General features: G+C 32.0%; 4 protein-coding genes and 1 pseudogene across 4 annotated transcripts; 4 read left to right on the top strand and 1 right to left on the bottom strand.

Moving 5' to 3' along the window:
- The first annotated feature begins 12,561 nt into the window (after positions 1-12,561).
- Positions 12,562-13,555, top strand: LOC123204237 (transcription factor MYB3-like). The gene is made up of 3 exons (XM_044620835.1): positions 12,562-12,869; positions 12,967-13,096; positions 13,170-13,555. Exons 1-3 carry the CDS (start codon positions 12,734-12,736, stop codon positions 13,495-13,497), a joined length of 594 nt encoding a protein of 197 aa, XP_044476770.1. The 5' UTR covers positions 12,562-12,733; the 3' UTR covers positions 13,498-13,555.
- A 6,600-nt stretch (positions 13,556-20,155) lies between these two features.
- LOC123203965 lies at positions 20,156-24,398 on the top strand. Its single transcript, XM_044620462.1, has 10 exons — positions 20,156-20,463; positions 20,998-21,057; positions 21,163-21,202; positions 22,204-22,382; positions 22,524-22,562; positions 22,761-22,847; positions 23,039-23,099; positions 23,486-23,610; positions 24,004-24,095; positions 24,230-24,398. The coding sequence occupies exons 1-10, from the start codon at positions 20,416-20,418 to the stop codon at positions 24,342-24,344; spliced, it is 846 nt and encodes a 281-aa protein (XP_044476397.1). The 5' UTR covers positions 20,156-20,415; the 3' UTR covers positions 24,345-24,398.
- Positions 24,399-31,139: 6,741 nt separating this feature from the next.
- LOC123204143 (E3 ubiquitin ligase PQT3-like) lies at positions 31,140-38,971 on the top strand. The gene is made up of 15 exons (XM_044620719.1): positions 31,140-32,056; positions 32,624-32,720; positions 32,913-32,994; positions 33,100-33,266; positions 33,420-33,496; positions 33,772-33,828; positions 34,420-34,576; positions 34,678-34,826; positions 34,994-35,158; positions 35,311-35,583; positions 35,826-35,882; positions 36,062-36,305; positions 36,486-36,605; positions 37,134-37,209; positions 38,253-38,971. The coding sequence occupies exons 1-15, from the start codon at positions 31,891-31,893 to the stop codon at positions 38,820-38,822; spliced, it is 2,457 nt and encodes an 818-aa protein (XP_044476654.1). The 5' UTR covers positions 31,140-31,890; the 3' UTR covers positions 38,823-38,971.
- An 18,531-nt stretch (positions 38,972-57,502) lies between these two features.
- LOC123204828 lies at positions 57,503-62,555 on the bottom strand (annotated as a pseudogene).
- Positions 62,556-63,568: 1,013 nt separating this feature from the next.
- Positions 63,569-64,684, top strand: LOC123204825 (uncharacterized protein At2g29880-like). The gene is made up of 3 exons (XM_044621628.1): positions 63,569-63,985; positions 64,074-64,401; positions 64,518-64,684. The coding sequence occupies exons 1-3, from the start codon at positions 63,569-63,571 to the stop codon at positions 64,682-64,684; spliced, it is 912 nt and encodes a 303-aa protein (XP_044477563.1).
- The last annotated feature ends 7,405 nt before the right edge of the window (positions 64,685-72,089 follow it).

The following is a 72,089-nucleotide window of genomic DNA, read 5'->3' as shown; positions in this document are numbered from 1 at the left end:
TTAAGCCCAACACAACCCATTGAAACTTCTAGACTTGATATAACACCTGTCCATGTATCTCTATGGCCGAAGATGAACAGTCAACTATTCAAGGGAGATGAATGGTTGTTAATTGATGGAGTAGAGCATGATTGTTACAAAGATAATAATGCCCATTAATGAAGTCTGGTCATTAATATGCAATAAATAGTTGTTTATGGAGTTGTTCCACAGGAAATGGATCAATAAGTAATCTTAAGTTGTATTCATTAAGTTATATGTAAAAGGTTTTGTGATATATTTAAAACATCAAATTTGTAGTGGAATAAACATATAACACATGAAATTTATGATTATAAAAATATCCCCACACATCTAGGGGATGCTATAAATAGAATAAAACAAGTTTTTGGATTCAAACTTACATTTGGAGGCTCAACTTTATAGAAATCTGCGTTGAATCCTTTTTTGACACTTTTGCAACTTCCTACAATGTTGTATGATCTCTATTCATCCATATGAAGGTAGTCACGAACACAAGTGGCTGTAAGATTGTTTTAGAAACTCTTACAATTGCTAGACTGCATATATTGAATGAATAACTTTAATAAAATTAAAGAAAATGCTCAGTTTATACTAATATCCAACCATAGGTCAAACTCCCATTATTTACATTCTAGCCCCTCAATTTTGGATTATTATTGTTTGACCCTTAAAGCTTCATTCTTTGCACTTAGGTTGAACAATGAGCAAGGTATCCATTATGATATGATTGGAACCATAATAAACCGTTCTTCTATCTTATTCCTTAGACGACCAAGTATGAGTTAAGGAATTTCATATTATCAAAGTTTAGAGTTCAAGGGTGCACTCCAAATGACAAAGTTAAAATGGAATGTATGGATGTTTATGGAATAAAAAGAAATAAGATAAAAGAAGTGTAAGATGTAGTATTTCATGTTTATTTAGTGATTATCACTAACTATTTTCTTCTAATGGTTTTACAAGTAATGGGTATATATAACTAATACAGGACAATAGGTCAATTGAGGTGGTGTCTGAGGGCATATCAATTATGTTGTTTATTTATCTTATTTTAGATATTATGCACCATATTTATTATTTATTATTATTATGACTACACATTTGGATTTGAATAATTTATTTATAGGCATCTTTTGACACTTTTGATAGTTAAGTGTTTTAATATAAGGGCATTTTGGTAATTTAATAAATGTTTTAATAATGCAAGTTTTAAGTATATCATGCATGTAGAGTTAAGTGAATGTAACACTTCCCTTTGAAGAGTAGTATTTTAAAGAGGAATGTTAAATTGAGCAATTACTCAATTTCATTGTACGCATAGATTCAATTAGTCATATCTAAAATATCTACTCTCATACTTGAGAGTGATGAATCTTCTATCAACAACCTAAGATATCTACTCTCATACTTAAAAATGATAAATCTTCTATCAACATACTGTAGTTTTTGTACATCTCTTTAAGTGGTTAATCACTGTCGTATTGATAATCATTTTTTTCAAACACTACATTGAGTTAGTATTAAACCATATAGATCATTGTAAAACATGCTCTAGTGACCTCAAGTCGAAAAATTATATGCACCACTGTTTATTTGATGATATGTTTTATAGACACTAGAGTCACTATCTATATGAAATCCTCTTGACAAGTCAATCTGGTGAATATGTCTAATTAACATGCACACATATATAGTACCAAGTTGTCAACAAACAACCTTGTAATGTGAGACTTGTCACTATCTTTTAGTAGGATTGTTTACCATTATGATAATTCTAATTGTATTATATGTGCCCTAGGTTACAATAATATTATAATGATGAACATTTCTAAAATGGTCACCATATGTGAATATAAAATTCTCATAATCAGACATACTGACCCCCCAATCATGGTTCTACTTTCCTAAAGACATTCATCTGTTTACATGAAGTAAGAATAATTTATGAAGAAAAAACATTTTATTAATATGAACATGATACATTTACAAATACATTGATTGAATGATTGGCTTTTGAGCACCGACTCTAACAATTATTTGTATGCATATATGTTTAAATATCTGTTAAGTAGAGATGATAATTTTAGCTTGATTTTAAGGTTTCTAACCCTAACGGGGAAGGGATTGTTCGATAGAAAGAGAAACGACACAAAAAATATCTCTGCAATCAATGACGGAAATACATGTGTCATGCTTGCCCCACCTCATCCCGGACCTTTATATTAATATATTTACTTAAAATACTAATATATTCTTATAATTTTAAATTATTTATGTTTTTATTGTGCATAGTAAAGTAGTTAACATATATTATTTGAAACATTTGAAACAGGTTAGTTTTAATTTTAGTTAATTTTATTGTTTAATATGTTTATGTTGTATTTAGAGGGTATGATAAAGAGATTTTTCCTCGTGAGTATGAGAACGGAGAAATGATTTTTTCTTATATGTAGGGAATAAAGAGAGATTTTTTTCCTGTGGGGAGAGAACAGAGAATCCTTGTTATCCCCGTAATGAAGATAAGAATTGAAATCCCTCATAGGGATGAGATATAGACAAGGAATAGGGTATTTGGTTTTGTCCCTCCCTATTGTCATTTCTAATGTTAGGATAAATATTTTTATAATGGTAGAATCATGATAAAAAGATCAAAATGTATCTTGATCGTAAACACATATTAGCATAACTATGTTGGAATGTATATTTTAGGGTGTTCAACTCACAATTCATGTTCGATAGATAAGATATTAGTATAACAATGTTGGAATGTAACAATCCAAATATCACCTAATTTATATTAATGTTATTCTAAATACGACTCAAACTAGATTATGTGAAAAGACAACAATACAAATTGATATTTTATATATATATATATATATATATATATATATATATATATATATTATATTGAAATATCGGGCTATATAAAAAATTGCTAGGACTACATATACATTTATCATGGCGAATCAAAATTGTCTTACAACAAAAAGTCAAAATACATATACAAATTTCTATTGACTCACGTGATTGGCACATTAATTCTCCCTTTTCTAACAACTCGAGTAGAACCTAGACGCCAAAGACCCAGCCCAGCTCGTCAAAAACAAGTGGCTAGAAAATTTAGCTGTTATTATTATGAAATTGATCTTTTATAAAATAAATGATTCAAAAAAATTTGCAATTCACAAACGTTGAAATTACAAAACCTACCGAAGAAAATCCATTAGACAGAATTTCAAAAGAATAAAATAAAACAAAAGAGAAATGATAATATGTAAGTTGATTCATGTGAAGCTGACAGTAGGACCATTAAATTAGGTGAAGACAAACAAAATAATAACAATACTTTAAGGATTTTAATAAATTTAAATAGATTAAAATATTATTATTTGTTAAATAATTTTAAATTAAAAATACAAATAAAATAAATAATTTATATGTGCCTAACGGACACATGTAGGATTAGATTTAAAACAAATATATTTATAAAAATAGAAATGCCCTTAAACATGGGCTGCGTTTGCTGGTCGGTCGCTAGCTAACTTTCAAATTGGCTGGCGTTTTCCCTTCACTTTTGTCTTTCTCTTTGTCTTTATCATTTCTAAACTGTACTTGGTGTTGGCCTTTTACTTGCTATTTTGATATTAATAAGGAATAAATAATTATATTGCCCATGACCTGTCACATCATATTAAATATAGTTGGTAAGATTTTTTGGTGTGAAATTTACTCGGTTGAATCAGATAATTTATTAATAAGTTATTATATATATTTTTAAATAATATAAAATGTTTATCATATTTTTTATATATAAAAATATAATTTTAAATATTTATTATATAAATATGATTTTATTAGTTTTAAATAATTTTTTCATTTAATAGGTTTATTAAATTTAATTGAATTTCAAATAAATATATATAAAAACTAAATTAAACTATAAATTAGTTTATAGTTTAATAAATCAAATTTATCGAATCATTTCAGTTTTAAAAATATTGGTTTATAGTTTTTATCTAAGACAAACTTATTATTTAATTAGATTTAAAATATTATAATAATACTTTTATTAAATTATTAATAACATAAATATTATTTTTTACAATTTAATAAAGATAGATGAATGTTTTTTTTCTATCTTTTTTCTCTATATATTTCAAAAATATAGTAATAACTCTACTAAATTGTAATATGATATTTATATCATTAATTTATTATATTTTATTCAATTTATTAGGGTATACCTATAATTTTTTAAGCAAATAAAGACATATTAGAATTATAAAAAATTTATAAACACCCTTAAACCTTTTAAAATTTTTAAAAGCCTCTTAAACTTTTTTAACACCGTTAACATTTTCAAAAATTACTATTCACCTACCAACATTTGACTATACATCTTGACAATCTATCTATATATTTTCTAGTAAATTTTTTTAATTATTTTTAATTGAAATTAATATACATTGGGAGTATAAAAATATTTAATACAATTTTGGGGGCAAAATATTATTTAGCTAAAGGACTTTTTTTTCTTTTCTATAATATCATAAAAATGTTTAACAAATTTTTTAAACAAATTTAAGAAATGGGTAAGAAAATGACTTTCAACCTTGAGGGGGAAATACTCATTTGACCTTTTAATATTGTATTTAAAAATAATGTACTAACTATACAGTACTTAATAATGAAATTAAGGTAACAATTTGTAAATAATATATATTCAAAAGAAAGTAATTCTATAATATTAGTATTTTCTCTATATATTCATATGAAACAAGAGAACATATTTGGTTTAGTAGATGGACATAAATATTGAGTATAAGAAAGAAAATGAGAAACAACAATTATAAACAAATCTTAATATGATAGGTACGGTTAGATTCGAATCGAGTCCGTTTGAGTTTAAGCTTAAGCTTAACTCGAATGAGCTCGAAATGAGTCAGTCTTAAGCCAGTTTGAGCCAATATTTTCAAGCTCAAGTTGAGCTCGAGTTAAGCTCGAGCTTGCTTGTCAAAGTTTGTAAATTAAAAATTTTGATACAAAACGATATCGTTTTGACCAATATGTATTAAAACAATGTCGTTTTAATAACAAATTAATTAAAAACTCAAATTTGAAATGAGCTGAGCCAAACTTAAACTGAGTTCGAGCTCAAGCATAATGAGCTCGACGACCTCGAGCTCGAGCTCGAGCTCGGGCTCGAGCTCTATTATTATTAAGTTGAGCTGAGCTCAAATTTGGTTCGGTTTGAATCTAGCCCTAATGATAGGAAGAAAAAATAAATAATGATGGCTTCCATACCTATTTATCTATGACATTGTGTATTAATGGCAAACATAGGTCTTAGTAAAAGTAATGTCCAAGAGACTTGTCACTTAAGCATATAAGTTGTAGTGATAGGTTCACTTATAATTTGAGCTTTCATTGTGATAATCTCCATTTGATCACCACTTTAAAGATGAGGACTTCAATGAATTGTTTGTTATAGTTAATTAGATGGGTTGGAGCAGAACAGGCTTAACATGATGCATCGTCTAAATGGTTTAGTCCTTTTATAAGGAGGCATGTCTGAAAGCCTTCAAAACATGAGCCCACAATTCTAGAATGTAAGTTAAAGTTTGATGGCGTAGATCTGTTAGAGCCTTATTCCTAAAGATAACCAAAGGTTTTAGTGAGAGCTGAATAAAGGAGACACTTCATTAGATAGAGGCAATCTTATTCTTCCATCTCAATTTCCTTCCAATTGGGCTTTTAAGGATGACGAAGAGTTGACCCCAAGTACCAAGCATTCATCTCGTTATGGAGATGATGTAGGAGTGCATCTTTCAAGATTAATAGGTAAGATATCATGTCATAGAGGATTCTATAAAGCTTCAACATTTAGTAGAGGACAATATAAGGGTAATGTTTATTTTCCTTATTCTTGTATATTTGTGTATAGGCCCATTGGTAAACTACTACTTCTTTTCCAGGGAGCATGACTAGCATTGTTATGTGAGTGTAACTATTTTTAAGAATCCAAATGTATTAAAAGATTAGGTGTATGCCTTGAAGGGAGAGTTAACAAAGATGAATGAGTTTGAAATTCATATCAAACATCTTATAGTAAAAGAGAAATCTCATATGAAAAGAAAAAGCATTTTTTGGTTGTAAGCATCTACAACAACATACTGATGAAATGCATGCTTTTGGGGCTTAAAATCATAAATTCCATGGGTTCCTTTAGTCTAAAAGAGATTACTTGAGAACTCAAGGAATGAATTGATCATTTAAAAGGTAATTTGACTGAAATTCTTTGTCAAAACAAGAAATTGAAGCGAAAATTTGTAACTGCTTAGGCTAAGGTTGATAATTGAGTCAAAGACAATGTTTTAGAAGTCTTTTATGTTATTTGGCTTCATTTCTTATAGTATGATTTTTCCTTCTTGGGTTAAAGTAATGAAAAACAAACATACGAATAAAGGCGGACTCAAATTGATAAGGAAGATAATCATGCTAATTGAGTTAAAGTAGGAACCACAAGACTTGAACTAGTTGGATGAGTTCTATATAGGATTCCCGAAGAAATCACTACTTGAAAGGTTGTTGGGGTAGCCTACAATCCTTTTTTTGTCAAGAAGTTGAATTTTCGTGAGGGTTGTCATTGTAGATTCCTACTTTTTTGTATTTTCAATGCATTATTTGTTAGATTTGGTGCTTTACAGTCAATCTTCTCGGTGATCCATATCTATGTTAAGTTATATTTACACAACTTTCAAGTGGCACACTTTATCAATAAGTTCATATGTTTACATGTAAACCAAGATATATACCCTTTCGTTGGTAGAACTGTGATCATGAGAACCCTATAAGCAAGTTTGGTGGTCAATCTAAAAACATTCATAGCCTCAGTATTATCTTTACCAAAGACACATATAATAGATAAGACAATCATAATGTTGAATAATCATATCAAAAGGTTGTGATATATCTCTTCTGTTAAGATCGTTAGTATTATTTTAGTATAACATATGAATGTATATTGATTACATATTCACTAGACTAACCCACCAAAGAATTCCACATAAAGGTAAGTCTAGTGTTTCTTAAACAAATCCTCTAGTTATGCATGTGAATCTTTGATTTGAGATCACTAGAGTATCATGTTCACTAATTGGCCTAGTTTGATGTTAACATAATGTAGCCTTTTGTAAGTGATATCAATATAGTAGTCATTGGCTATGTCAAGAAGCGTATCAAGACTATGATGGATCAACACTATAATTATCACTTTTTAGTACAATAGTAGATATCTCACTGTATAGTTTGGTAATGACAACATACTAAATCTATAGTCATAGTCAGAATAGGTTAAAACCCCATTCAATATATATTCAATTGTTTTTTTGACTAACCAAATATTAATATTAAGGATAATCTAAGGTAGATACTATTTATGTGTTTTAGCCTTGATAAGATGTCGACTGATAAAATTATTTGATTGCATAATAATCGTCCCATTGAAAAGCATAATCAATTTAACATTGGTGTTTTATTAATTGGATGCTCATAATGTTTTGTTAGAGGTCATCCATGGTTTGTGAGTGAATGAATGATTAATTGTAGATTGATCATGATTTTTGTCACTATCAAATTAATAGAAAACCTATGAGTTACATATAATAAGAGTTGTATAGTATGACTTAAAAGATTAGATAAAGTGAACAACCTTGAGTTAACCTTAATATGGTGAAATTAGATCTTTATTAATCTGACTTGTTATTTAGAAATTAATACAAGACCCATTGTTGGGCTTAGTTAAGAGAAACTAAAAGTTTGGGGTTGAATGGTAATAATTCAAAAACTAAGGGTATGGAGTTTGTTTATGCAAATTAAGGCTTTGAGAGTTTTATACAAATGTGACTGTTCTCATAATTTCATAACCCCGACTGCCCATCTAAAGAGAGAAGAAAATTTTTCTCAATTTTCTTTAATCCAGTAACAATTCATACACTCAGTAATTCACAAGCTAACATATGTGTGACGTTCTAACACCTTCATAACGATTGTGGTGTCATAGCACTATCATGTGGATGAGTGGGAGCTTTGTTGACTGATGAAGAAAGCAAAAATCAAATCCAGGGTGGAATTTTGCTTGGTAAAGCCTCTAAACGTAGATATTTGATTTTAAATTTGATTTAATTGCGTATATAACAATCGCTTGATCCTAAGCGATGTGTTTGTGATCTTATTTTTGTGTTTTTTATTGTCTTTGATGTTGTTTATATGTTTTACATGAGATCAAAATCCTACATTATTATTAATTTTTTGTAATCATTTATGTAACAATAAAGACACATTAAAAGACATTATTGTCTCGATCCTTCACGAAAGGATACATACTAGAATGATGTTTCCTTGCATTTTCTTTAGATTGAACTTGAAATAAATTGATAAAAAAAGTTATAAAAATAGTCAAATTTAAATAAAATGATTCAAATAATAATAAGACTAAGGGAGGACTTCCCCCTGGTTTTTTTTCTTACAATTAATAGATAAATAAACATTCTAACTTATTTCAGTCTTATAGGAAGGACATAAGTGTTTTGCTTACAAAATGGCCAAGGAATCCTTTATCAATGAAGTTTTTTATGACTTTCAGGAGATTATAATATTGATTAGTGTCATGACCAATGTCATGGTGATAATGATAGATTTGACTATGATTTTGTCGAACATAATCTCTTTTTGGTTGCATAGACCTAACCTATAAGGATGGTCAGAGTGTATTTTCTCTACAAGGTGTGATCTTTTTCTAATTTCTTGATGTAGAGTCTTTTGTGATCATATTATTGATGTCCATCAAATTTTCTTTTTAAACTAACTATGTTGGTTATTGACAAATTATGAATAATGGAATAGAAAGTGGTAGGTATTGCGATTAGATGGACTAAAGGGATAGTTTTACTTTTGATGCTAAACTTACTAGTCTTTGCTAACAAGGTGTCAAAAGACACTACAAAACTTGCCAACGTGATCTATATTAGGGTACATTTGTCCACCTTCTTTTGAGAGGCCTAACACGTATTTAGATAATGGTGTATGTTTGCTTTACAAGTTTGATAAGTTATTCAACTTAAAGAGTTAAAGTAGGTTATAATTAGTGTTTTGAGACATTAGCAAATGTTATCTTATAGACGGAAGGTTGGCTTTTAACATTTGGAGGCATTATCCACCAAATTTATTTTTAGACTATGAAATGGGTGGCTTTGATTATCTTGCTTATTGTAAGTAGACAACAAGGTAGTTTAAGAAATAAAGTGATATATTTGACTAGAAAGACATGAAGTCTATTGTCAATGAAAATAAACATTGAGATGTAGTCTATCACATTTTTCAAAGACGTGTGACAAATGTTAGTGGTCTTAGGGTTGGCCAAGCTTGGCTATTTATCTTGTCATTAATTGAGGTCAAAACAATACTTGGTCTATAATCCCTAGTAAGTGTTTGCTTAAAATATCATCTTGATAGAGCTTAACAAGGTGTTTGGAGCTCTAGAATGTTGTTCATTAAAACCTAGTGGAGGATCTTAGCTAAGAGCTAATAGAGTTAGAATGTTGATGATTGGTTTCTTGTTCTCATTGAGGTTGAAGGTGAGGTGTAAGAGTCTTCTTACATGGTGTGAATGTACCTACAACTAGTTGACTTTAAGAACTAGACTCTTTTGCCATAGTGTATAGCAAATTAACAAGATCACATGCTAATTAAACAACATAAGAGAAACTAGTTTGAGGTCTAGAAGTAATACCTCGTTTAGGTTACAGTGTGCCAGTCTTGAAGATGAACTAACATTAGGAGAAAGGTTTTGGACCATTCTATGAACTACTTAAAGAACTACTATTTAATGCCTTTTGATGTCATTTTCTATGAGTCATTATTGAAATTATGAAAGAGTGAGATGTGTCTGTGCCTTCTTTATGGCACCAAACTTTTGTTGTGATTTTCTGTCACCAATTAATATACATAATTTTTAGCCTTTTGTAAGATAGGCTATGTTAGCATTGATTAGAATATATAAAAACATGGGTAAGTCTACTACGTTGTGTGAAAAGAATAATTAAGACATGTAAATGAAATAGATGAGACAAATTATTTTTAATGTGTTTTAGTTCGATGATTACAATACCTATGTTCATAATGTTCTCATTACTACTATTACAAGAATAATGGAAGTTATATGTTGTGTACTATGTTTCATCTATCATCTCTCATCTTTTCTTTCTTTTATCTTTCCTTCCTTATATGTAAGTTTTTGGATGGAAATTTACATTTGAACCTCCTTTAAAGTCTTGACCTATGATTTGAATTTAGATGGAATAAGTTATAGCATAGTAATAACTTTTTTATTTTTGTAGAAGTTAACATCTTATTGGATGATAATTATGATGATGTTGTATTGTGGAATTCAACTTGACTCCTTTTTTTATAACCACAAAAGAACATTTTTTTTTGTAAACTACAAATCTGGTAACATCTTGTGTTTCTTGCTTGTCATAACATTTGAGTTTGGATGTATTGTGGGTTTCAAGCTTAAGAGTTAACCAATCACTATCAATTGTGATTGACTATACTTCGAGAGTTGATTTTAGAGTGTTCATTTTGATTGCATAATTGCATTATGTGTATTTATTTAAGAATCATGGATTTGTATGAAATGAGAAAGTGGATTTTAGTTTCTGGGTGAACAAAAATATTAAGTGTGAGCAAAAAAAAAAAATAAAAGAAAAAATAAGGCCGAAGGATTTATTCCCATCTAAAGATTGTTTATTTCTCAAGTTCTAACTTTTTAACTTTAAAAAACCCTTTTACCCACGCATGAACTATTAAAGTTAACCAAATCCATTAGTTTTAAAATTTTATCTCATTTTTCTCCTAAACTTTAAAAACTAACAATTTCTCTCCTATATCATATTTTAAAAAATAACATTTCTCTTCTGGGGTTTATTTTTCAAACACTAGTGACCTCTCCCTGATGGTCTCTCTCTCCAGTCAACCATCCAAGCCGAGAAGACAAAACTCTTCATTTTCCTAGACAAATACGAGAGATTTTGTTTCCATCTTCTCAACTTGGATGGTCGACCAAAATGAGAGATGATAATAGATAGACTACTAAAGGGAGAGGAAGTGTTAGGAAGGAGAGACCATCGATGACGGTGTCAAAGATGACACTAGTGATTGAAAAATAAATTTTAAAAGGGGAAAATGTTATTTTTTAAAACTTGGTTTATGAGAAAAATTGTTAATTTTTTGAATTTATAGAGAAAAATGAGATAAAATTTTAGTTTATGTTTAATATTATTAGTAAAATAATGATTTTACTTTTAAAACTAATAGATTTAATAATCTATGGTGGGAAAATGGGTTTTTCAAAATTAAAGGGTGAAAACTTGAGAAAAAAATGATTTTTGGGCAGAAATAAGTCCTTTGGTCAAAAAAGAATCATAAAAGTAATGCATACATTGGTTACCATACAAAACTAATGGCAAATAGGATATGAGCACACATTGTTTTGTCATTGTTTGGTTTAAACAGGGAAAGCATTTACATTTAATGGAGCATATAAAAAAGAGTTGGGGCAGTCTGAATTTGAAAGTGGAATAAACGATGTCGTGTTTACCTATTATCGTCATTATTCTCAACAAGAGGAAAAGAACAAGTAATGTCCACCATATTATTACTACCATAGCATTGCTATTAAAATTTATTCTTCTTTTCATATTCAGACCAATTTAATCAAGTTATGGACGAAACAAACCAAATGGCTTTCTTTTACATATTAAAGACAAGCTTAGCTCTAATCTTACTCTTGTTAGTGGACAGTAGCCTCGCATTTTTTATCAACTTGCACTCATAAAAGATAAAATTGATTTTTACTTGTTGAAACCCAAAACTAGTTTTCAACAAATCCATTCCCGGCAACACAAAAGACAGTGGTTGTATCGTCCCATACAAGCTGTAACAACAGAAATCTACAAGTAATTTGGTATTAGTCAATTAGGATTTATAATATTATATAAACCCATTTAAAAGGTGGAAGATTTTTTATTTCCTCCTCCCTCCCAATCTAATGTTCAAAAAGCATAATAGTTTAAGAAATCAATAAATAATTAATCAATTAGAATATTGTCAAAGGAAACACAAAATTTCAAAGAGAGGTATTATTCTTAATATGGTTAAGTGTCAAATCATTTAAAGAAACTAGAGAAATTAAAAATGGCAATTAATATATTAATGACAATTTATTAATATGTAATTAGATAATTTTAAACTAATAATAAAATATATATAAAATAATTTTTTAATTTAGGAGTGACTAGTTTGTAAGTATGTGTCTCAAATTCATCACATGAATCACTGAACGACACGCAATTAATTCATTTGTCAAAGGGATCTAAAGAATATATTCTACTTTACATTCTAACACAGAGACTTGAACTATAAACTGGTAGTTGGGGTTGAGGGGAGTTGGGTATTTTTTTGGCCTCTCCCCAAAGAAGGGTAGATAGATGGATTCCAATCCAAATCCTTTAAACCACAAACACCTAACCCTCAATCTTTTAAACCCTTTCTTGTTGCCTCTCTTTCTTTCTCTCTCAATTAAAAAACCAATTAGAATCAACTCTCACACTATCTTTTCTGCTCTTTCGTCCATACTATTAAAAATATGGCACCCAAAAATGACGGATCCGCAAAGAAAGTGATGAACAAAGGCGCTTGGACAGCCGAGGAAGACAGAAAACTAGCTGAGTATATTGAAATTCACGGAGCCAAGAGGTGGAAAACCGTTGCTACCAAATCAGGTTTCAGTCACATTTTAATTTATAAACCTTTGATTAATTTGCAACTATGAAGAAACAAAATGCGTCATTTCTAGTGTTGATGAAAGTGATTTTTCAGGTCTGAATCGATGCGGAAAGAGCTGCAGATTAAGATGGCTGAATTACTTGCGACCCAACATCAAAAGAGGCAACATTTCGGACGAAGAAGAAGACTTGATTCTTCGACTCCATAAATTACTTGGCAACAGGTGCATTAACGTTAAAACTGTCTTTATAAGTTTATAAAACTGTGAAAATATTAACTGGGAAATGTTTGTGCAGATGGGCGTTGATTGCTGGGAGACTTCCAGGACGAACGGACAACGAAATTAAGAATTACTGGAATTCTCATTTGAGCAAGAAAATAAATAAGGTGAAGCCGCCACAACCAGAAATTGTGCAAGAAGCTGCCCTTCAAGACACCTCCAACATAAATGAGTTTAAAGAGGAAGGTGAAGATAGTAAAGGAATTGGAAACTTTGAAGTCAACTTTGATGTGAACGAGTTATTCGATTTCTCCACTGAAGGATCCTACGGTTTGGAGTGGGTTAATGAGTTTCTTGAACTGGGTGAGGAATCTTGGCTCACTGAAAACAAGATGAGCATATAGTATGAACATTTGTTTTCTTCTTTAAATAAATAAAAGTATATGGAGTCAGTTTTATGTATATCAAATTTTAATATAATGTTTTGGCTCATTAATTCTTGTGTTATGAAAATGAAAATGAAACAAATGGAAAGAGGAGAGCCTCAAATTTGCCAGTTGGAAGAAGCTGACAATTCGTTCACAATTGGTCTTATTTGCCGTGTCAAATAAAGGTGTATAATAAAAACAAACAAAACGAGCTGGAACTGATAAATTAAAGCGTACAATTCTATGTTCATCACGTGCCAAGGGCCAAGGGATTTCACTCACATTCACTGCAAACTCATGAGGTAACACTCAGCTTTGAAAATATCAACCCCGTTTTACTTCTTTTGTATAAAGAAATTGTAATATTTTCCAGTTGATATAAGTTAAATATTTGAGATGAACCTCTTGATGGATTTGACAAGTTCGATTACTAACTTACATGTAATTCATATGAATTTCTCGTGTGAAAATGAAATGAAAGTATGAGGACCTAACTTTTTGAAAATTAAAAATAAAATCTGATAAAGTAATATTTTGTTGTTTATCGATGGATGTGTAAATTATTACCTAATGAGTAAACAAGTTGTTTATTCATGCTTAATTTTGATGACGGCTTTAAGTATTGTCTAACTGTTTAAATTGAATTAGGAAATTTATGTTGTTAAAGATGTTTACGAGGTGGCCTTTTAATATGCCAAATATGACTTTTTTGTGGTGAAATGGTAGGAATGCGAGACTCTCAATCCTTAATAAAGAGTGTGGAGGCTGTTAATCATTTTCAAAGCAGAACGTCACAGGCCAATTGTTCTTATCACGCTTTTATATGACACTTAACTAAACTGAGCTAAATCAGCCTTCTCTATATTATGGACTGAATCAAGAGAAAAAAAAAACAAAACAAAACATTACAAATGATCACACAAAACAAGAGAGATTTTATGTGGTTTAGCTTAACTTTTGTTTATGTCCATGACCGCACTAGGATTTTTATTAAATTAGATTTTTAAGAGTATCGCACACATTTGCACTCTATTTAAAAGAAAACACATTAATACCTATGTATACTATGTATAACCAGGGTTGTTAACTTTTAAAAATATATTACCAAATTTCTAGTTTTCTATATTTCAACTTTCCTAAATAACGAGTAAATTCAAATTTTCAAAAATAAAAACATCAAACTCCATTCTTAACAATCTCCTTTAAAGGCTAATTTTCAGAAAGTCCACTAATGAAACCTTGTACCTTTGTTGCCCATCAAAACAATGGTCATCTAGTATGGCACCTCTTCGTCGCTAACCTTGAGGCCAATTGGGGTGATGCACACCCTCAGTTTATCAACAGTGACAACTTTGGTCATCATGTCTACCAAAAATCTTTTCCAATGACAATACTCCATCGTTTATCAACCCAAGAATGTTGTGATACCTTAGTTGAATATGCTTTGATTTTACATGGAATGCTAGATTTTAAGTAAGATAAATGACGCTTTGACTGTCACTGAAAAGTGCATTGTTGTCTTGTGTCTGACCCAACTTTTTCAAAAAATTTTCAACCAAATTATTTATTTATTAGCTTATGAAATAGCCATATGTTCTACTTCTGTAGTTGAGAGAGCAACACTTTTCTAAAGTCTAAACATCCAGTTAACAATAGTACCACCCAAAATGAAGACATAACTTGTTGTACTCTTTCGATTTTCTAAGTCTCCATCCAAATATGCATTTGAGAAGCCTTGTAAAGTAACATCATTCTTCTTAAAACAAAGTGCCTCACTTGATGTGCCTTTCAACTCCCTAATGCTCCCTTCCTGGATTTGACATATACCTGCTGACAACTCCCAATACATGAGTTGTCTTACTTTGTACACACTATAGCATACATCAAGCTTTCGACTGTTGAAACATATGGTACATTGGTAATTTATTTTCTCTCCTTATCTATGTTTGGTGACTGCTCTTTGGAGAGATGAAAGTGGCTTCCCATAGGAGTAAATCTGTTCTTGGCATCTTGAATACTAAACTTACTCAACAACTTTTCAATGTACTTTTTTTTAGATAGCCTCAAAGGTCCCTTTGATCTATCTCTAAGCATTCTCATCCCAAGTATTTGCTTAGCTGGCCTCAAGTCTTTAATCTCAAATTTTTCAGCCAACTGTTGCTTTAACTTGTTGATCTCCTTCATACTAGAGATCTTGCAACTAGAATATTATTAATATATAACAACAATATGATATAACAATCATCAAATTTCTTGAAGAAACAATAGTGATCCATCTTGTATCTATTAAAGCCATTGTCACGCATGAACCCATCAAACTTTTTGTACCATTGCCTATGAGCCTCTTTTAACCCATATAAGCTTTTCTTCAATTTACACACCATATTTTCCTTCCTTGGAACTTGGAAGCCCGGTGATCATTTAAGTTTTTTTGGAGGTGTAACTATTACTTTTGAAACTAACAAAGGGTATACTCAAATTTTAATATTTTTCAAAAGCACCCCAAGCTTTTTTCAAATTTAAAAACCTGTTACAATTATTATATTCACCCTATCTATTTGAAAAATTCTATTATAACCCTAGCAGCTTGCAATATGACATTTGCACCCCTAATTTGTTGCTTTCTATTTGGTTTTGTAGGGGTGTAATTATCATTTTTTAGACTACCAAAGGAAATATTGAAATTTTAAAAATCATGAAAAACCTTTGTATTTTTTTAAATTTCCAAAAAGCCTTCAAAAAATTGATTAACACCTTTAATATCTTCAATAATAACACTTCCCTCCCAAATATACTATTATGCATCATTGACATTTTTATCTATACTTCTACTAATACAGTTATTACTATCATCTATCATTATTTTCAACATAAAACTAGGAAGAAAAGAAGAAAGGGTTGAAGGTGAAACGAAAGGAAAATAAGTGAGTTCCTATGTAATTTAGATATCAAAAGAGTTTCTTTTCCAATTTTGTTAATTTGGGGTCATATCATAATTATGAAAAATAAAATAGTACGGATAAAATGATAACTTCACTTACTAAGGTTTTTCATTAATAAAGTTTGATTTTGGTTAAAAAAGGTGTTACTTATACAAACTAGGGTGGAAAGTGTTCTTAGATAAATACACATTTTTATAGAAAATGATAGTGCAATAAGGGTGCACATGAAAATTTTAAAATGCTAAGGATGCTTGTGATATTTTTCAAAATAATGATCTATCAAATATATTTTTTTATGATTTTATTAATATTTTATGATTTTATTTTTTAAAAGTCATAGCATACGATATGAAAAATTAAGTTTTTAATACACGATTTGACTACTACAGTTCAAAAAACTATAATTTAATTAATTTTGTTAAATAATATATGAATATATAAAATATTAAATAAAATTAATTGAATTATAGTTTTCTAAAATAATATATATATATATATATATATATATATATATATATATATTAAAATCTATATAAATACCAGTATACGAAGATGAAACTTCATCTACGTGAATGACAATGAATCGCAAAATTCATTGTTATATTTTGGTACAATGAACGATAGATACTTGTATCACTGCAAAACTGTATTTTCCAAAATATGAACCATATACATTGGATCTTCTAGTAAATACATGAGTAACAAAATGTATAACAAGAAAGTATTATTTTCCACAGGAGTTATGGAAACAGGTTGATTAGCCTATCATGAATACTGATGTAGATGGAGGACAAAGTGTGATTACATAATATGTCCAAGATAATGATCATGTTATTCTTGGAGGACATATAATTCAAATCCTAGGAAGGCCAGAAGTCTCTAAACTCATAAATTGATTTAGACCTAAGAAACTGCGACCTGAAACTGATCACATTATATTTTCCTTGAAGCCTAAGGAAAGTTGGTGGATACAAAGTTTTGAACTAGAAGATGAGGATAAAATGACTTGTAATGGTTTTTCAAAAGTTTTCACCTAGTCATCATAAAAATTAGATTGCATGGGGTATATCACATGAGGAGAGCACCTTTAGAGCATACTATGAGAGCATGGATAAAATAATACTTAATACCACTTTAGTTATACATAAGCTAATCACTTATAAGCTATTAAAATGCATTAGCAATTAAAATCAAGGATTTAATTTTCATTTCTCATTCATTTATATCATGTATATATATCATGAAAGATTGACAATTATATTATTAAATACAAGAACATAATATAAGTGGAAGAGATTTAAGTATACTTTGTAATTACTTCTCGAAACAAGTAAAGAGAATCCTTAAGAGAAGAACAAGTTGGAGAATTTCCTTAAATTTTAAACTCTTATAGAATAAGTTACATTCTCTCCCTTTATATAGAGGAGAGTAAAAGTTCAGACTTTTACATGTTTTAAGTTCGTCTGACCTAATAGTTATGGTAAATAGTAAAATAATTGTATTGGCTTATCCTAAACGAATCAGTCAACGCTAAACAAAAAAAAAAAATTATAATTGACACCGGGGTCAAAGTCTTCCACATATCTAACAAAACTAAAATTATTAATCCAAGTGAAAGAGTGTCGACAACATCTTGATCGTTGATCTAGAAGTGTCGGCAACATCTCAATCCTCCACCTATCATCTGCATATAAGGTGCATGTTATGCATTAACGTGTTGATCATTTTCTTGGGCTCATCAAATTTCCCTCCTTTATGTGTTTAAACATAATTGGATCCATCTATCAAGTTCATAAAGTCTCTAAAAGCTTCTTTGTCCTCAACTTGGGCTCAACTATGCTTGAGAAAAAGCTATTATTTTTTTTTAAGTAATTAATTAAAGGGTTTCACGAGTATAATAAAAACTCGAACATAGGTTTTCTCTTTAGAATTTCTAATGCTCCACCAGTTGAAAAATAAGAGAGCTTATTGTGAGCCTTCCTTTTAGTGTCAAATTGTTGGTGTGAAAGTTTACACTAATAAGAAGTACATTAAATTTGGGTGAAACTTAATATAGTAATATGACACGACATAGTAGATAAAGTGGAGAGTCAATTTTTAACATTGTTCAGTTGAAAAGTCCAAGAGTTTACATTCACAATATTGATATTAACGAGGGATTGTAAGATTGTAATATTTAAACTATCTAAATTAATAAGGGTTTACAAAATTGTAATATTAAAAAAATGTAAGTTAACATTGTGTGTGTCTTAATTTTTTCCCCTTTTCCATTGATAAGAATTTATAATGGTGAAAGTTAGAGGTACATGCAATGTTTATAAAGTTAGACCGAATGTTAACTTGATGAGAGACACAATCTGGTCCAATCATCTAATAATGTGTGTGTATATATATATATATTTAAAATAATTTTATATGAAAAGTTTATATTTTCCTTGTAAAATATTGTTGACGTCAATATGTTGATGTCAACAATTAGATTTGACTGAAGTCAAACTATGAATCAGATGGTTCAAGTGGTTGGACCGTGATTTAGTTTGGTCCAACTGTTAAAACTAATTTTCTACGAACCATTTTCACTTTGCTTAGTGGGTCATGGTCTGATTGGTTGGATTAGTTAGTTTGAATCGATTTTTAAAACATTCGTTACATTTATGATTGTATTAGGTAGTGCAACAGTTGATGGCTTGATTGGTGTCATCGTGATCTTGATGCGGTAAAGGAGTAAGTCCATTTTACTTGTGATTGTTGAAATTGACAAGAGTAATTTTTTAACAATAAGAAACAATTATTTAATATCTAATAGATTATGGAAATTATAGACAATTTGGTCTTTGTTTATTGTTTGACTTTTAGTAGAAACTCTGTTCCAATTTAGGATTCTATTGCAGATTACAGTTTGAAGCTATACCTATTCACTAGTCACCCTTAGAAATCATATCTATGAATTTGTTTGAGAAGGTGAATAACATTAACAATTTTTTATATAAGTTTGTAAACGATTGTCAATGAGATTATAATTTTGTACAACTTTTTCATAACTACTAAAACATAAATTTGTTGATTACCATTAATAAGTAACTTATTCATGTAACCAGATGTAAAAGACAAAATAAATAATCTTATCACTTAATCATAAATTATTATTCTAATTTGTACAGATAAATTTGTATAATTTATTTATATACGTAATTTTATTTTATTATTAGATTCGTACTATTGTTTTATACCGTTATCTCAATAAACTGACATCATCTAGGTCTAATCCACAGTAAACTTAATTGTTTGCATGATAAATATATCAAAATTTCGACTTATAGATAAAAATATTTATATGAACAATTTTGCCCTTTTTGAACTAAACATTAAACTTGGTATCTTCTTAAATGTAGTTTCGAAATTGTTGGCCTTAAAGGAGAATCACCAATCTTGAACAACATGGACTTAGAAAACGGTCTGGCCCACGTAAAGGTCCGTGTCAACAAAACTGAGTGAAATGCTGTGGCAGTTCACACGGTGACCGCGAGAAAAATGTAGGCTGGCAAGAGACAACACGTCAAGACTTGACAGTTCATCCAATTATAAGACGCCACATCATAAAAAATTTCCACGTGTAAAATTAGCAAAAAAAATTTAGTCCAAAAAGCCAGAAACCCAATTGACTAGAAGACCATTCTAAAAAATGCCAGTTCGGTGAAATTCACTGGCAAGAAATTCTTATTCACTTAAAATTTTGTTTTTATTTACATTGACGATGAGAACTGCAAAACCACTAAGTTAGAATAGAATCAGAATCCTGTAATTTTTAGTGAAAACTGCTCGAAAATCCATCGTTTTGATTGGATCAACCTAACAAGATCTTAATGCTGAAGTGAATGATCTGAGAAGTTAGACTTTTCGGTTTCTTCTTTGTTAGTTTGTTTCAAAGCTTCAATCTTCCGCATCTCTTGTTATGGCCGCGCCTTTTTTCTCAACGCCTTTTCAACCTTATGTTTACCAGGTATCTCTCTTGAATTTATCTATCACTTAGAAGATTTTCACTAACTTTTGTTTGGCTGCTGGGAATATTTTATATTCTCGACCTTTTTTTTTTTTTTTTTGCTAAGCTTGTATTCTCGACTAACAACAGCGTTGATTGTTTGTATGAAGTTTTGTCCTCAAATTGGTTAGAGTCGACGGTTTCGACTGTTTTGTGTTCAGTTTTATGTACACTTTAAAGATCATGTCCTTTAATTCGCTAGTTAGGGTTGAGGTGACTCCATTTATCCAATTCGTTGATTGTATTCTTTTGCAGCGTGTGTAATTTTTGGGTAATCAGTTTGTTGGGGAGATAAGGCTTGTATAGGATGTTGAAATGTTATATGTGTAACAACTGGAGATCTAAATGATAAGACCAAACTATCAAAGTTTCCTTAAAAATGTATATGAAGGAATAAAATAGGCGCAAACCAAGTAGAATAAAATTATGCTTATGCTTTTATACTAAAGCAAGAAAATTTTTTCTACGAATAATGTTATGGATATTTTACCGCAGAGTCCACAAGATGCAGTAATACCTTTCCAGATTTTAGGTGGTGAAGCTCAGGTTGTTCAGGTACTTTTGACGGCATACCAAACATACATTTGTTGTAGCTTTTACTCCATGTGCTCTCATCTGTACCTTATTTGTGTTTCTTATTATTGTTTTCTGCATTGTCAGATAATGTTGAAGCCACAACAGACGTTTATTGCAAGGCCTGGTAAGTTGGCTGGTAGTAGGTTTCCTAATCTGTGTTCATGCAGTTCTCTTTTAGTTTTGTTATAGCATGGAGCATTACTACATCAATTTACTCTTTTTGAGTATTGACAAGACCTTAACTATAAATTTTGGATTAGATAGTTTAGTTCTTTTGTGATGCAATCAAAAGTCACATGTCATCTCTATCCAAATGTTGCAATATTTGTTTGTCTGATCACACACACTTAAAAGCCTTTTGGAATAGTGATTTTGCTTACCTTGACCAATTCCCCAGCCTTTTGAAACAATTGGAGTGATGGTATCTCCAGGTCTCCTTTTTGTGACTTATGTTATCAGTCTTTCACTGATTGTGCATACTCCCCAGTTGTACTCTTCGTATCAATAGGTAAATGCAGTATAAGTTACATTTTTACTTGTCATTATATACTTTATCTCTTTGTAATCCAAATACTACCTCAAATTAGTTTGGAAAATTGTGCGCTTCTTCCTCAATCTAGCCACTTGAATGGTTCCATGCTTAGGGGCTTCTTTGCATGGGGTGTTGATTTTGTTGTATCTGAAGGGGATGATCTTATCATGAGTTCCAAATTAAATGCATGGTCATTACTTGATAAATTGTTGGAATCAAACAGAGTAGTTTGTCATGTCTGGGACATTTTCAGCTACAGATTCATCCTACTGTAAATCAAAAGTTTAACTTAAATTGTTGAAACAAATTTATTCCATCAATCTAAGGACTTTAAGGGAGGAGTTAAAAGCAGCTATTTTTATGCCAACTCTGCAACTCTAAACCTTACATTGCTGTGTATAAATGACCATGAATATGTTTCTTGTATACTTAAAATTGTAAGTTACAGTAACTGCACCATTGGCTTTAAATATAGTTAATCTTTGCTCTGTTGCATCTCCATGATATATTTGGTTTAAGTTTCTGAATATGAAATTATATTACAGTTTTTGGTTATATAATCATGTTTTACCTTATATATGATTAAATTGTAGGTTCCATGTGCTTCATGTCTGGGTCCATTGAAATGGAAAATGTTTACATCCCTGAAAATGAAGTGGGCATGTGGCAGTGGCTTTTTGGCAAGAGCATTACTAGTGTAGTTTTCCGCAATTCTGGTACAAGTGATGGATTTGTTGGAATAGCTGCACCCTCTCTAGCTAGGATTCTCCCGGTTTGTACTTTAAATCATGCCAAATTTCTGTAACAATTGCATTTCCTGTATATATAATTACCAGTAGTTGATGATCCAGAGCTATTTTGGATATGATCAACTACAGCTAATGATTTGTGATTGGTTCCCATTTATTTACAGATTGATTTAGCAATGTTTGGGGGAGAGCTTTTATGCCAGGTACGGCTGGCTTTTTTCACTTAAGTTATTTGTCCTTCTAATTAAACGTTTAGTGTTCCTGCTGTTGCAGTGATCAAGTTTGGATAGATGTAGTTTCCTGTTGCTGTTTAATCTATTTTTTTTTTTTGGCATAATTGCCCTTTCTTTCCATATTTGTTAAGCAACACTTCTATGTGTCTTTGTTTAATTGTTTTGTAGCCAGATGCATTTTTGTGCTCTGTCAATGATGTCAAAGTCAATAGTACTGTTGATCAAAGGCCACACAATGTTGTTGCTGGTGTAGAGGTATGATGATACTGAGTGTTAGATTTCTCTCCTCCTCATCCTCTCTTCTTTGTGTGTGTGTGCGCAAAGGGCACTTTTGGCTGCACACCTCTCCTAGAACCTTATATTTTTCTCATTTTACTGCCTTTTTGTTTTCTTCTCCCAACTTTTTGAAATAATCAAAATTAATTAATACTGCAATGTGACTATAGGGATTTCTGAGACAGAAGCTAACTGGCCAGGGCCTTGCATTTATTCTTGCTGGTGGATCTGGTATGCATATTTTGACTTACTTGTATGCCTCTAGAAAAGCTCTTGTTAAGGCCCCTCAAGAGTTTGGTCTGCTCTAAATTCTGTGATAATATAATTGAGACTAAATGTTCACTAGCTTTTAGTTTGCCAGGTACTTTTTGAATCTTGGCTTAGTGTAGCCATTCCTTAGTGTTGTTGTGCCTCCAGGCTTGTGGAAAACTCTGAGCACTTTACAACTTGCCACTTATTTCGTTTTATTATCCTAAGTGCTTTCAGCTCTTATAGTTAACTGACTAGCACATTATGCTTCTTGTTTAGCTTCACAACATTTTTGTGCTGATAAAATATATTTTATGCATTTTGTGCCATTTAGACTAATCAGCTGAACATTATCGCCTTTTTGCTAGTTGTGCAGAAAAATCTTGAAGTGGGTGAGGTACTATCTGTTGATGTGTCTTGCATTGTCGCACTCACTACCTCTGTCAATGTCCAAATCAAATACAATGGACCCATGCGAAGGGTGGTATTTGGAGTAAGTTACTGCAATTACTAATGTTTTCTACTCTTTCTGTGCACTTACTTTGTATCTATGATATTCTTGTCAAAAATTTTCGGTTCTTTGTGGATTGAACTCTCATTTCTATAAAATTGTTGGCATAGTGGCATGGAAGATATTCACAGTTAAATATGACATAGAACGCCATCTAATTTGAGCACCTTGTACATTTGTGGCTGTTTCTGAAAGGACTCCCTTTTCTACTATTTAGATGGTCTTGTCCTTGAGGCATTTCAGCAAAACTTAAAGACAATCTCTAAAACATCATGGTGCTAGATCCACACTTTTTTGGGAGTTCAACAACCATCTTTTGTGCATCTTTGGCTTGTTTTCTAGAAAGTTGTGTTCATAACGATGTTGAAATTGCAGGGTGACAATTTGGTGACGGCTGTTCTTACAGGACCTGGCATTGTCTTCATTCAGAGTTTGCCTTTTCAGAGACTTTCTCAGCGCATTGCTAGGTAATTTCCTCTTGATACCTGAGAAAATACTCGTTTGAACTAGATTTTCACCTCTTTTTTATCCATTTAGTTATTAAATATTGATTTTCTTGATAATTGAGGTTTAACTAATTGATCGGTGTTGTGGTTTGCAGGGCGGTTACATCACCAAACATGAGGGAAAATCCAAAGTTCTTTGTTCAGATAGCCATTTTCTTTTTTCTTGCCTATGTTGTGATTGTATCTTCATTAATCTTGACTGATGTATGAAATTAGTTTAAACTTTCAGAATCCCATAAGATAAAATGTTCTTCTTTGTTTAAATTAATTTTTATATAATGAGTTTTATAGAAATAAATGAATTCAAATATTTTTGTTTCCAAAAAAAATTTAATCTTCTGTTGACATTTTATAATTCGATCGAAGTCCGTAACATTTATGAGAGGCACGATCTTATCGTGTGTTCCCGCCAGGGGCACCTGTGGCTAATTATATGTATGGTTGTTATTAGATGAGAGTTAATCTTTTCTTTTGTGCAAAAAAACTGTTTCCCAAGTTTGCTGAAATGGCAAGAAAATTATTTCTTTTTAAGTTTTAAAAAAGGCCAAACGAGTATTTCCCACCCAAGGTTTGATGTTTTCTCAAAAGTCTCTCCTTTAACTATAGAAACACTAAATATCTACCCATGACCGGTTAGATTTAACAAAACCTTAACTCCTGAAAATTTTATCTCTTTTTGCCCTCTTAAACTTTAAAAACTAAAATTTTCCTTCAGCCTAAGTTTTAAAAAATGGCAGTTTCACCCTAGGGTTTGATTTTGAAATCTCCAGCGACCGTTCCGGCTCTATTGTCGACAGCCTCTCCCTCTCGAAGCAAGCTCTCCTTCCGGTGAATGTTTTCCTCTTATTTGGAGGCTCGATTGGCGTCGGCTTCGTCTTGAGAGATGAAGAACGTCGTCGGGGAAGACGAAGTTCTCCGTCTCCCCAGACGAAGACGAAGCCGTCGTCTTCGTCTGGGAAGACGGTCGTCGGCAATGAAGACGGTCGCCGGAGATTTCAAAATCAAACCCTAGAGTGAAACTGCCATTTTTTAAAACTTAGGCTGGGAGAAAATTTTAGTTTTTAAAGTTTAGGGGGGCAAAATTATATTCTATTTTAGTTTATTTTTAATATTATAACAAAAATGACGATTTTACCCTTACCACCGTTAGAATTTTGTTAAATCTAACCGGCCATAGGTAGGTGTTTGGTGTTTCTATAGATAAAGAGTGAAAACTTGAAAAAACATCAAACCTTGGGTGGGAAATAGTCGTTTGGCCTTTAAAAAACTTGATTTTTACCCGTTATTTAATTTTTGTTAATGAATCTCATCGGGAGAAGACATAAAAGTTATTCTGCATTGATTTTTTTATTTTTTATTTATTTATTTTTTTCATAAAATTATATATATATATAGTGTATAATTTATATGTATATATTATATATTATTATATGATTAAATAATTTTAAATTAAAAATAAAATAATATTTAATTATATAATAATATATCATATATTTATTTAAATTATATACTAAAAACATATACATATCATGTTTTAAAAAATCGGACCGTGAATCAGCAACTCAAACGGGTTCTATAGTTGAAAAATCCATTTTATGCATGTTTTCGATTTGAACTGTGGCTGGACTAATGGTTCGTTACCGATTCATGGTCCAATCCGGTTCAGCTTGGCCCGATCCTTTCTTCTCCAACCCTTTCTTTTGCATTATCGTCGTTGCTGCAGCAGTGAAAGCACCCAGCCAACTATCGACGACTTTTGTCTGTTCTTCTCGCGCGTGTTGCCGACAATGAACTGTCTTCTCGCGCATTGTTTCTTCTTCAACTTTGGCTCACCCTGTAGAAAGGGCTTTCAAATCTCAAAGCTTTGAGACTAGCACAACCCTTTTACATGTAATTGCCGGTTGCGACACTCACCACGTGCCCTTTGTGAAAGGATTGGCAGCGTTGCTGATGGAGCATCTAATAAGCGTCCAAATTCACTGGGTGCTGAACCTACTCATTGCTATTATCCCTTTGTCAATTCAACCGCTACTTGTTAATTAGTTGTTGTTAAACAGTATTAATTAAGATAATTAAACAAATTGATCTATCGATGAATCCAGAACTCCTCCTATTTTTTGTTTAAAGGTTGTAGTGAAAAGAGAAATTAATGTAATTAATTAATTTTTAGAAGATTGTTATCATCTCTAATCAACAATATAGAAGTTGTATATTTTGGATTTGTAAATTTGTTAACTAAAATAAACATTCTCTAATATTATATATTATGGATTTTTTAAGGTTTTATATAAAATTGAAAATATGATTAGACTGATTAGTCAAAATGATCTGATCAATTTAATCAAAACCAGACCTCAAAATGATTTATGGGCCTCTTTAGTTCTTAAAACCTTGCTACACATAGCATTGCTTTTTCTTCTCTTTTATTTCTTATTTTTTTTCTTGCATACTTTTTTTTAAACTTTTCTTCAAAAATTTGGAGGTGATCTATATTTTTTCTTTAAATGACAGAAGTGTTAAAGAAACTTTTAGTGGGGGTTTTTGAAAATTCAAAAAAATTTTGAAGGTGTTTTAAAATTTTTAAAATTTTAATATATCACTCAATAATTTAAAAAATAACATGCACTTGAAGGAACTAGAAAATATAATATTTTAAAGTTGGTTAAAGTTTTTCCATCCAAATTCAAAAGCAATTTTCTCACTAATAGTGAATGGATTCCAATACAAATTTAGAGCAACAATGAATGGAGAAAAGAATTATAAAAAGAGAAAATTCAAATACATAGAAACTAATAAAGAAGAAAATGAATACTATTTTTTCATGTCTTCTAAATTGTTACACTAATCTTTTTTTTTTCCTAGTAACAAAGAACACTATCTAAGTCAAATTGCCTATTAGGAGTCCAATCAATCACACTGAGTAGATAAAACCTTAAATCCAATTATTGATACAAAAAACACTGAACTAGGTAAGTCTAAAGTTTGATTTTTAAATATTATTAAAAAAGATTTGAACTCATACTCTCTTATACAAGAAACTTATCTTTCACCACTAAAACTACGCTTTAGGGGTTTGTTATATGAATTTTCTTAAGTCTTTTTATATAAATAATTTTGCCAAGTCAGCAATATTGGATCTCTTGGTGTTTTGAGGATGTTAAAAACATAAGTTAGAATGTTTAATAATGTCCAATGAATGTCTTGGAAACATTACTAAATGGACATAATTTAAAAATGCAAAAACAAAACATCCACGCTAGTGTTCAAGCCAAACATAAGGAAAATGTGCTTGTGTATTCTCCATGTACAAATTTGGGCGAAGTCAATGCAATCAAAATGTTGAAACATGATACACGCCCCTAGGTCTAACAACACATGCTCATGTATCTTTGGGAACACGTGCACAATGAGTTTTCTTCATTTAATCTCAATGTGCTTCATGAGGAATTCAAACAAGAAAAAGGTGCATGCTCCTGTGTAGGCAAAAATTCACATGTTTGCATTCTCGTTTGTTTCTCCGTTCGATTCCTCATTCATGGTTTTGGAATCCTGGAAGAATTTCATATATGAAGGAACAACGATCGTGCATATTAAAGGAACATCCTTTTGAACTTATATCGAGAAAAAAATTTGACCGTTTTGAACAATAATCGAGGTTAACCATGAACTAAAAAGAATAAATTAGAGTGATGCATGCTCATATATCTTGCATTGTCAAGAAGAAAGCATCACTTATGAAGCTCACAAGATACATAATTGGTAGGGTAGGTGCCTTAGAGCAAATCGAATTTGGTATTTGTGGATATAATTTTATATTAATCATTAATAAAAAGATTTATTGTTATTCAATTTATATGTTGTTCATTTATATTATTGTACAAATAATATGCCTTTAGAATGGTGGAACTATGACAAGGTGATCTGACAATTGATCGTGAGAATCCTATGTATGTATTAAGTGGTCATTCTAGAAATGTTTGTAATTTCAACATTGCAATGAATAAGGACATGTGAAATGATGATAGGATTATTATAGTGTTGAGCAATTAAAAGTGGTGACAGTTCTCACGTGTCAAAGCTGTTGTAGACAATTTGGTACAATACATAGGTGTATGTTGTAAATGTGTTTATCAAATTGACTTGACAAGAAGATATCTATATAGATGTTTGTTCAAGTGTCTATAAAATAAATCCTCTAAACATCGCAAGTACATGTGATCATTTGACTTAAAGTCGTCAGACTGTCATGTGTAAGGATTGATTTGGTTTGACACTATCTAACGTGCTACCATAATTAGGGTAACTATAAAGACAGTAATTTACCATATTGTGAGATACATGGAGGCTATGGTTGTGGATAAAGGATTCGTCATTTTTAAGCACAAGAGAAAATATCTCACATGAGAATACTAAATGACATCTATGATTGCTTAAATCTATGGGCATTATAGGATAAAGTTATAGTCTAATCTGTGTTAGTCATTAATGTGTATTAGTTCATATCTAGAAATTTCTAAGATAGACACATTTCTATGTCTTAGCCTCAAGAGATATTGGTTAATAAAATAATTGAATTACACGTAATTGTGATATTGTAAAAGTTTAAGAGATGTTTGCTAACTCTCTGTCATCCAAGTGGTCATGATGCTTTGCTAAAAGCCAAATTTTGGTCTTTTTCTGGATTCACCCTGAATCTAGACACTACCAACTTGATAGAGAGCTTATGAGTCACGTATAAAGGAGTTAAATCAAACTTAAAAGAGTGGATTGTTTGTTGACAATCCTACTTTCAAGGTCGAGAGAAAGAGACCATGAACGGATCGGGTTTGCCTAATGGGTTGAGAAGATTCCGTTTGACCATGTCTTAACCAAGTGCTAGCTATACAATTGGTGTGATGGTGCTAGCCATGCAAGTGCATGATATTGGTTGGTACTCTGTAACTAAAACATGTCAATCAACACATATATATGTGCCAACTATGCAAGCCTTAGGCATGTCTATCGGCACACATGCATGCTAGCCGTGTAAGCCTTGGTCATGTTGACTGATACACATATATGTGTCAATTATGCAAATGGCCTTAGAAATGCCAACTATGCATTTTACATGTCAGTCATGCATGTGTGTTGAGGGTATCGTATGTGCTTAGAATTCTAGCCATATTCGGATGCTTGGACACACACACACACACACATATATAAGGCATGTTTTTCATGTAAAATAGATATACAAGCAGAAACAAAAAAACCCTAACCTCTAGTTCTGTATTCTCTCTCCTTTTATTATGAATAGTAATTCCAGTCAAAAGTCCCAATAGCCTTTTGCTTAAATTTTTTCTATTTATGTTTGTGCTCTATGTGGATACCAAAGCATCACCTCATGAGGGTTGGATAGTATGCTTTCTCTAGCCACATGAAATTAGAAAGAGTTATCAACGTAGGTATAATTCTCAAACACTTTATAAGTGTTTTGCTAAAGCGTAATACACACTTGTTAGTCTAACAACACACCCCTATGTATCTTTGGGAACACGTGCAAAAAAGATGCACACTCGTGCATAGGAAAAATGCATACGTTCACATTCTTGTTCATTTCTTTGTTCAATTCCTCATCACAGTTCTATCATCTTGGAACAATTTTATATATGAAGGAAGAAAAACCATGCATCTTAAAGGAACGTCTATTTGGACATATATTGAGAAGTCTAAAAAGAAGAAATTTAAGTGATGCACTCTTGTGTACCTTTGGAACACGTTTGTGTATCGTGTATTTTCAAGAAGAAAACATCTCTTTCAAAGCTTAATAAATACATAATCCATCCAATGACATCAAACACTATAAATTGAAGTTTATTTAAGTTGGAATTGATTAGAGATCATACATGTAAAATCTAACACTTTTCTTCTTTTCTAAATTTCATTTACAAACTTATAACTCACATTCTTGAGAGAAACTTGAGCTCATTCTTTGTATCAACCTTTGTAGAGAAATTTATAATAAAATTTTTGTGCTTAAACTCACTAATGCAACATCCTAAATAAACTATTTTATTGGATGCAATCTCAAATTAATTAGTATGTACGGATAAAATCTTGAAGAATTATTATAAAAAGAGGATTTTTTACGAATGAAGCTTTAAGCAAATTGCTTAAAAAAGTGGACGCATGAGACTTAGAAGAGAAAACTCTGAACCATTATAAATCTTGAACATTTCTACTCCTTACATTTTTTACTTTATGCTTTCTATCTGTGTTAGTGCATTTTTGATAAATTGATGAGGATTGTATATGCTTGACTATATTGTTGAAATTGTTTGTGTGATTGATTTTATCAGATATTTGTTTAAAAATTTTATTTGGTTTCAAAATTTTAATTGGTTTAAATTTTATTTGCCGTTTGAGATTTTTCAAACAACTATTACAATTTCCTATTCAATTGGGTTTCATGAAATTCAAATGAAATTCAAATGCAATACAAAATGCATAAAACCATTCCGCTGAATGATACTGTACAACTTCTAATGAAATGGTGCGTTTCTTGTTAATGAAACAATGCATTTGCCACATTTCTGTAACATTACAGATAATATCATTTCTTCGACTGAATGATTCAAATGTTTATCAGGCCTCTAAAAAAGTTTAACCACTGTGGTTGTTTGGGCTGCTTTTGTTAAGGTCGTGCCCTCTCCGTTTTCTTTTAATTCAATGCTTAATTTTTTTTTAAAAAAAAAAAAGACAACATTGGAGCCAAACTAACCAAAGGAAAAATGCCTCTCCGGTTCCTATCCAAAACCGCATTCCAAACACAGCCTTAGTCAAACCCAAATTTACTCATAGAATCAATTCTCGTGTCGGCTGTCACACATGGAGTTGGGCCTAGAGAACTGTGGGCCCACTCCAGCGTTATACTAAAAGAATGCGTCAATCCTAAAACAACGCGCTCATAGAAGCGTGCTGACACGTGCAAACACGCAGAAGGAAATTACTACCATCTCCTATAAATTCATCGCGATCACAAAATTCAGTTTTGTATAAAATCAAGAAACTAGAGCAATCTACCTTGCTTTTATTCTGAAACCCTAACTCTAGTTTTGCTATTTCAACAGTCTTCGATTTTGATTTTTGCCCTTATCTCTTCTTGATTTCGCGGCTTCAAACCTCGAAGACAGTTCAACACAACTTTGTGGTTGTATCAAAGTTTTGCGTTTTGCTGAAAAAGTCATTATATTGATCGTGGATATTACTTCTTCGATCGCTAATTAATCAGTTTTTGAAGATTTTGGTCGGTGGCGATTCTTTTAATTGAAATCGAGTATTTTGGGGTTCCGACATCTTTCTGTTCAATCTGCCATCATTTCATTAAATCGATAAAATCGACTGCGAATTTATCGTTTCCTGTACGCGAGAAAGAGGTTACCTCGGATAACCTGAGATTTAGAAGGCTTCAGTATCGTATTGAAGAAAGTAGTCATTTTTCTTGAGCAACGCGTGAAGAAGACTCAGCGGGATCGGTTGCGCGAATTGATTGGTTCGATCTTTCATTTGTTATTTTGAAGAAAATCAGAAAAGATTATCAAAAGAGAGAGTTTTGCTTTTGTACTTTGTCATATATTTTTTGTTTGTTCGAGTTTTGACTTCAGTTGAATATCAGGCCCTTCTAATTTTAAGGCCTTTGATTATATTGTTCTATTAGTATTTACTTTTATTTTTTTCCAATATATTCTATTCCAATATTTTATCAAATCAGAAAAAAAGAATGGCTGTTTATTACAAGTTTAAGAGTGCAAAGGATTATGATTCTATCGCAATGGATGGTCCATTTATCTCAGTCGGTACTTTGAAAGAAAAAATTATTGAATCAAAGCATTTAGGCAGGGGTACCGACTTCGACCTCTTGGTCACTAATGCCCAAACTAACGAAGGTTGGTTTTTGCTTTCTGTTAATACATTTTAATAATTGATATTAAATCTTGATTCTGAAGAAATATTGGTTTCAAACCGTGGGATAAGTTTAGCTTTCTGGGTTTGAGATTTGCCCAAATCAATGATGATAGCTTTGCTGTTTCTGACCATGTGCCAGAAAAAGAGTTATGTGGCTTTTAGCTTTTTCCCTTTAATTAGTGTTCATGTCTCACTGGATCTGAAATTTGATGTGGTTTGTAATAAAACTTAATCAGAAATAGGTAGTGGTTTATAATAAATTTGTAAGTGGGCTACAAGCGTTGACAATATCAAAAGAAATTCTGGCACACAGAAGCACTTGGGTTTACCGGATAAAGATGAAAACTAAATCTAATGTAATGGCTGACAGTACCATTTTTCCTGAGTGGTTAAGAGATAATTTGTTATTGGGTTTTATATAGTTAGGCTGACATTTTCCTGACTGAGAGTTAAAGGGGAACTGTTTGTTGTGATGAAATTATGTTTAATTCATGGGTCAATTTCTTTGTTGTTTTATGGACTCCTTTCTCTCTGTTTTGCAATTTCAGAATATCTTGATGAGGCAATGTTAATTCCAAAAAATACTTCTGTGTTAATTCGTCGGGTTCCTGGATGGCCTCGCATACCTATTGTTACCGAGCCAGAGTATTTTCTCAATCCTATAAGTTGTTAATATTTTGGTTGTTGTAGGATCTATGGGCCCTGATCCTGATGATTTAGGCATTGTTATTTTGTGTTTGATTAAGTAAATGTGTATTTGATGTTGTTTGTATTGTCTATTTGCTGGCAAGACAAATTCTGGGGGCCTGCTGAGTTTACTGAATTTAAATTATGCAGGCCTAAGGTGGAACTTGTGGTTGAGGACACTCAATCACAAAAGAGTAGCTTTCGGGCTGCTGATTCTTCTGTCATGATATATGTAAGCTTTTTTCCTATGGTTTTCCCTTTAGATTATATCAGTTTATTATAAGCTGATGACTTGATCTCCTTTTCATTTTTGTTGTATTGTCTTACATGAACACAGAATGAGGACACTGAATGGGACAAGTTTGGGAATGATTTGTATGCAATTCCTGAAGCACCATCTGTGCAGTCAAGTGTTCCACTTCCAGATGCTCCACCAGCAAATAAAGCTGATGAAGACAGCAAGATCAAGGCTTTAATTGATACTCCTGCCTTAGACTGGCAGCGGTGAGATCCCCATTTTGTTTTTTTATCTGCCTCATTTTTTATTTTGATGATTGATTTTTTGACTGCAAAAATGAAATCCAATGCAGATTAAGAGTTGTCTTTTTTGATGATTTGCATTACATTTTATGCCAACTTTTTGGATTGGATTTGCAGGCAAGGTTCTGATGGTTTTGGCCCTGGTAGAGGCTTTGGAAGGGGTATGGGAGGAAGGATGGGTGGACGTAGTTTTGGTGATTAATTGTCTTTTACCACATTTTTTTATTATATTTAATTTTACATTTTAATTAGGAAATGTTAGTTTTAACTGAATTGCTACACACCTTCTGCTCCTCTGTCTCTCTCTGGTCATGTGTCTCTATTTCAGCATCTTTTTGTGTCTATCGGCCTGTTATGTTAATATTGGCATATTTGATGTTTACATCTTGCCTATTTTGTGTTGTTGTAAGTAGACTACTTATTTGTCTATGTAAAACTGATTCTGGGTCAAACTTCTGATTTCTGTCAGGTTTGGAGCATAAAACACCTCCACAGGGCTATGTATGTCATAGGTGTAAGGTTCCAGGTATGCTACCCATTAATGCATTAACTTTGAGTAATCTATATTGACCTACATCTTTAAGGTGCGGCATGGATTTGTGTCTACTGTACTGAGTGGTGCTTGCACCTCATGTTTTAATTTGAAATCTAAGGATTTAATTTCTTGTTTGAACTAAACATCTTCAAAATAGGTAGACAGATTATGTTAAAAGTAAAGCCTACATTGAAATTCATTGGCATGGAAAAGAAATAAGAGACTTTTTTCCTGTGCCTTGATAGGCTCTGTGTGATTTTCTAGGCAATCTTGAATCCTTTTTCAAGCATATAAATTGTTATATTTTTTTAAAATTATGATATCCAAAGGGTTGATTGTTACAAATAAGGCATTCTCAATTTTTTTTCCTTTTTGGGGTAATCAGTGTCAGTAAAAAAATTAGTCAATCTTTTTGAATGCTTTAAAAGTCTTGTTGGAATTTTGATTTTAATATTATTGCAAACTTGTTCAAAACTATTTATATATTCGAAAAAAGCTTATGCCACACTACGTGTATGTTGTCCCTTGCATATAAAGAACTTAAATACCTTGTGTCTCAATGTATTGAAATTTCTTATTCAGGACATTTTATTCAGCATTGCCCTACTAATGGTGACCCAAAGTATGATGTCAAAAGATTTAAACAACCTACTGGTATTCCAAAATCGATGCTAATTGCTACTCCAGATGGTTCATATGCCTTGCCAACTGGTGCAGTTGCTGTTTTGAAGCCAAATGAGTAGGTTTTTGCCACATTTATGTATTAATTTTTGTTTGTCCATTCGAGAGAACTCAGTTGTGTGCATATTGATACATTGCAACCCATTGTTATAAATACAGGGCTGCTTTTGAGAAAGAAATAGAGGGCTTACCTTCCACACGTCCTGTTGGTGATCTTCCCCCAGAACTCCACTGTCCATTATGCAAGGAAGTGATGAAAGATGCTGTGTTAACAAGCAAATGTTGTTTCAAGAGTTTTTGTGATAGATGTAAGTCCCTGGTCATAAGCTTCTATTTTATGATTTTCTTCCTTAAGCATGATGAATTTTCTTTGTCGTATTTAGAGACATGTTTCTCTCAGTTGCTCCATGTGTCCCCTGCATTATTATATATGCCCTACTTAATTTGAAGCTCACATCTGTACAACATAATTCAGGCATTAGGGACCACATTATTTCAAAGCCAATGTGTGTATGTGGGGCCACAAATATTCTCGCAGATGATCTTCTGCCAAACAAGACACTTAGGGACACGATAAATCGTATTTTGGAGTCTGGTAACAGTAGTGCTGAAAATGCTGGAAGTACTTTTCGAGTTCAAGGTCTGTATTAAGATGCATGCCTTATATTTTCACCATTTGTTTATGAAAATGACTAATATCATTGTTGTCTTCTTGTAGATATGGACCTTCTATCTTCACCATCTGTTTCTGGTTTAACAGAAATGACTAATCTCTTTTTTGTCTTCTTATAGATATGGAATCTGCTAGATTGCAGCCTAAGGTTCCATCTCCTAATATGTCTGCTGCTTCAAAAGGAGAGCAAAAGCCATTGCCTATCGAAGAAGAAATTCTCATGCAGGAGACAACGGACGAGGGAAAAGATGTTATTGCTCCACAGCAGGTTATGGAAAAGCTGAGGGCAGTAGCCAAAGCACCTGATGTGTCTGAAGCCACGCCAGCATCACAGGGGAGTGCCCCACTGGTGGAGGAGGAAGTTCAGCAGAAGATCGCTTCTGGGGAGGCAGGTTAGATTTGTTCTTCTGATATATTTTTTGGTGATGCACCAATGTTGGGTGGGCTAAATCACCTTCTTCTTATTTTTCTTTTTATACAAGTTATTCATGCAAACCTTTATCTTCATTGTTCTGCTAACTTCTTGAAGAGCTTGTGGAAAAAAAGTTTTTAGTGGGATAGGAACATTGTATAGTCTGATTGTTGAACTGAGGCATGATAATTGTCTAACTAGCTTTGATTATTTCTTTTTCAGGAAAGAAAAAGAAAAAGAAGGTGGTTCGTATGCCTGGTAATGGCATGCCTCCAAATGGTCTGCTTCTTCTCTTCTTTGGGATATGTTTGATGTTTTTTGTAACTTCTCTGAATTGTTTCTTTTTCTGATTGCTTTAGTAATTAATAAGTATGGACATCTTTGATCAAATGTAGAGAGACTTTTGTGTTTTATGAAGTGTTTTTGCTTGATTTAAAAAAATTGTGGATGCCTTGCAGACTTGCAGTGGAACACCCGTCAAGATCTTGCAGCTGAGAGTTATATGATGCCTCGTGGCCCCTCAGCTTATAATCCTTACTGGACTGGCTTTCAACCTGGAATTGAAGGATATGAAGCTCTGTTTGGTGGTGGCATGCCCTATATGGGTTATGGTATGGGCCCCTTAGACAAGCCGTTCGGAGGTGTCATGCCCCAGGACCCTTTTATGCAAGGTTATACATTACCGGTTGTTCCTCCTCAGAGGTATGCCCTATGTGAACTGTTATGAGTGTGTTAGCAAGTTGTGGCCTTTTGTTATGGATGGGATGTTCGCTGAATTTGGATGCTTTATTGTGCTGAATATCGATAGATGTTGTATGTGAATGCACTAGATGTATAGTGTTTTATACCCATATTAAGCACTTGTTCTCCTAAAATTTGCAGGGATCGAGCAAATTTTGGAATGGGCATGAATGTTCCACACCCTGTAATGAGCAGAGAGGAATTTGAGGCACGAAAAGCTGATTTAAGGAGGAAGCGTGAAAATGAGAGACAAAGTGAAAGGTAATATTATTTGATAAATTTATCTATGGTGCAAACTTTTTACACCATTGTATTTCATGTTGCAGTTCATACTTTTTATTGTATTAGCTACATTTTATTGGGGGGTTCAAGATTCCAAGTTATATATGTTATGTCAACTTTTACCCTATTGCTCATGAGTATATCACTGTTAAATACTTTCAAATCTAGCATTAACATATTCTTTATTAACCTTCATTAGATGGTTGATTGAAATGTTGGATTGAAGCGTGAGCAATTTTCTGTGTAGATAAATGGGTAAAACAGGGATTTGTCTCCCTCTCCTTTTCACCACCTCAAATTTATAGGGAATATGTGCAACTGGCGGACAACTTTTTGTGTTTTTTCTTGCTATATATGTATCATATTTATTGTATAGTATGACCTATGTCATTAATATTAAATGTTAACTAATATGACATTTGGTTCCTTGCTACTGTGCTACTGCAACTATTGGTATTGCCGATTGATGATTTAGTTATGTTGTTTAATAAATTCACTTTGGTGCAGGGAGTTATCTAGAGATCGAGACTATGCTAGGGAAGTGAGCAGCAGTGCCCATGTTTCTTTAATGAAACCAAATTCTGTATGTCTTTATATTTTCCAAGTCTACCTTTCTTCTCCTTCTATGTACTACAGTTGGTGCCTCCCATGGTTTCGAGAAACTAGTTGGCTAGCTAGATAACATCACTGTGGCAAGAAAACAATTGGATCTTTTGGATGGGTTCTCAATTTATTAGTTACTTTACTTTTTAATTCTACTCTCACTTTGAAGATAATTCTTCAATTACGGGATATGGAGAGTTTGTGGGGCAGGGATGCAACATGGAATTTCTTAGCTACTTTCCGATCCCTAAAAGCTATAATATTTCAACAACAAAAAGATATATAAAAGTAAAAAAAAAAAAAGGATGTAACATCTAAATTGAACGTTGTTATTGCTCCATTTTAGAGGGTATGTTTCATGTACAATGGTTGTAATTGTACAGATGTGCCATCTGACTTGGATGGTAATTGTCTGAATGCAACGGCAAGTCGGTCGGGGGGTTCTTACACTCTGGCTTTGAGTGAGAAAGCTGCTGCACCTTCTGACACACTTTGGGCCAATGAATAGGAGTTTGGGCTGATTGCTTCCACAAGACATGGCATAGGACGTGCTGGCCCTGGCACAGCCGATCATACCTAAAGTCTGGGTTGATGGGCCTAGCAGGCAGGCTGGCTGTGCAACATAACAAGGCCCATGGCACAGTTAAAGTCCTTTGAATTATGCCTTTGCAAACTCTTAATGGGTCAGACCCCCATAAAATTATATATATTTTTTAATTTTTTTATTATTTTTTAATGAGTTATACCAAACTGATCTGTGGGTTCTGCACCAGCCCCCAATATGGCTCCAAGCCTAGTTCGAGTTGTGTTAAAAATAAGGGACTAACCTGTCCGTTTATTGTTGGCAATCACAACATATCCTATTTTATAAAAATTTGGACAAGAAGACGTGTACTTATATCATCCAAATGTGCCCAAACAAGGTCTTATTAGCTTGTGGGCTTAGATGGTTGCGCATAGACTTTAGCACAATACGATTGAACTATTTTGTTGATTGAACTTTTCATATGCTTTTGGTTGCAGAAATCAAATCCTCAATCTTCAAGCGCGGATCACAACTACCACTACCAGAGGCCCCGAAGGTTCTCTCCAGAAGCACCTCTACCTCTTCCATGCCCATCCAAGAGAAAGTCCGAGCACCATTGTGACTATGATTATGATTACCACTGTGAACGTGAAAGACACCATCATCATCAGCCTTACCAATCAAAGTCCTCTTCAAAGCATTCCTCAGAAATAGTCTTCAAATCCATGGCTGAGAAAAAACACAAATTGAGTTCCTTTTCTCGCATTAGTTTCCGTGAAGGGGAAGCTACCAAGACAAAGACACGAAAGAGTTCTTCCTCTTCTTCAGTAGCAGCAGCAGCAACAAAAGAAGCCAAACCGTCATCAAACGGATATCATGAAGATTACAAGTCATTCTCTGCCAAGCTGCCTAATTGTGTTGGGGGTGTGGACTACGAGTCGAGTGATGATGACAGACATTTCAAGAGGAAACCTTCAAGATACGAGGCATCGCCTCAACCATCACAAGCTGTGAAGAGGGAGTCTCGGCACTCGAGAGGCTCCATCAGGGAACATCAGCATAGATAGGTTCTGAAAGAGATGCAGATTTTTCCTTCTAGTGGGACGTAGTCTCCCTCTGATTCTTCTATAAAAGTGTGTACATGGACTACATTGTTCCTCGCAATTCATTGAGTCTTTTCTACTTTACATAAAACCAGCATTTTATTGTTACCTAATCTTTTTGTCAAGCCAAATCTATTACTTCTGAATTGGATTCCTTGTTTTCCTTATTATGTTAAAAAATATTGATTTCAAAATACAAAATTAAGAATGGTATGATTTTGATCAATTTGATTGCAATGAGGACCGTGTTTATGTGCAAACGGTAGTTGCCCTTTGTTTTCCTCAAATCGAAAATTGAAATAAGCAAACGTATGGTGACACAATATATCACTACTATAATAGATTACGACACAAGGTCTTGGATAAATAATTTTAAAAAAATCACTGCATGAATCTCATTCATCCAGTAACTTAGAATCCCATAAGCTTCAGAGTAGAGGTTTGTTTGTTTATTTGGAGACAAGCTAAGCTGGATGAATATCATGTCATAACAAAGTGCAATTGTAAGGAGAGGAATGATATTGTAATTGTAGTTGAGTTCAACATCATCAAGGTTTTTAGGCAAAGATAGGTTAGGTGCAAGTACACATGTCAATTAGGTCATGTCATGATACGAATTTAAAGCTCAATCTAGTAAGATCTGATCCGGTATTGTAACATGTCGGGCCTAGCCCATGAGCCTTTTAGGCTGACCCATAGGTTTTAATATTAAACCTATGGACTGGTCCGATCTGGTCTATTACTATTTAAAAATTAAAAATTAAAAAAAAATCAGATTGCAAAAGCTCTTTTGCCAAAGCAACAACCAACGCTTTTTGCCTTTGTGGCAGAAGCCACAAAAGCAGAAGCCTTTTAACTCTTTTTTTTTTTTAATTTTTCTTCGTATAAACCAATCCAACTTTTTATCAATTTTAATTTCTCTCAATCTAAATTCTTTCATTATATTCTTAATCTTATTTCTCTCATCAACTTTCTTTCAAAAATTATTTGAATTCGTAAATAATAATTTTTTATGTTTATAATTTCATTTTTATTTCAGTTTTATCATTACAAAATATTACAGATTGATTTAATGTCAAAAGAATTTAAAGATTTGGATGTTAAAAATGAGTAGATAAATGGTATAATATATATATTTTATTTATATTTATAATATTATAGACTTATAATATTTTTTTATCATGTAACCACAATATTCCTTCACCACAAATGAGAGATTATAAATAAAATATTCAAGGTATTATTCTTGATTTTAATAATTGAAAAATAATTTGTATTTAAAAATTTAAATTAAAATTTTTTAAAAATTGTTTAAATGGATCAGCCCATTTAAGACCCGATCTAACCCATTTATATATAAAGCTAGGCTTTAGGTTTGAGAAATATATGGGTCAGCTAGACCCAAAAGCCCATTACTACATGGGTCTTAGGTCTGGCCTGAGCCATAAACCTAATATACTAAGCTAGAGTTGGCCTGGCCTGGCCAAACTCGACCTATTGTCATATCTTAGGCGTAAGTGGTTGTAGTTTTCATTAGAGTGGTTTAAGCTCTTGTACAATTGATTCCTATACTATTGTGTTGTACGTAATGGTTGTTATTCAACGTCAGAGTTTAAGTGCGAAAGAAAAATCAGGTGCACAAGATATAATGGAACACCTCAAATATAGAATAAAATTTTTCAATTCTGTAGAAAACCAAAATCAATCAACCTCACCACAAAACACCCTTGTTTGGAGACAAATCTTCCGGACTTCCATAGTCAGGATGAATCCGTATGTACTACAGAAACAAACTACATGTAGAGTCAAAGCTCTCATATGGAAATAAAAGAAAAATAAAGAGCTAGTTCCATGAAGGCGTCTTGAGAATAATCCAACAAACATGGGACCCATTGTGGTCCAATTTTAAGGGGTTATCGTATCAAAAGGGATATTAAAATTTTTGTCATAAAATGAGTTTGTTTATACAAATATATTATATTTTTAAAAAACTAAATATTTATACCACAAAGTTTATTGAATATTTAAAATACACTTGTCTTCAACCTTATAAACATAAGTCATCATTTGCACACCAAAAATCACATATCTTCAAAAAATTTTGTAGAAAAATCATCCAAATTCAAGTCAGTGTTGATCCATACCCTTTATGTTATATTTTTTCTTGTTTAACAATTAAAAATTAAATAATATATGCTAGATTAATATTGTGATTTCATATTAAATATAATTTACTATTGTTTAATTTTGTGATTTCATGTTGTTATATTGTTTGATATTGATATAATGTACTTAAAGCATTGATATTTAAATTGGGAATGAGTTGATGAAGATTTAGTTAACTTTTGGATTAAAAAACAGTATGAAGAATTGGTTGGAGAGATCGACAATCATAGCCCAAGTCACTAAGGATAGACGATCCTACCAACCCCTTTTTTGGACCCATGAATCGTAATTAGTTATCCGAGGTATTTGCTTAATGTTTCAAGCTTAGTTTAAGCCAAAGATGAAAAAAGTTGTATTAAAGATTCGCTATGGAAGACAATGGATTTTAGATGATGACAATGTGATAAGATATATTAGTGAAATGAAAGACTAATTTACATTGACAAAAGTGTTGATTTCGAAGGATTTGTAGCAAAAATATGTTATCCTCTCATAATCAATCGAAGTCAGTCAAATGTCTACGCATTTATCTTTAGTGATGCATTAGTGGGTCCAATTGAGATTGTAGACGATGATGATTTTGAGTATGTAATGGTTGTAGCAAAAAGTTTATGAGGATCAATAAAACTCTATATTATTAAGAGTTTAATTGAAAGAAAAGACAATCAACAAGCTGAAGATATTTAGGAGGAAGAAATGGAGGATCATCTAATAAACGACTAGGCACAACCACAAAGTTTCCAAGAGTATAGTGAGATTATGGTGATGATTATAATGGTGACGATGCGGATGAGGATTATGAAGTTGAGGGTAATTAGGATGATGATGAATTTCTAGGGTTTGATGATGACATGTACTATGTACAAGCCAATAAGTTAGAAGAAGTCAAAACAATACTTATAATGACGGGGCTGAATGTAGCACGAAACATCATGACATTATAGATACCAGAGCATATAAAGTCATATTCATAATTCTAATATGTTTCAATGGTTCTTGAACCTACCGTGGATATTAAGAACATAGGTATTAGTAATAAAAAAAAAAAAAAGCATGCAGAGACAATAATTTAAAAGTGATGAGCTTTTATAATTTGAAAGTAAAATTGAAAACATTATTTCGACCTTATGCATTAGAGACGAGTATTCAATGAAAAGTCAGTCACTCTAATAAGGTACAATATGAGATTAAATGTGTACATCTATAATATAAATGACATGCACGAGTAACAAGAGAGGAGGATGAAGACTTCTGTGTGTTATGATGTATGGATGAGGCATACATTTGTCCACAAGATCAAATTTTGCAACATCATAGATAAATTGGTGCAAAGTCATTAAGAAACATTTTTAAATCAATGTTTGTGGTTGAGAGCATTTATTGATCAAAGGAAATCATTTTTGACATGAGAGATAGGTGCAAGATCGATATTTCATACACGTAAGTGTGACATGCCAAGACATATGCATTAAATGCATTACGAGGATCTCTTATGAGTCTTTCATGCTCTTACCTGAGTATTATCACAATTTGGAGCTCAAGAACTTAAGAAGTGTGACATTTATTGATATTGATATGAAAAATAGGTTCCAATTTTTTTTATGACTTTGGATTGTTGGATCAGAGGGTTCCAACAATTCTGTTGTCCAATCATTTGCATTGATATTTCACATTAAAAGGGAAAGTATCTTTGGTCTCTTTTTATTAATGTTGTGAAAAATGACAATAATCAAATTTATCTATTGACCACAAGGAAAGAATAGATACGTGGACCCCCTTTTTAATGTACCTACATATGTGCATCGGTGATATTCTAGACTTAGCCATTAGTTTTGATCATCATCATTTAATCATTGCATCAGAGGCGACATAATGCTTAAAGCTTGACATGATTTTTGTAATTACCATATAAAAGATAACATACGCACATATTTAAAAAAAATCAAGCATATTGAAACATTATTTTGGTGAATTGCTAAGATATATTGTATAAGAGACTTTCAATTTGTCATGACTAGAATTTTTTGGGTAAATCCAACTATGACATCCTATTTGATCTATATTGGATATAAAAGATGGGTGTATGCCCACTTTAGAGAATAGTGGTATAACATCATGACGATCGACATTACTGGGTCTTTCAACACTTTGACATAGATTGTTTACGTTTTACCTGTCACCATCTTGGTTGGGTTTCTGAGAAGCATAATGTAATATTGAATTTACAATAAGCAAAGCATGACATATATTTGACTAAAATTGATTTTTTTTTTCCCATTGGGTTTTATTACTTGTGCTCACTAGTTATTTTGAGCTAGTCAATTCATAGTTTCCTTCTTTTAAGACCCTATAGAATATTATAAACATTTGATAAACTTAATTGCGTTTTTCTTATGAATTTTATGTGTTCACCTTGCAATAGCGGTCCGAAAGAATGGGTTTTAAAGTTTTAACTGTTAGAATATGCCTTAAAAACAAATCGCTTTATTGGTTTCAAGGGTTGTATATTTTGCATATACATTATTAATTTTTTTAAAAAAAAGAAGGGAGTTCTGTCATATTTCACATGTTTTATGTGTCACTTTTATATCTATGTTGTAGTTGTATATTACATCCATATTAGCTACATGCATATGACATGTGAAAGGTCCCGATGAGTTTTAATAAACGTCATCAAATCGTTCCCTGCATAGGCAATATGTTTGGGCAATAGTATTGCATAATGGGTGTGTGCTATATCACCACAGTATATCAATGGATGATATTAGACATGGTGAATATACACATGGGTAAACAATGAACCGTTTGATGGTTAGAGAACTGATCAAAGATTATTATATTATATTATTTATCGAACATGACCGTTGAACGATGATCACATAGGTATTAATATGTAGTCAATGATACATTGCAAATCATACTAGTGTATAGATCCTTTGACTTGAGATATCATAGTGGTGCTTCGTTCTAGAACGTATGGTTCATATGGTGTATACCACGAGGCTAATCATGTCTCGTTCAGAAGCCACTTTGATCATATGTTGCTTGAGCGAGAGGACAAGTAATGATCATACAAGGATCCGTCAGCTCGACTACTCCTGAGTTTCCATATGAATATCGAGAAACATGAAAATATAAGATACTAGCCAATGTGGATAAAAGACCATCTTCGAAGTGGCACATTATGATGTATTACTTGATATTCGAAAAGATTAAATATTAGATTTTGACATTCCATGAATCCAAGTTTAATCAGGATGTAACGACGGAGGGATTGAACTACATGGTAAGTGTGAGTAAGAAAGGTTCATTTAGCATTATATGAAACTTGTACTTTATTGTGATGTAGGGGTCATGAGACATTGCTAGATGACACCACATGATCAGTGATAGCTTCGTTTTGTAGCGAAAAACGAAGTATATCCGTTAACGACAATTTTGGGTTATACAGTGATATAATGAAACATATCGTCCGATATAGGACCCATGATTGCGTCACTATGAACCTTGAAGGTCACACCCATATTTCAAGGAAGAAAATGGTGTTATGAAGCTGAAAATGTTTATCCATGGTTGGCTAGCACTTTCCGAGGATAAAAATTGTGCTCTTCGAATAAGTTCGAAAAAGGGTGGAATTGTCATTTTGCACCTTTTAAATTGTTTAGAAAATTGCATGAATAATTTTTGCCACAAATTATTCAACATGTGTCAAATTATGATTTACTCTTAATTATCAACCAATGAAAATTAGACATATGATTTAACTTGATAAATATCAAGTTTTAATTTAATAAAAGACAGAAAAATGTAAAAAATAATATACATTTTTCTTCTTTTGTGGGAAAGCTTCCATTTTTCTTCCTTGAAGAGTGCAAGTCAAAAGACCACTTATTTTAGTGATTCAAGCTTCATAATTTCAAATCAAATTACAAGGTACAAGGTAGTTTATATATTTCTATGATTTATCTCTTGAAACAACATATAAATTTTATATTACCATTATTACATATGATATGAACATGATCTAAAAATTTTAATTTTTTTGTCAAAATCCTACATTAACATCATGTTAAAATCTTTATTTAGATAGTGGACTCATCACCATTGATCTAAGTACTAATTTCATTTTGTATTTCCCTCTGTTAAAGTGTGGTAGTTACATTGAAAGAGATGTGAACGAAGAGGAAAAAAGTGAAAATGCACAAAAATGAAAGGCCACCAATACGAAACAATAATAAAGGGCATGGTTTTGAGCAGAGGCAGCAGCCAAATACAATATTATCATATCCAACTAAAAGATCTTTCAAGTCAACCATAGTATCTTAAGCCGCAGGCATAAGTGACTGCATAACCCACCAATAGGCAACCCTATCTATATTGGTTTTATTCACCTAATTTGTTAGCTCTAACGTTCTACTATAAAAAAAATTCTCTGGTTCTAATCAATTGGGCAATCATACCTCTTTTATATATAGGCAAATCTCCTCTCTCTTCCTCCCAAAGATGACCATGGCAATTTTGAATGAGTTGGTAGATGACAAAATTGATTACATGATTTGACCTAAAACGATCTCAATCATCTTCATCAGTCTTTAAAAAAATATTATTATCTTGTTTCTCTTTTGAACCTGACAGATGGGAGCAAAGAAAAAGTAATAAAGATGAAAATTAAAAAAAGAGAAATTGAAATTTTTACCACTATTTTAATCCATGTATACAAAAATACCACCTATCCTAAAACTTAAACAAATATACTATAACAGCAATCAACTTTTTCAAAATACCCCTCTTTAATCTTTCTTGCAGATATTTTCTCTCTTATTCTCTACAACTTTTTTCTCTCTTCTTCCTTTTCTTTCAAAGTGATAAAGAAAGAGAGATTCTTACTCTCTTCATCGTCATCTTCAAAAACAAAAGAATGAAGGAAAAAACTGAATTCTTCAGATTAAGAATTCTTCAAAATGAGGATACAAAAAAAAAGAGCAACCCACAAAAACTCAACCACATCCACTTTATACCGTAGAAGAAATGACCATCGAAAAAGATCATTTAGTAGGATTTAATTGAAAAAAAATTAGCATTTAAGGATTTAATTGAAAAAAAAACTTGGCATTTAATTGAAAAAAAAAATCGTTGGCGTGAAAGTTATTGGGTAATAAGGGTTGGCGTTAATGTACATGAGGGTTGGCGATGCCAACCCTTATATGTATATTATATTATAATTTAATATAACACTATATTATATTATATTATAATTATAATTATATTATAGTATAATTATAATTAAATGGTAGACGTCAACCATATTTTTACTATTATTAATAATTTTTTGGATATAAAATATATTATATTATATTTTCACCAGTCTTTGAAATCTCACAAATAACCATTAAATATATTATATTATATCAACATGGAGTTCAATATTTTCATAATTTAGACATGAAATTCAATTACTACGACCAACTTCCGAACCATCATTGCCTTGAGATTTGTACGATCTAAAACAGAGCATCTTGATAATCAAACTCTCTCCATATTTATAAGGATTCGATCTCCACCAATCAGATTGAGAAAAGACATTTTCTCTATCTCTAACAATATTAGGAGTAATTTTATCTAAGATAAAGTTATTATAATGCTTGTAATACCCTACATGCCTCGCACTTCGTTGATTTGGGAAAATAAAGAGAGATGTTGACTTTTTTATATTCATTACAATTCTGCATTCTTCAGCGAGTTGTAATTCATCTACGTATTGCCAATAATTCTTGAATTTCTTATCTCGAACAAGATAAAAAATTATTAAAGTCCAATAATCTGGTAATAACCTTAGTAATCCAGATATCCTCTTATTTTCAGTTAATTTTATGCCCTTGTCTTTTAAATCATAATATTTTTTATACATGACACCAAGATGAGTGAAAAGGTTGTGCACCGGATTCATCTTATAGTTTAGATAGTAGTCCTTAGTCAATATGTTCACCTTATATATGACCACCAAATAGAAAACAATAAATAATACATGCATAACAATATAAATATTTACTTTAATCAAAATATATATTTTTATTTAAATATAAATAAATTAAGCCAAAATAAAAATTGTATTTTTAAAATATAAATAATTTATTTATTAAGCCAAAATTCAAAAATAAGGTGTTGCCAACCCCTTATTTTTTCCAAATCTTTCCAGCCAAAATCAGTTTTCTAACAGTTTTTTCTATTTTAAAATTTAACCAATTGGCTAATCAACAATATTATGAAAATTGCAATATTTTACAATATGATGATTTACTTAATTGAATTCCGATAGAATTAATTGAAGTGATTTAGAATGAATCTAAATTGATATAATTTTGGTACAATACAATACACATACATTTATGCTAAGGTTTTTATAACCTTACCTGTTGTCCTACCATTATTTCGTCCCTGCAAGTCCAACAAGTTTCATCCGTCGATTGCTCAATGAAAATTTTTCTTGTGCAAAGAATAGATCTCTCTTTCTTTTGTGGTATGCTTAAGATAGATGTGATATATATATATATATATATATATATATATATATATTATAATATAATATTAAGACATGTTTCACGTGAATACTATTGCTAAAATGCATCCCTGCAAGTCAATTTATTCTCTGCAAGATTCTTCTGCAAAGAATCCCTTATGCTTCTGCAATAAATCTTAGCAAGGATTTAGGGTGGGCTCACCTTTGTATAAAGTAAAAGAAAATTGGTATAAAAAAATGGTTGGCTTGTTAGTATTAATTTAGGGTGGGCCCACCCTTTATAAACTAAAACACTTGGTGTTAGAAAGGGTTGGCGTTATAATTTAGGGTGGGCTCACCTTTTATAAACTAAAAGCTTGGTGTAGGAAAGGGTTGGCGTTAACGCCAAGGGTTAGCGTCAACGTCAACCCTTTTTTTATTTTATATTACAGGTCGCCAGCTCCCTTTTCCCACCCTTTAATTATTCTTCTGAATTTTTACTGTTATGCAGAGTTTTTTAAAAAACTTTTTCCAGATGAAATAATGAACCCTGGCATAAATAGTACGCAATTTTATTAAGAAATGCATGAATGTAGAGTATCCTAAAGAATATATATGAATAATTCACTGACATGAATAGTGCTCATACTTTAATAATTCACTGGCTGCCATGTCTCAATATTCACTGGAACGTTTTGCTTGATTGAAAATATATGTGTGCAAGTGTTTTCATTTTTTTCCCACTAAAGTTTTAAGTTGCTTGCTTCCATATTTCCCACAAAAGTGTTTAGTTGCTTGCTTCGGGTTATTTTCTCGTTCAGAAGAAAATCCAGCAAATAGCTTTATCGACCATCGTACTATCAACGTAATGGCAGGAAGACAGGTTAGGTTTAATTATATCAAATTTAATAAAATATATTTAAAAAGGTTTTATTTTTTTGGGTTGGATTAATATGATGAAAGATTTTTGTGGGTTAGAATATGTAGTTTAGCATAATTTAGCCATTACGTTGGGGTGGATTATAACATAATTTTATGGGTTAGGTTTTATTATACCAAATTTAATAAAATATATTTGCAAAGGTTTTATTTTTTTAGGTTGGATTAATATGATCAAAGATTTTTGTGGGTTAGATCATGTAGTTTAGCATAATTTAACCATTACGTTGGGTTGGATTATAGCATAATTTTGTGGGTAAGGTTTTATTATATCAAATTTAATAAAATATATTTGCAAAGGTTTTATTTTTTTGGGTTGGATTAATATGATCAATGATTTTTGTGGGTTAGATTATGTAGTTTAGCATAATTTAGCAATTTTGTCCTTTTTCATTTTTTTAGGTTAAATTCGTTGCAGAAGTAAATTGTGGGTTGATGGTTTAAGCTAAGGAAACAATTTTATAATTTTGTCTATGCTTGCGGAGAATGAAGTCAAGTTGATTGGAAGGGTTCGAGTTTTGCATTTAGTTAGCTTTTATTTTTCTTCCAGAATTCAATTATTCTTTCTCTCTGTAATGAAAATGTAAATTATTTCTTGACTGACTTTAGTTGTATGAAATTTAAGTTTGTTCAGCGTGCATTTTCTAAAAATACATATATTTAATTATGACTAATTTAGTTCAGCGTGAAATTTACAGTTTTTTTAAAATGTAGAAGAAAGATATAAAAAATTAAAACAGATAAAAAATTAAATTGATAAATTTGTTGTTTTATAGGAAATTAACTAAAATAATATTCCCCCTTTTTCCTGTGTAAAACATTTTTGCCCATTTTTTAATTATTATTATTATTTTTGTTATATCTTTCTATCTATATAGTTTATGCATAACTAATTATTGTAGTGATGTTAAGAAGAAATTGTGTTATGTTAAAGCGGTACATTAATTTTTATACATGAATCTCGTGAGTTATTGCTTTTGGAATTTTTAAGACATGTTTTTACAGTTTACATGTTTGCATTCATGCTATGTTTAATTTACTAATAATAATCCAATTTCTTTCATTATTGTAATTTAAGGAATTAATATATATTTTTAGGCATTTGCAATCAACCATCAAGAGGGGGCGTATAGATTCCACGATGCATACAGATTTCGTGTGCACATGACGCTTCAGACAAAAATGGACACTCTGACTATAATTAGGAATAAACTAACTTTAGTCAACGAGCCATTTTTCAGACAATTTGTTTTGGACATTTATTAGATTTGGCAGAGCCATGGTTTAGTGTTGTTTTTATTCAAGCAATGTTATTACGTATGATCAATCGCGAGAACCTAGACAAAGAAATGTGGTTCATAATAAATGGTGTTGAATTTTGATTCAGCCTTGTTGAGTTTGCACTCGTGACTGGTTTGATTTTCGGGGAGAACATGGACGTGTCCAATTACGTTGATTGCACAGATACATCTCGATTAAGAGAGGAATACTTCCCGAACATTCACAGATTGTTGTCTTATGGGGAGATCAAGCAAGCATTTGACAATGAAGTTTGGGGAGACAATGATGATGATGCAATGAAGTTTGCGGCATTGTATTACGCATTTATAGGATTATTAGGGGCAGACAACAAAACCAAAGTACCTGATCATTTTTTGCATTTAGTGAACAATTTAGATGCATTTAGTCGATACCCATGGGGAACATTGACATGGAATAAAACAGTTGACTCCATATGAAAAGGTATACATAACAAATATCAATATTGTGTTGAACATTACCCGTCGTACACAAGTCCGCTCTCACTTCTCAGTTATAGTGTTTTGGGATACCCGATTACTTTTCAAGTAAGTATCATATATAGATAAAGTTTACATTCATATTGAGTATTGTAAATACTAACCATAAATGTTGTACATTGTGTAGTATTGGATTTATAAGATGATTCAAAATCTATCGCCTTATATCCGTTTGGAAGCAAATGATCAAATCCCCCGTATCTTAAAATGGAAAATAGTTGTACTACCTATATAGGATGACATATCGATACTTTGGGACGTTTCTCCAGTATGTTGCTCATTTATATTTTATTATTCCGTTTTCTATTTTAATAATTTTTATAAATTTCTTTCATGTTGTAGGAGGAGATTACAACTGCATTACATCCGACCGAGATTAAGCGTTACTTTGAGTGATATATTCGAGCTTTGGAGTTTATAAGAGAACACGCACCATCTATGCATTCAGATAATGATGATGCCATCCAGTTGAATCGTCCTGTTACCTTTCAGACAGCCCCTTGAGGGTCTTTATCATCTTCCACTACTTTCGTACGAATTTCTTCAACACAAGGTGCCAGACCCGTGGTTTTTAGGACGACTCGTATTGGACATACATCCCCTCCACAAGTGTCATCCTCCCGCACAGCATACCCTTATGAGTCACATAGGGATACACCTAATGTACCTAGTTCCCCACCATGGAGGTTTACTTCCTGCGCCTCTCATTCTCGAGAGCACCAAATAAACGAGCCTGCAAGACACTCTGTCCATAGGATGGCATACAATGGTGTTTCATACGACCATCTTTAACAAATATTAATGGAACATGGAAGAGGCATCAGCTCTCAGATGCAGTAGCAGTTGGACCAGAATGGTACAATGATACGCGCAGAGTGGGAGCGACAGCCGTCAGCTTTTCATAAGGAGATGCAGTCTTATTGGCAACAACAAACATCGACGTTTCGAAGGGAGATGCAGGACCAATGGCAATAACAACAATCAGCGTTTCGGGGGGAGTTACAAGACCTATGGCAACAAGCATCGATGTTTCATGGGGAGTTACAAGAGCAATGACAACAACAAACATCGATGTTTCAAAGGGAGTTACAAGACCAATGGCAACAACAAACATCAATGTTTCGAGGGGGGTTACAAGACCAATGGCAATAACAAACATCGATGTTTCAGGGGGAGATGTAGGAAAAAATGACATCATTAAATAATCGAATTACAGGACTTGAAGATTCTTATGTTCAAGCATCAGAATTAGTACAGGTTATTATCCACCATATTTAATTTTTATTTTCAATTAGTTGTATTACTTAATTTTTATTTTCAATTGCTTAATTATAAAATAACGATAAAAATAAATTTGTTAACTTTTTCCAGTTAAACGAATCATTAGACGATGAAGTCCAACAACAAGTGCAGGACTAACCAACAGTTGCTCAGAAGCCGACGACAACTAAAAAAGTGTCAGCTTTTAGGCGTGTACTATGAAAAGGGAAACAGTTGGTTAGTCCTTTCATAGATCCAAATAAGGGAAAAAAGAACAAACAGCCTATAACTGAGGGTCGTCATCTAGACCCACGCTTGGCTGAGTCCTATTCAGACTTCACATTATGGTACCGTTAAGCGTCAGATAAAGAGACTCAACGTGTCTTCCTTGGGGGACCATCCGGAACGATCGCTTATTTGCCCAAACCATGGTGGACCCAAATTGTAACATTAGGGCAATGGTTGGAAAATATGGTATGTACCATCCTTTGTATTTGTTCATATTAGTTATCACGTTCAACTTATGATATGATTTATCTGTGTACACAACATATCGAAGCTTTTATAAGTATACTCTATAAATCTTATCCAGATGGTAACTAGACGACTATTTCGACCCAGTTTGTTAGACTTCTCCCACAGTGTTACAGTGAGTTTAAACAGTTAGGTGCAAATATGAAGTGGCCCACGTTTTTTCTAGATCAAATCAATGACATCTCACGCCTTCGGACAATTGAATTCTTTCAATCGTAGAGTAGTGTTGATAAGGTGGTGTACAAGTTAATTGTTTATCATAAAATTGATTATTAGTACTTATTTCTCTTCATTGGTCGATAAGTATTCATTCCGCTCAACTTCGACAACCAACATTGGGTGGGTGGTGTATTGGATATCAATGATTGGAAGTTGTATATATACGACTCTGCCCAATAAACTAGTAGCTTAGAAATGGTGAAGAAGTTATTAATGCCATTTAGGACATTGACACACCTAATGAAAGCGAGTAATTTCTATACATAAAAGGGAATTCAACCGCCAAACACTCCACCGACATTACAATACAGGTGTGTTTGTGATGTGCCAAAATAGGATGTTGGAAGCGAAGATTGTGGCATTTTTTTACTCATGTTTATGGAATACCTTGCCTGAGATCACCCATTTAATTTCACATCGACACATTTCAGGAGGTTAAGAAGGCACGTGGCTATAACCATATTCCAAGGAAGGGCCCTCAGTAAGTATTTAGTGTTTATGAGTTTATTTATATGTCAGCAAGCTTTACTAAATTGGTTGTATTTATTAAATTCAATTGGATTGTCAAAATGCAGGCTTCGAGGATTTCGATTAAGGCATAGATGGACGGGCATGTATATGAATTGGATGTCATTTTATTATTGTTTGAAATAGTGTATTTTTTTATTGTTTGAATGATATCATTTAATTATTGTGTGTATGGTGTATTTTATTATTGTATGAATGATGTCATTTTATTATTTTTTGTATAGTGTATTTTATTATTGTCTTATTGAAACATGGTATGGGAAAAAATTCAAATATATACATAAAATTGATAGGCTAACAAATATACGTAGAGGTGATTTCATTCAACTATTTTGATCCATTGTCATCATATACATGTAAGAGTTTGAACAAAAAAAATAATAAAATGCAATACATTAAAATTTGTACAAAACCTAATAGATAAATTACATAAAAGTAAACATGCCATACATTAAAATCCATTGCCATCACGTATATGTATAAAACCCAATAGAAGATTCAACATGATAACCTATTCGACCGTATGGGTTGCATCGTGAGTACAACGACCTTGGGTTCGTGTGCTACTGGGAGTGCAGGACGAGCTAACCACAGGCACTGAAGCTGGACTCTGACATTTCAAATGAGTATGACCAGGTTGATGATATCGGCTGCAGTATTATTGTCGAACTTCCTCTCCTTGTGAAGGTCTTCTTGCATGATTGGAAGGACGATCGGACCTTCGTTGCTTCATCACTGGAGGATAAATCACAGACATATTTGATGGTGCCCAAGCTGATTGATCCCCTAGTGGATTAATATCTTCTTCATATACCCTATGTAAATATTCAGTAGAGTAGTATGTACTGACCTAGCCTACACAGTCTGATAGGTTATTATACCTTGTTATAGCTACAACGTGTGCACATGGAATATGAGAATGTTGAAATTTTCCATAATCACACGTTCAATATAGAAGATTCACGATGAACACTTGTTGTCGTGAATCATGAACTTCGTATTGTTGCATGTTGATTGGTTTAACAACCATGTTGGCAGATTTGAACACATATCGAGCAAGTTTGTCCTCAGCCCATGGTGTTAACAGGTGAGATCTCTCACTTGCAAAAAAACAACTAAAATAAATGCGATGAAAAAATAGAAACATCAGAATAAATTTTAGTCATACGCACCAGCCATGTTTCGCCTATTGAAAAACCAATGTTGCAGTATGCTTCGAAAAAACTTTACCAATATAGTGATAGATAAAGCACGAGCAATCCATGTCAAAGCATTGAAGGACTCAGTAATATTGGTTGTCATAATATTGTATCGCCATCCTCCAAAGTGGGCACGTGCCCATCTGTCATACCCAATGTCAGTCAAATAGGCTGCTGCTGCGGGATTTACTCTAGCAATTCTACTCATAGTAGCTTGAAAGTCTATGAGACAATATGCCTTAGTAGCTTTCCAAAATAGTCCTTCAATATGTTTAGTTTTTTTAAACTGCGAATGCATGTTACCTTTTATGTGGTAATTACAAAACCCATGATGAGCGTGAGACATTACGTGGGTGACCAACATAATTATTGAATGATGACGATAAAAAATAATGGCCAAATCTGACAAATCACCAATGCACATGTGAAGGTATGTCAAAAACGCCGTCCATGTATCTATTCCCTTTTTATGCCTAATACCGAATACGAGTGGGTAAATTTGATTATTACAGTCCTTTGCAACAGCAATGAAAAGAGACCCAAGATATTTTCCTTTTAAGTGTGAAACATCAATGCATATCACCGGGCAACAGAATTGTTGGAACCCTCGTATAGAATACCCCATACACATGAAAAAAAACTTGAATCTATTTTCTGGATCGACATCAATACGTGTCATAGTTTTTGAGTTCTTAAGCTCCAAATTATGATAGTACTCACATAATATACCGAAAGACTCTTTTGGAGATCCTCGTAATGCATTTATTGCATATGTTTTGGCACATCATGCTTGCGTGTAGGATATGTGAATTTGGTACCTATCTGCCATGTTTGAAATAATTTCCTTTGGTCGATAAATATGATCAACCACGAACATGGACTTAAGTATGTTACCTAATGATTCGGCACCAGTTTATCTGTGATGTGGCAATACTTGATCTCGCGAACAAGTGTGGGTCTCATCCATACATCGTAAGACCCAATAGTCTCCATCTTGCTCTCTCGTCGCTCGTGCCCACCATTTACATTATGGGTGTATACACTTAAGCTCATACCGTATGTTATCGGAGTGACCAACCTTCTATTGAATTCCTGTCTCTAAGGTATACGTTTGAAATAATGCTCTTAATTCAGCCTTGGAGTTATAAAAACCCATTACTTGTAAACAGTTGCCTCTTTGTGTTGCCCGGTTAGTAATACCTGTATTCTCAACATCAACAGCATGCTCAGGAACCCATTGAAATGGATTTGGATTATGGATATGACTTGGATATGCTCCAATATTCATAAAGCCATGATGTCTTATGCTACATTCAACCCCATCGTAGCAAGCATGACTTTGACTTCTGTCAACTTCTTGGCTCTGAACACCGTATATGTTGTCATCAAACCCCGAGAATTCTTCGTCTTCATCATCATCATCATCCTTCTCCTCATTACCTTCTACATCATAATCCTTATCCATGTTGTCGTCATTATCATCATCAATACCATAATTCCCTTCAAACTCTTGAAAACTTTGTGGATGTGCCCATTCATCTGTCGGATGATTTTCCCTTTCTTCATCATGAACATCTTCGCCTTGTTAATTGGCCCTTCCATCAATTTGACTCTCGGTAACAAAAAGTTTTGTGTAACCTTATGAACTTCTTGCTATAACCATCAAAAACTCTATATCATTATCGTCTACAATCTCCATTGGACCCATATCACCTTGTGTAAATACATGCACAGTTGACTGTCTTTGATCAAGTCTTAGACAATAGCTGATTCTTGCAATGAATCCATCAAAATTAACATTTGTGTCAATACAAATCCCTCTCTCATTCCCACCAACATATCTTGTGACATTATCATCACCTTCAACCCATTGGCCTCCATATCAAATCTTAAATACAGCTTTTTCCATCATAACTAAAAATAAACCTAAAAAACATAAAAACTCCAAATTATACTATGCTTCCATTTTTTTCAAATTAAGCCCCAAATGCAATACCAATGCAATCAAACTTCATATATACGTGAAAAATTTATCATAGCATCAACTGATGTACAAAAATTTATCAAGGCAAAACAATAAAAAACATGAAAAAAATGATAGTGGCAATTTCCTAATATATTATATAACTCTCTGTCAAGACAAGGAAAACAACACACACACGAGCTCCAAATTGAAATAAACAAGCATAAAAAATAAAAAAAATTGCGTGCAATAGAAGAAAACGGGAAAAAATAAATAAATTCAGTGGGGCACATCTAGAATTTTTTTTCAACTGTATTTTGGTTTTTTATAGCCATCACAACAACATTAAACAATAATAACAACTTTAAACAATAGAACAATATGAAATAATAGTGTTAAACAATCTAACAATATGAAATCATAATAAAGTTAAATTTTACATGAACATGAATATACCATACTTATTTCATTTTCAATTATTTATAAAGAAAACACATAACATATGGGGTTAAGTCAACACTCACCTAGATGTGGATGATTTTGCTATGAAGTCTTTGCAGCAAATGTTAATTCTCTTAATAAATTTAGCAATTTTCGTCTCTCCCTCCCTTATGTCTAATTTGAATCTTTTATAATAGATTCTCACGGGTTTTATTGTTCAATCACATGTCTTCATCCTTTCGTTAATACTAATATTTTATTGTCATGCTGCTGGGATTCCTTCCTCAGTTGAGGAAGGAGAGAGAAAAAGTTACAGAGATTCTCTACATGGGTCACTTCAGGAGCGTCAACCATTTAATTATACTATAATATAATTATAATATTCTAATTAAAAATATAATATAAATATAATAATATATTATTATATTATATATATATATTATAATATATAATCTATACTATATTATATTAATATAATAAATATTATTTAATATTATATATTATAATATTATATACATATAAGGGTTGACATTAACATCAACCCTTATTACCCAGCAACTTTCATGCCAACAATTTTTTTTTTTCAGTTAAATGCCAAGTTTTTTTTTCAATTAAATCCTTAAATGCTAATTTTTTTTTTTTCAGTTAAATCCTACTAAATGATTTTCTTCGATGGTCATTTCTTCTAGGGTATAAAGTGGATATGGTTAAGTTTTTGTATGTTGCTCTTTTTTTTATATCCTCACTTTGAAGAATTCTTAATCTGAAGAATTCAGTTTTTTCCTTCATTTTTTTGTTTTTGAAGATGAGGATGAAGAGAGTAAGGATCTCTTTGTATGATTTTTTTATCATTTTGAAAGAAGAGGAAGAAGAGAGAAAAAAGTTACAGAGAAGAAGAGAGAGAATATCTGCATGAAAGATTAAAGAGGGATATTTTGGAAAAGTTGATTACTGTTGTGGTATATTTGTTTAAGTTTTAGAATATGTGGCATTTTTGTATACACGGATGAAAATAGTGGTAAAAATTTCAATTTCCCTAAAAAAAAATACAGTTGATAATTACCTGTAGATTAAATCACTTGAATGTCTAGCTTAGTTTATTAAAGTGATGGGTTTTGAATTTCTTCCACACCCATTTTCATCTCTTCAGCTTCATAAGTTGAGTGAACACCATAAAGCACAAAAAACAAAGATATCAAACAAGCCCACATTGCAAATCTTTGGTGGGAAAGGATTTTTAGCGAGGTCATGAGGAAGACATTAAGGAAAATGGATATTACAGTAGGCCATGACATCAGTGGCACTAACCATTCTCCAGAATTGCTGAGATAAGGTACAGTGTAGTCGAAGATGACTGTGATCATCACCATTAACCTACGAAATAGTGGCAAACCCAACCAAAGTTTCTCAAATTTCATTGAAAATGAGAACCCAAAAGCACTAAATGAGAGGATGAAGAGGAACAAAAGCGTGTGAGACAGGGTATTGTTACTAATGATCACATATCGACGATAAATGAAAGCATTGGCAACTATGTAGAACACCCAAAGCGTGCTCATGGAGATCAAATCAAGCACAATTTGGAGATCTGTGAAGAGTGCAATTGATGCTGTGCAAAGCCCTATGCAAGCATGGAAACAGTATGTTAATATTATATTAATGGTGGGGAGGAAATGATTAAAATTTTTACAATAAAACTATCTAGACTCGTCTTTTTAATTAACAAATACATATAAAGTTATATTATAATTAAATGATAAGTGATTAATAATTTTAAATTAAAAATAAAATACTATTTATTTATATGATAATATACATTAATTATATATTTATAATAGTTAAGCGGGTTCCTGTGGAATGATGTACCTTGGCTAACCAGGAAGGCACTAGACGGGCCCTTCCAATAACACAAAGGTACCTTGCTTGGCCTAACATGGCAACCAAGAGAGAAGCAACAATTCCCAAGCTTGCTCCGGCCCCAACCACATTGCTTGCCCAGTCCCAACCAATCTTTTGGAAAGCCATTGAAAATGATGCTACTTTTATAATCTAAATAATTTCAGTGATCACTGATTAGTAGGAATATTTGTACATAAACTTATTTATAATCAAAGTTAGATTTACTGACCTGGTTGTAAGGCTTAGAATTACTGACCTGGTTGTAAGGCACCATCATGCTGAAAGTTAAGGCCATGAGGCAATATAGAAGGGAAACAGTTAGAACAGAACCCACAATGCCCACAGGTAGGGTTTTAGAAGGGTTTTGGACTTCTTCTGCCATGGTTGCTACAGAGTCATACCCAATATAGCTGAAATAAACTATGGCTGCTCCATCAACAACACCTTTAGCTCCGAAAGGAACTAGCCCTCCTGGCTTCACCAAGTTTTCAGAACTCCCATTCCAGAAGCCGGCAACTATGATGAATCCAAAGAAAATCACATGAAACACTGTCATAATAAGGTTCAGCAACGAGCTTTCCTTGGTACTGCGATCCCAAAAATTATCAACTTCAATCAGTTTCAAATTATATAAACTTCTCACTTGATTGCCCATTAAGAGTAAAGATTTAATAAAAAAAAATGATAACCCAAATCAATTAATAAACATATCTAAGCCTAATGCCACTAGCCCTTTGTCAAAGATAATTGAGTTAGAAAATCTGTCTGCTCTCAGTTTATTTTAAGAAGCAAAAATACTAGATGGTAAACAAGAAAAAGGGCAGCAAGAGAGCAAACCTGTGGCACAGACAGAGTGAGAAGAAGATAAGTGCGACAGAATCCACATGTTGCTTTCCCTTCTCTGTAACCCTTTACTAGAGCATTCACTTCTATTCTCCATGAGTTTGAATGATTTTCTCCAACAGCTTGGCACAAATAGTCCGTAAAGCTTCTTGCTACCGCAGCGTTTGACAGTACATACTCCATCAGTATGTTGGTCCCCGCAAAATACCCCACAGACTCTCCTATAACATTACAAAATTTATGGACACATTTAGAAACATAAATTGAAAGAAGAAAAATTAGAAAATAATACGTATATCTGAAGTCAGTCGAGTTTGATCATGTTCTTAAGGAGTTAAAATTTAGCTCAGATAAGAATGCTGATAAATTGATTTTACAACAAAGCATCAATTTGTATGAAGAGGAGATGATCAATTTTTGTTTTTGAAGGAGAATAGCAACAGTTATTTAGTAACCATGTACCAAAAGTGACCCGTAAATAACTGAAGGCGCCTCCAGCAACAGGAATTTGTACAGAAAATTCTGTGTAACACAAGGAGGAAAGAAGTGCTGATATGCGGGCGATAATATAAGATATGAAGACAGCAGAGCCGGAGATTTCAAGTGCTACAGGGCCAGTGGTGACAAAAGCACCAACACCAAGAGCCACTAAATCATACCACCTGAGTTTCCTTTTCATGTCTGCACCAGACCTTAACCTCACTTGATTAAGCTCTTGGTCAGGTGTCCATGTGGCTAGCATTCTCTTCCTAAGCCTGTGAGGTGTTTCGGCGAGAGATTGGAGATATTCAAAGAGGACGTTAATGATGTTGACTGAAGATTGATGAATGTTTGCCACGTTTGAGAAAGAAGGAACAAAATGAAGGTTTTGTTGTTGTTAGCCTTCCATGAGAAGATTCAGGTGAAGAGAGGGGTTTAACTATGCATTTGGGATAGCAATAAGGGGGCATCTGGTTACCGGAATCAAACATTACTTTGGTAATCTATCTTTTGTTCCTTCAGATTACTTTGTTTGGTTACAAAGGTAATAAAATATTTCAATAATGTTTTATTAATAAGCTAACGTGACAGGTACTATAAGCGGTAATTTTATTACCATCTCAACCTTAGGTATTTTAAAATTACTAAGATAATCTATTTTTTCTTATCATTTTACCCTCACTTATAATAATTTTAGGACATAAATGCCCTTCTTATCAATTAAAATAACATATGTCAAGTACCAAATTTGACATGAAAACTTTTTTATTTGGGACAAAATTACCCTTCAATTTACACTAAACTACCTTTATATAAAGCCTCACAAACCCTAATACAAGCCCATTTCATCGTGTTTGACAGCTAATGGTGTATGCCTTCTCCATAGCTAAGGTTTCTACTCAACAAATCATCTCCCTTCAAGTTGCAGCAACAATTTTGGTAATTCCTCTCTCTTATCATCTTTTTTAATGTATTATAAATTTGTTTTTAATCTCCTTTTTCTTTGCTTTCGAATTTGAACTTTTGTGCTTTCGTATAGAAACCCTTGATCTCCTGCTTTAAGAAGCTTTTTTGAACTCCTTTAAGCTGTCACTTGCCGAGGATAAAAAAATCTTTAGAATTTATTCTAATATTTTCTCACCCATTGAGAAAAGGTTCCACACAACAGTTCCAACCAGATTGAGTCCAACTGAAACCTTGGAAACATCATCCCAAGAACCTGAAAATATATTGTCAAAATTAAGAATAGGCATATGTAAAGATTTGTTGCTAGATTTCAACAAATTTGTCCCAATAGAATGCCCCTACCCATAAACTACTATACTCTAGAGCCTGGGATTTGCAATTGCTTCTCTGCCTCCTGCATTCTGGTGCCATATAAAGCCCTATTCAGCTTATTGTGTAGCTGTCACAACTAGCTACATAAAAGTTCCAAAATTGGTGCTTTCTGATTTTTCTTCTTGCTAGAAATGGTTCCAACCTTGTTGCCTTGTTGTCCTTACCCCTTTCAGCTGCAAAATGTCTAGCCTTTTGGAAAAAAAATTGGTGCCTTTTGGTGATGATTTTCATGCATGATTATATATGTTCCAAAATTGGTGCCTTCAAATTTTTTGGTCTTTCTTTCTTTTTAATATACTTTACTTGGAAAATAAAAAGATGATATTGCAATGATAACGGTGTTGATTTTCATGCATGATTATCAATGGATTTCCTTTGTGCCTTTGGTTTTCCTTCCATTTTTTTAGAAGAGAGCAACCTTTTTTGGCTTCATCTTTTCTTTTCTTTTTCTAATTTCATTAGGAATTCACAAATTGAAAGTTTATAAAATTTAATGACAAAATTGGTTAATACTATGTTTATTGCTCTGCCCCATAATCAAATTATGCATTTGATTATGTTATTAATGTATTAGAGTAAATCAATTAATAATTTTTGTAATTGTGGACATGCACTAATGATAATTGTTTATTTATTATTGAGGACTTCTTATTTTTATTGTCTTTATTTTTTTTTTTTATTTGCATTATTGTGTTTATTCTCAATTTCCATTTTCATGTGTTAAATGACTAATTGAATAGCTGTTTTTTTATTGCTTATGTTTAACAGTTATGGCTCGTTTACCTCTCCGACATAGGTAGCATTTGGTCACTATTTTGCTTTTGCAATTGCATATGATGGAAACCATTTTCATTAAGCTTGTGTTTGTTGTTGTGGCCATGCTAGCTGAACATAGGAATATAACTAGGCGTTCCATATCATATGTTGGTGAATCATGTCATAGACATAACATCAGGACACTAAATTTATAGAAAATGATTTTTGATACTGATATACAATGTGTTGAGAATTGTAGAATGGATATAGGAGATCATTTTTTAAATTATGTGAGTTACTTAAAAATCATGGAGGGTTATAATCAACTAGACATACTTCTATAGAAGAAATGGTCTCTAGTTTTTTGCATATCATTTCACACCATATCAAATAGAGTGGTTAAACAACAAATAGTTAGGTCTGGTGAGACAATAAGTAGAAAATTTCATGCAGTATTGCATGTTGTGTGAGACTACATGCCATTTTACTTAAAAAGCCTGAGCCAATAACAGAGAATTCAACAGATGAAAGATGGAAATGGTTTAAGGTTCATATTTATTACATAAAACACAAAAGTACATTTTTTTAGGTTACTATATAACTTAGAGTACTTATTTAGTATTTACTTTTCCCTTCTTGCTAGATTTATTTGGGTGCATTAGATGGAACATATATAAAAGTGCATGTTGACTCAGTCAATAAACCTAGGTATCATACAAGGAAAAATGAAATTGCAACCAATGTCCTCAGTGTTTGCAAATCTAGCATGCATTTCATTTATGTCTTACCAGGGTGAGAAGGTTTAGCTGCAAACGGTAGAGTTCTCAGAGATGCCATTAATAGGAGAAATGGCTTAAGGGTCCCCAAGGCAAAAACTCCATGATCGAGTTATTAGATGTTATATTAGGGTAACATATTAGATAAAAATTTTGAATTGACATTTTAATTTTTATTATAGGATTTTATTATTTGTGTGATGTTGGATACACCAATGGGGAAGGTTTTTTGGCACCATATAGGGGGCAAAGATACCATTTGAATGACTGGAGGCAAAGTTACCAACCCAATACACCAGAGGAGTTTTTTAATATGAAACACTCTCAAGCAAGAAATTGCATTGAGAGATGTCTTGGAATACTAAAAACTAGATGGGTTATTTTGAGGGAACAATCTTTTTACCCAGAGAAAATAAAATGTCGAATCATTTTTGCTTGTTGTCTTCTGCATAATTACATTAGGACTGAGATGCCTATCGACCCTATTGAAAGTGAGCTTGGTGACATGGTCAATAATTGAGAGGAAGACAATGATGAAGTTGAAGTAATCAAACATGTGGAACCAAGTGATCATTGGAATGCATGGAGAGATAATCTTGCTCAAGAAATGTTCAACAATTGGATGAAAGTGCGACATGCATAAAATTTTATCAATGAAAATTTCATATTTAACTATGATGTTTATATGTTATAAATCAATTTTAACACAATATTCCTTTTATAGATATGTTTTGTTGGATGTCTTTATTAATGAATTATTTGACTTTTAATTATGAATATTTTTATATAGGTCTTTAATTTCAATTTTTTATATTTCATACTATCATGCTTATATAATTTGTTGATGATTATACTTTTTACATAACTTATTGACTTTCAAAGTGTATTAGAGAATGAATATATTTTATTGGATGTCTTTATTCATGAATTTTTTTCTTTTAATTATGGATGTTTTTTATATAGAACTGTAATTAGGGATTATTCTATTTATTATATTTTATACCATCATGTCAACATAATTTGTTGATAATTATGTTTTTGCATAATTTATTCGCTTTCAAAATGTATTAGATAATGGATTTGTCAGCAACGCAACCTAGCAATGAGGAAAGAAGTATGACCTTGTATGATCCAAAGAAAAGGACAAGAGGGAAGGAAAAAGGTAAAGGTGTTAGGCTTAAAAGGCAGTGGACTAAGCAGGAGGATGCAATATTAATTGAATGTCTCCTCATTTTGAAAGAGAGCCTACATTGGAAGGCAGACAATGGGACTTTCAGAGTTGGGTATCTGGTACAACTGGAGAAGATGATGGAGGAAAGACTTCTATCTAGTGGATTGAAAGCTACACCTCACATTGAATCTAGAGTTAAATTATTGAAAAGACAATACAATGCCATAAATGAGATGATTGAGAATGAAAATGGCTTTGGATGGAATGATGAAGAGAAATGTGTTACCGCTTCAAAAGATGTGTTTGATGATTGGGTTAGGGTAAGAATGAATATTTCTTATTTGAAATATATTTTTTCATATTTCTATTATGGCTAATTTTAAATTTTGGTTGTTTAATTTTTTGTAGAGTCATCCTAATGCAAAGGGTTTAAGGCACAAACCTTTCCCACACTATGACTCGTTAGTCATAGTGTTTGGAAAAGATAGGGCCACTGGTGCAGGGGCTGAAATAGCAACTGATGTTGTGGAAGAACTTGATATTGAGAATTTGGATAACAATGAGGATACAATAGAAATTGATGTTGAGCTTGATAGTGACTATAATGATCAAGACAAAGAAGATGCAACTGGATCAAAAAGGCAAATAGTGAATGAGAGAATAAATCAGAAAACTGCAAATAGCAAAAAGAGGAAAAGAAATGATGAAGGCTTCTCAAGATTGGTTGAAGAAATTGGTAAGTTTGGGAAATCATATAAAGTTGTCCAACAAGAAATACATGAAATTACCTCTTATTTCAAAAAATAGGTTGAAGGAAAAATAGAAGAATGAGTTTATTTAATGCTTTGTTAGAATTGGATGGTTTTAGTAGGCAAGAGTTGTTTAATGTTGGAGAGCATATTATTAAGGAGGAGCACAAGATTGATTTTTTCTTTGAACTGCCTATGGATTTTAGGAAGGATTATGTCATTAAACAACTAGTTGAATGTAATGTGTATTGTCCTTCTTTTGATCCATAAAACAATCATCTTTAAGGAGGCAAATATCATGACAGTTTTTGACATGTAAATAGTTGAAACTATGTTGTGTAAGGTTAGGAAATACCCATGATCTTTTGTTGTGTTTTTTTATTAAGGCAAAATGGGTTTAGGATATGTAATTCCACTTTATATCTATATTAGGAGGGCTAGTATGCCTAATATAATGTACTAGTAATGACAGTAACATTTTTAGCTCTTCCTTTAAGGAATTACATGATATGTGTATTTTGCAATGTTTTCAGCCCTCCTCCAAGGAATTACATGATATTTGTAATTTCTGGAATGGTATGTATGAAAGATATCTATATTTGTAGCTTAATGGGACATGGTTTAGTGCATGAAATTTCCTTACATTGCTAATTTTTTATTTGTTAATTGTAATACTTTCTTTTATTGTGTTGATGTTAGTTAGTAATGTTTGTTGGGGAGTGACTTGTAAACTAATTTATATGTTCTTGGTTTTGGATCATTTAAACTTTGTGTTTAACATAATTTCAATTTGTGATTAGTGGTTTTATTGATAAGTAAGACATATATATGAAAAATGTCTAATTCTTTCCATTTTCATTTTGTTAGTAAGATTTCAGTTTGGAACATATTACATGGTGGTTTCATGTATTTCTTGGATGGATATATTTCAGTTTGGACACATTACAAATTTGTAAACTTTGTGTTTTATAGAATTTCAGTTTGTGTTTACCATAAGATTTTATTATATAAATTGTTGCTTCAATTTCAATTTTGTGATGCCTAGTTTTGTTAGTAAGATTTCATAATTCATTCAAATTTCAAGTTTATCTTAAGATTTCATTATATAATCGTGATTTTAATTGTGATATGCAGTTATACATATTATTTGAAAATCTATTTACAAGATGCAAGAAATTTTTTTATTAAATGTTATTTATTTTGTATAATATTTAGAGACCTATGAGATTTAATTCAATAAAAAAATTTATATGTATTAATATGAGAAATGCTTGAGTATATGCACAAGAAAAAATATTTTCAAACATTACAAATGTTAATCTAACCAAACACAATATTAATTTATACACAGTAATTTTTTCAAGGATATAGGTTAATTATATATTTGGTATTCATTCATTACTACTAACCAAATATAGTAATCATTTATAAATGATATTATAACCAAACATAATCATAATTTATACCAGTAATCTTTCAATTAATCTATCTTAATGGTAATCTTTCATTTTTAATAATAAAACATTCCCTAAACCAAACGTTTTCTAAAGGTATTGAGTCATACCTTTGAATATATAAATAAATACAATAATAATATATTATTATATAATTAAATAATTTTAAATTAATAATAAAGTAATACTTACTATATAATAACACAGTTATACTTATTTATTGACTAAAAATATGAATGAATTATAATGGTTCCAGAAAAAACATCTAGATTCTTTTCTTAAATTTCATAAATCCTAGTATAATTATCTCTATTTTAGTGAAAGTATCTAATTAACCTTCTATCGACAATAAAATACTAAAGAAACATTCAAATCCCTTTCTCTATCACTCGGACAAAGCTTATTGGGACCCCAAGGCCTCATAATGAAGCATGCAAAAGAAAAAAAAAAAAGGCCCGACCATTTTGAAAAGAGGTTAATTGTAAGGGGAATCAATTTGTGAGGAAGGAGTTTGACCTGATCTTGTAGAATTTTTTCAGTTTGAACTTTGAAAAGATGTGACAAGCATCCATACTTTGTAAAAGCTAGATTAAAGATTTCTTGATTAAATCTCAAGAATAATTAGACCCGATTCTTCAACAGTTGTACATATGATTGCATCGAATACTGCTTGGACTAGCATTTCACCTGAACTTGGTAACAAATCATGAGGGTTTTCATATAGATTTAATAAAAGAGAAAATGTTGAAATAAAATCTCAAATATATATTTATGTATACGTATATATGCAGGTGTTGACATATTATTGAAGGAATACCCGTTTGTATAATATTTGTTTAATTTATGTTAGATTTGTGTGAAAGTGAAGCATTCACTTCCATGTTATTAGGTTTTTTTATATTATTCCAAAAATTCTTATCAGGGTATCAATTCAGTATTCACTGGCCTAATTGTAGAGATTAATTGGATGATTTTGTGGAAATCCTAAATTCTAATGGAGCGATTGGTTTAAGTAATGTTTTATTACCAAAATAGGAAGATTACCTTAAAGATAAATTGTTTAAAAAATTATTCGGTATAAATGATTACTCTATTTGATAACATTTGGAAGATATAAATAATCATTGTGTTCGGTTAAAGATAATAAAAAAATACTAATAAATTATTTTACTTAAATATTTTTTAATATAATTATTTTTAAATATTTTTATATTATTTGTTATATTAATTAAAAATAAATTTATTTTTGTCTTAAAAAATTAATAAATAATAATATAATTATAATAAAATCAAAATTACTTTGATAATTTTTTAATATCTAAGGTGAATGTGACAATTAGATTATCACCTAGATTATTTATCATATCAGTATTAATAATAAAAAATTATTATAATATTTTATTATTAATAAATTAAACAAAATAATGTAAATAATAAAAACTAAGATACGGACAATTTTCACAATGTTGTCCATATCGGAACACTAACCAAAATTGAAATAGGCAGCTGCTTTCCTGCCTAAACCTTTTTCGGCAATAATTTGTACGTTTTACCTTTTTAAACAAATTGTATTTTTCATTTCAAAAATACCCCTCATTTGATTTCTCAACATTACCGTAGCATTTCGCCGATTAATTGCTTACATTTCACGATACACGTTATCTGTAATGAATAAAATCTATAAATTGAAAAACAGGTTAATTTTTTATAAAATAATTGATTGTTATATATCGAAAATAATTTATATATCGAAACGATACGTTTTTCTCAAACAGGTTTCGTGAAGGCGTGCGGGAAGGGTGCGTGAAATTGTGAATGAGTGCGTGAAAATACAAACAAGTGCATAAAATATAAAAGGGGTGTGGGAATTATAAAAGGGGTGCGTGAAAATAATGAACACAAAACGGGTGCGTAAAAATAAAAATGGGTGCGTAAAAATGTGAAGGAGTGCATGAAAATACAAACAGGTGCCTGAAAATATGAAAGGGTGCGTGAAAATACAAACGAGTGCATGAAAATACAAAACGGGTGCATGAAAATACAGATGGATGCGTGAAAATGTGAATGGGTGCGTGAAAATACAAAACGGGTGCGTAAAAATACAAACAGGTGCGTGAAATTGTGAATGGGTAAGTGAAAATACAAATAGGTGCGTGAAAATACCAAACGGGTGCGTAAAAATACAAACGAGTGCGTGAAATTGTGAAGGGGTGCGTGAAAATACAAAACAGGTGAGTAAAAATACAAACGGGTGCGTGAAATTGTGAAAGGGTGTGTGAAAATACAGACAGATGCGTAAAAATGTGAAAGGGTGCATGAAAATAAAAAACAGGTGTGTAAAAATACAAATGAATACATAAAATGTAAATAGCGTGCGGGAATTATAAAAGGGGTGCAGGAGAAACAAAAGGGTGCGGGGTGCGGGGGATCTCCGCGCACCCCTTTATAATATATATTAATTATTATATATTAATATATATTATAATTCTCCTGCACCCTTTTTATAATTTCCCCGCACCCCTTTTGTTTTTCCCGCACCTCTTTTATATTTTACGCACTCATTTGTATTTTTATGCACCCGTTTATATTTTCACACACCGTTTGTATTTTTACACACCCCTTCACAATTTCACTCACTCGTTTGTATTTTTACATATCTGTTTTGTGTTCATTATTTTCACGCACCCCTTCACATTGTCACGCACCCATTTGTATTTTTACACACCCATTTTGTGTTCATTATTTTCACGCACCCCTTTTATAATTCCTGCACTTTCAGAAGATTATCGCACCCTTCCACGCACCCTTTTGCAAATTGCCGCACCCTCCATGCACCCGCAATGCTTGTCGCACCCTCTATGCACCCTTTCAGCAATTGTCGCACCCTTCCACGCACCCGTAATGTTTGCTGCACCTTTTCGAAAATTGTCACACCCTTCCACGCACCTACAATGCTTGTCGCACCCTTTCACGCACCGTACCTCTTTCGCACCCTTTTCAGATTCTAGCACCCCTTTCCAAATTCTCGCACCCATCCCTACACCCTTTTCCAGATTCTCGTACTATTCCCACACTCACACCCTTTCACGCAACCTGTTCGAGAAGAAAACATACCGTTTTGAGAAAAATGTACCATTTTTGATATATCCATAACTAATAAACCTCAAAATTATTGTCAAAAAAGGTTCAGGCGGGAAAGCGACTGCCTATTTTTTATAATATTATAAAAAATTATTATAATATTTTATTATTAATAAATTAAACAAAATAATGTAAATAATAAAAACTAAGATACAAACAATTTTCACAATGTTGTCCATAGTGGAACACTAACCAACCAACAGTATTTATTAATTAATTTAGTCAAGATTTGGGTTTTTTCACTTGATGAATGTACCAATCAACGGTCTAGTAATTAATATCTCTTTCTATATGCACACCTAACCCATCCCTCTTATTAATGATGTTATTTTATTTCGTCTAGGTATTTAAAAAATTATTATAATATATCTTTTTAAAATTTGATAATCTTTTATTAGGTTTAATTAATATAAAAAATTTTATAATAATTATATTTAATAACATTTAATTGAAATAATATTTTAATATATTTTATTACCTCCCACAAAATACAATAATTATTATATTTATAATTTTTTATCAAATATAATAATAATTTATATCTAATAATATTCAAAGTTATATATTTTTATGTTAACATTTTATTTTTATAATATACCCTAATAGGCATATGCATCCCCAAATCTGAAAATAATCGTATCTTCATTCCGCAAAACTTTTCAACCAAGCATTGCTTCATATCTTAAAAATGTTAGAATAGTTAGATCATTACGTTCAATATAGAAAGCATTCCATTTTCTTCATGTAATTTTCATTGAAGAAAATGGATAAGAATCAATTGTGGTGGTTGATTTGGATGTTTAAAGTAGTCCTAGAAACACAAGTGGAGAGATGAGTTTCATTGCAGAGTAGTTAACTTTAAATTCCTTAAAAAATTTGTTGATGAACGATCGCTTATATATATGAATGTTTGTTCATGTTTTTCAGTCAACCATTTTTTCAAATTGTAATGACCATTCTTGTGGTATGAACATTTGTTCAAATCTGATTTCAAATAAGTTTAGAATCTTTGCATATACTGTATTACATGTTTGTGTGTATCTTCTTAACAGAAATTTCAAAAATTTGTCATACATGATCATGTACATCGTGAACACACTTGTGTTAATTTGGGATTTTTCTTTTTTAAATTTGTGAACACACACGTCCGTGTGCTTGGAATAGACAAAGAAATCATTTTCCCTATGTTGTGGACAATTTGGGGATTGAAACGAGCACCCTTGAAAAATGGAGTAAGCTTCAGTAAATTCAACATAGAGGTACATTATGTGGTCGTTGTCTTGACATTCGAATTATGCATGAAATTGGTCTTGGTGATGAATTAATGGACATTGTTAAGAGAATGAGATGGAAGACTTTATTTTTATGAATTTAGATGTTTATGAAAACTTGGAGTATAATTTTATAGTTAATTATTGGTACCTACGTATGAACATTTGTTCAAATCTGATTTCAAATAAGTTAGAATCTTTGCATATACTGTATTACATGTTTGTGTGTATCTTCTTACAGAAATTTCAAAAATTTGTCATACATGATCATGTACATCGTGAACACACTTGTGTTAATTTAGGATTTTTCTTTTTTAAATTTGTGAACACACACGTCGTGTGCTTGGATAGACAAAGAAATCATTTTCCCTATGTTGTGGACAATTGGGGATTGAAACGAGACCTTGAAAAATGGAGTAAGCTTCAGTAAATTCAACATAGAGGTAATATGTGGTCGTTGTCTTGACATTCGAATTATGCATGAAATTGGTCTTGGTGATGAATTAATGGACATTGTTAAGAGAATGAGATGGAAGACTTTATTTTTATGAATTTAGATGTTTATGAAAACTTGGAGTATAATTTTATAGTTAATTATTGGTACCTACGGATGAAAATAAAAATATTGTTAGGTATACGATGAGTTTTAGGATGAGGGAGAAGACTATGAAGTATAACCTAAAAGGTTTGCTACTTGGTTGAATTGTGATAATGATAAATTTTAAACACTCCCGAGGGTTAGACGTTTAAGTTTTTATGTCGTGATCTTGGTGGTAATAGGGTATATTATTCTAATATGACTAAATTGGCAGGGTTTAATTGTCCACTTGTGAGAATTCTACACCATACGATCTCATATACCTTGAATGCAAGAAAGAACACTAATAGACATGTGATTGTGCGAGACATGGTACTTATGAAGGTTGCTTTAAATAAACTACAAGTAGACACAACTAAATGGCTTATTTGCAAGATGACTGAAATTTGGATGATGATGTTGAGATTGTGTTTGCTACACTAGTTACCTTTATTGTCTTGAAGTTGGATATTACATTTGATGATAGTGATAAGAAGGATATAAAGAAATTCAAGGCAACTCACTAGTTGAATGTCGATGCCTTATCAAAAATGAAAATGATAGAAAAAGTTGAAAATGGTGGGTGGCGTTTGATTAATGTTAGAAGAAATTTATGAGAAGAAACAAATGGGAGAAGAGCAAGTCGAGGAAAAGCAAAAGCTACCAACTATGCCCAGTGATCTTATAGTGTCTGAATTGAGCTCAAGGCAAGTAAAAAGGGCAAGGATTGATCAGGTTGATGAGGACATGTCTTCGAGCAGTGTAGATTGTCTTATTCAATACATGGAGGGAGATTTAATGCTATAGATTTATCTTACCCAGCTAGATTTGATGTTGTGGAGTCATCTCATAGAGCCAAATTTGATGCTATAAAAGAGTCTTAACATGTTATGAGTATGGTAATCAGAGACATGTAGAGACAAATTACCAGCTTGAGATAAGACTTTATAGAGATCGGGCATCTCAATATAGAGATGACTTTCCCCCACCACAACCATGACAATTATTCCCTCATGCATCTTACATTCTTTTAAAATTTTTGCGTGTCATGACGTTTTAATTTTAAAGAACATGTTTATTTTAATACTTAGAATTTGATGATCATGTTCATATTTTTGATGATGTTAGTGGTTAGGTAATAATTTTGGAGATATGCTTAAATACCTAGTTAACCATGTTTAGTTGTTACCTTCTAATGTTTTTGACAAAACACTTAACTTGGTGTCAATTAT

The sequence above is a fragment of the Mangifera indica genome, chromosome 20 (genome assembly GCF_011075055.1).
Source record: "Mangifera indica cultivar Alphonso chromosome 20, CATAS_Mindica_2.1, whole genome shotgun sequence".
NCBI lineage: Eukaryota > Viridiplantae > Streptophyta > Magnoliopsida > Sapindales > Anacardiaceae > Mangifera > Mangifera indica.
The sequence above is the reverse complement of the archived record's forward strand: the minus strand, read 5'-3'. Positions and strand labels throughout refer to the sequence as shown.

Excerpts from the sequence above, each read along its gene's own strand:
- LOC123204237 (XM_044620835.1), top strand. The coding sequence starts at position 12,734 with ATGGCACCCAAAAATGACGGATCCGCAAAGAAAGTGATGAACAAAGGC. Across the intron at positions 12,870-12,966 it reads AACCGTTGCTACCAAATCAG|GTCTGAATCGATGCGGAAAG; the intron begins GTTTCAGTCACA and ends GTGATTTTTCAG. Across the intron at positions 13,097-13,169 it reads CATAAATTACTTGGCAACAG|ATGGGCGTTGATTGCTGGGA; the intron begins GTGCATTAACGT and ends ATGTTTGTGCAG.
- LOC123203965 (XM_044620462.1), top strand. The coding sequence starts at position 20,416 with ATGGCCGCGCCTTTTTTCTCAACGCCTTTTCAACCTTATGTTTACCAG. Across the intron at positions 22,563-22,760 it reads GGGGAGAGCTTTTATGCCAG|CCAGATGCATTTTTGTGCTC; the intron begins GTACGGCTGGCT and ends ATTGTTTTGTAG. Across the intron at positions 24,096-24,229 it reads CTTTCTCAGCGCATTGCTAG|GGCGGTTACATCACCAAACA; the intron begins GTAATTTCCTCT and ends TGTGGTTTGCAG.
- LOC123204143 (XM_044620719.1), top strand. The coding sequence starts at position 31,891 with ATGGCTGTTTATTACAAGTTTAAGAGTGCAAAGGATTATGATTCTATC. Across the intron at positions 32,057-32,623 it reads TAATGCCCAAACTAACGAAG|AATATCTTGATGAGGCAATG; the intron begins GTTGGTTTTTGC and ends TTGCAATTTCAG. Across the intron at positions 36,606-37,133 it reads AATGAGAGACAAAGTGAAAG|GGAGTTATCTAGAGATCGAG; the intron begins GTAATATTATTT and ends ACTTTGGTGCAG.
- LOC123204825 (XM_044621628.1), top strand. The coding sequence starts at position 63,569 with ATGGATTTGTCAGCAACGCAACCTAGCAATGAGGAAAGAAGTATGACC. Across the intron at positions 63,986-64,073 it reads TGTTTGATGATTGGGTTAGG|AGTCATCCTAATGCAAAGGG; the intron begins GTAAGAATGAAT and ends AATTTTTTGTAG. Across the intron at positions 64,402-64,517 it reads AAGATTGGTTGAAGAAATTG|AATTGGATGGTTTTAGTAGG; the intron begins GTAAGTTTGGGA and ends ATGCTTTGTTAG.